Source organism: Gossypium hirsutum, chromosome A06, assembly GCF_007990345.1.
Source record: "Gossypium hirsutum isolate 1008001.06 chromosome A06, Gossypium_hirsutum_v2.1, whole genome shotgun sequence".
NCBI classification, from domain to species: domain Eukaryota; kingdom Viridiplantae; phylum Streptophyta; class Magnoliopsida; order Malvales; family Malvaceae; genus Gossypium; species Gossypium hirsutum.
In genome coordinates, this window is record NC_053429.1 from 15,913,963 (window position 1) to 15,986,051 (window position 72,089).

The 72,089-nt window shown below is 33.1% G+C and overlaps 2 protein-coding genes across 10 annotated transcripts; one reads left to right on the forward strand and one right to left on the reverse strand.

Annotated features, from left to right (window-relative positions):
* Positions 1-24,449: 24,449 nt before the first annotated feature.
* On the forward strand, positions 24,450-30,212 carry LOC107962745 (casein kinase 1-like protein 3). Of its 6 annotated transcripts, none has more exons than XR_001701749.2 (15): positions 24,454-24,858; positions 24,955-24,995; positions 25,143-25,212; positions 25,314-25,462; positions 25,549-25,715; positions 25,849-25,910; positions 25,994-26,057; positions 26,138-26,222; positions 26,319-26,445; positions 26,783-26,865; positions 26,991-27,048; positions 28,054-28,181; positions 28,379-28,563; positions 29,298-29,783; positions 29,861-30,212. XR_001701749.2 is itself a non-coding variant. In XM_016899237.2 (14 exons), exons 1-13 carry the CDS (start codon positions 24,783-24,785, stop codon positions 28,553-28,555), a joined length of 1,287 nt encoding a protein of 428 aa, XP_016754726.2. In that variant the 5' UTR covers positions 24,450-24,782; the 3' UTR covers positions 28,556-28,563; positions 29,298-30,212. The 6 variants fall into 6 exon arrangements, 2 of the variants coding, with proteins under 2 accessions (XP_016754726.2, XP_016754727.2); XR_001701748.2 differs by having other exon boundaries at positions 29,865-30,212; XR_005928458.1 differs by having other exon boundaries at positions 28,108-28,181.
* Positions 30,213-30,659: 447 nt separating this feature from the next.
* Positions 30,660-33,852, reverse strand: LOC107962746 (probable lactoylglutathione lyase, chloroplastic). 4 transcript variants are annotated; one of them, XR_001701752.2, is made up of 10 exons: positions 33,502-33,847; positions 32,923-33,127; positions 32,659-32,783; positions 32,426-32,490; positions 32,082-32,294; positions 31,894-31,941; positions 31,634-31,741; positions 31,320-31,460; positions 30,850-31,042; positions 30,660-30,698 (listed from the first exon to the last, which is right to left on the reverse strand). XR_001701752.2 is itself a non-coding variant. In XM_016899240.2 (9 exons), exons 1-9 carry the CDS (start codon positions 33,647-33,649, stop codon positions 31,001-31,003), a joined length of 1,095 nt encoding a protein of 364 aa, XP_016754729.1. In that variant the 5' UTR covers positions 33,650-33,852; the 3' UTR covers positions 30,660-31,000. The 4 variants fall into 4 exon arrangements, 2 of the variants coding, with proteins under 2 accessions (XP_016754729.1, XP_016754730.1); XR_001701750.2 differs by having other exon boundaries at positions 30,660-30,772; XM_016899240.2 differs by having other exon boundaries at positions 30,660-31,042; positions 33,502-33,852.
* Between the last annotated feature and the right edge of the window lie 38,237 nt (positions 33,853-72,089).

The window sequence follows — 72,089 nt, forward strand, 5'->3', positions numbered from 1 at the left end:
CCTTTATTTGTTAACTCTTGTAATTGAGCCTTCAACTCTTTTAACTCTGTTGGAGCCATTCTATAAGGAGCAATCAAGATAGGTGTCGTACCAAGGACCAACTCGATGCTAAACTTGATTTCTCAGGTTGGGGGTAATTCCGAAAACATATCTATAAACTCACAAACCACCAGTACTAATTCAATCTTCGACTCAGATACTTGAGTATTCAACACAAAAGCGAGATAAGCCTCATGTCCCTTCCTCAAATATTTCTCAATAGTTAAAGACGATACCATTATAGACAAGTTATCTGATTCATCTGATCCAATCCGAATAACATTCTCGTCTTCACATTTCAACTCAATAACCTTTCTCCCACAGTCCACTACAACACTATGAGAAGTTAACCAATCCATCCCAAGGATTACATCAAATTTATTGAACTGAAATAACATCAAGTTAGCCGAAAAACAATGACCTCTAATTGTCAAATGACCATTTCTACACACTTGGTCAACTAGCATATGTTTACCTAAACGGTTGGACACTTTTACCACAAATTCAGTGGGCTCTACTAGCATGTTCATACGGGATATCAATTTCATACAAATATAAGAGTGGGTAGACCCCAGGTTAATTAAAGCAATGATAGATATATCATGGATAGAAAAGGTACCCATAATCACATCGGGAGACTCTACCTCTTCCTAAGCACGTATATCATAAGTCCTTGCGAAGTTCTACCCTCGGACCTCACTGTAGTATCTCTTGGAGCACGTCTACTGCTAGCCCCACTTCCAGGGTTTCTTCGTGGTTTACCCCTCAAAGGAGCACTACTTGCCTTCACATCTTGGTTTTTCTCTTTACCGTCTAATTCGGGACAGTCTCGGATGAAGTGGTCTAGTGATCAACATTTGAAGCAGCCCCTCTCATTCACTCGGCACTCGCCAAAATGATGTCTACCACACTGTGAACATTCTGGCCTATTTGGCCGAGCACTACCAATGCTAGTGATAGAAGTGGTCTGAGCTCTAGAGTCGTGTTCTACTGATTCTTGTTTCTATTCGAGAACCCCACCGAAGCATTCAATCGGGTAGAAAACTCTCTCGATCTCTTAGATTAGGTCTGTTGTAATTTCCCTATTTATCTTTTCCTTGAGTCTCGGGACTCGATGTCAGCTTTTCTTTTCTATTTGGCCAATTCCTCGGCCTTACATGCTCTCTCCACAGGCAACACAAATTTTCTTATCTCCAAAATGCCAAAAAATAAACGAATGTCTTCGTTCAAACCATCTTCAAACCTCTTACACATAATGGCTTCTGTAGATATGCATTCTCACGTATACTTGCTAAGTCTCATAAACTCACGCTCGTATTCAGTCATCGTCCTACAGTCTTGCTTCAACTCTAAAAACTCTTTCCTCTTTTGGTCTATAAACTTCTAGCTAATATACTTCTTTCAAAACTCTTCCTGAAAGAATTCCCACGTTATCCGCTCTCTCGGTACAACTGACATTAGAGTATTCCACCATTGGTAAGCTGAATCTCATAAGAGTGACACTACGCACTTCATACACTCCTCCGGCGTGCACAATAATTCATCAAATACTCTGATGGTATTTTCCAACCAAAACTTGACCCTCTCTAGGTCATCGTTGATATTTGCCCAAAATTCTTCGGCCCCATGTTTACGAATTATGTCTACTGAAAGTTTCTCTCTCCTAGTCATCTCTGCTCATTGAAGAGCTATATAAACGGGTTGAGGAATTGGGAGAGGTGGGAGAGGTGGAGTATTCGGGTTCACCCAAATAAACTTCGAGTACCACGCATCCATCATATGGAGATAAACTTTTCTAACCCCTCTGCCCTGACTCATTGTCATGGGCCCACTATCTACTGGCACAGTTCCTTCAGCGAGAGCTGGCGCATTACTTTCCACATCATCCGCCGTAGCTACGTCTGGATCTATTTACTATATGAAAACATGATTTATAATCGTTAGGAGTCATCACACTATCAATATACAGTTATGCCATGTATAGCTAGACTCGTACCACGCTGGGTTAGTCCTAAAACTGACTAAACCATGCTCTGATACCACTAAATATAACAACACATACTCGTATCCTATGCCGAGACGGAGTAGCGTTACCTAACTTTAACTCGTGCTTACGACCAATTCTGAACTTCCAAGACTTGGACAAATTTAAAACTTTCTCAAGCTTATCAACACGTCCTTAATATGGGCCTACAAGGCCCAAAACACACAACGAAAATCATTCGAAACCAACTTGAGTTTTTTAGTCAACTTTAGAAAAATGACACTTAACACAGGGGCACACGTCGAGTGGAAGGGGCAACATGCCCGAGTGACCAATTTAACATGGTCATGCTATTGGCCCGTGTGGCTCACAAGGTCTAGGCAATACATAAACATGATCGTGTCCAACGCCCGTGTGGAATTAATTCTAAATTCATACCTATAGGGCTTTTTACACGGCCTGGCACACATCCGTGTCCCTGACCCGTGTCCTTTACACGGCCATGACACGCTTGTGTCCTAGCCTGTGTGCAAAAACCTGAACATTCTGTTTCTAACGTCAGCATTTTACAAGGGTCACAAGGCCAAGACACACGCCCGTGTGTTAGGCTGTGCCCTTTACACAGCTGAGACACACGGCCGTGTCTCTACCCGTGTGTTTACTACTATGCATACTGACTTGCAAATTTTAAGTGCAGGGGACACACGGCCAGACAACACACCCATGGGGCTGGCCGTGTGTCACACACGGCCAAGACACACTCCTGTGTATCTACCCGTGTGGATAATATAGGGCTATGTACCAAGCCCTTTGCCACCTTGAAACACAATATAACAATATCCATTCAAAAATACAAGGTAAAATCAGCCACACCAGGCATTATCTTATTCATAAAAATATCATCATTTGCATATATCAATCATGAACCCTAGCCATTATTCTAACGCTTAATACAAAATGAAGGGACTCGTCCTAAGCCAATACATTTGGCCCTATTAACAAGACACAAACATCAAAGTCTATGTCCTATACATGCCATATTTCAAATAATAAAATCAACTATACCAAGTGATTCAGTTGATAGTGTGATTGATGCCTCTGACGTCCGACGATCCTCGAGCTATTTAGGTGGAACTATAAGAAAATGGAAAGGAGAGGGAGTAAGCATTAATCTTAGTAAGTTGCATGCAATTAAATATAACAACAAATCTACCATTCATCGACATGCTCATAATACAAAAGAAAGCATAAACTCAACTTACTCATCACTATCCAATACAATTCACATAATATCCATTGAGCTCATATCTCAAACATTCCAAATAGGTACCTGTACCACTTATAACATGGTTATACCTTTCTCGTTTAACTTAAATTATAACTCTATCCGTTGAATCATTTGAAATTCCATCGGGTATTCACTAAGCCTCAAACACAGGGTGTAATGCTAATGCCATGTCCCAGACATGGTATTACATTGACTCATTCATCAAGTCGATGCCATGTCCCAGACATGGTCTTACGCTAACTATCGAAATCGAGGCCAACACCATGTCCCAGACATGGTCTTACATTAGCTCTCACATATCCGTGTCAATGCCATGTCCTAGACAGGGTCTTACACTGACACATCTCGTAGCCGATGCATGTCCCAGACATGTCTTACACTAGCTTACATCACGAGGCCGATGCATGTCCTAGACATGTCTTACACTAGCTCTCATTTCAATGCCGATGCCATGTCCCAAACATGGTCTTACACTGGCTCCCATAATGTGGCTGATGCATGTCTCAAACATGTCTTACACTAGCTCACAATAGACCATATGTCATGGCATGAATATCCGATTTATTTCCAATGGTTCAAACGAGAATTCTACCATCTCATTTATCATCATGCATTCTCATTTCCACCATCAAACATTTCATGCTTTATCAATTCAACACATATAATAACAACGTAGTTGTATTATTTACACACAACTTACCTTGGATTACAAAATGTAGTCGACTAGCTCGGCTTAATCCATTTGCTTCATTTTTCCCCGATCTAGGCCTAGATTTTGTAAATCTTGATTTGTGAAGGTAAAGAGTGGCTGCAAAATCCTATTTTTGCTGGTAAATTTCGATGGTGAAGAAGATGAGAAAAAGATGACACCCCTTTTTTTCTTTATTTTATTTTATTTTGGTCAAATAAGCTACCAAATTTCTACCTAATTTTGACTTTCTCCATATTTTGTCTCCTATGGCCGTCCATCACCTATCCGAGGGTCTATTTTCCCTTTAAAGACCCCCAATTTAAGTTTCATGGCAATTTAACACCCTTAGCTATCAATTCAAGACTTTTGAACTTTACGCGATTTAGTCTTTTTTCGCAATTAAGCTCACAAACGCTAAAATTACTTCACCAAATTTTTCATGCACTGAAAAAACATTCTATAACTCTAAAATAATAATAAAATACTTTCTTCGACCTTGGATTAGTGGTCTTAAAACTACTACTCTGACAAAGCCCAAAATCGATCTGTTACAAGTAGAAATGGGTTTCCGGCGTCTGCTCTTGGAAGGGGATTCCCTATCGGTTATCAAAAAGCTCAAGACAAAAGGGGAAGACAAATAGATTCTTAGATCGAGTATACATCATATTCGTATATTGAAATTTTTTTTCGAAGATGTATCTTACCTTTTTGTTCCCCAACTGGTCAATGGAGCGACTCATACTTTGGCTTTTGAAGGAAGAAGAAAACAAATCTCTAGTATCTGGGTTGATGAGGTTCCGGAATCACTAAGGACGATGGCGGAAAAGGATCGGATGGCTTGAAATCGGAGTCACCATGCTTCTTTCTAGATTTGCTTTGAAGATGGAGTAGGCTCTTTGAATCTCCATAGTTGGACTCAAAGCTTTTGGCTTTTCTTCATTTGTGCTCATCTTAGAAACGTTTTGCTACACAAGGTGAAGAAAGATATTCGGTTGGTATTTTGATTGTGAATCATTTTTTGGTATTGTCTTATGGTGGTTTTCTCCTTTGTATTTTTGGTTTTGTTTTTTTCCTATGTGTGGTTTCATTGTTTGGTCGTTTGTCTGCTGTTGTTTTTGCCTTTTCAATTTACTTTTGTTGTGACTTTTGTTTTTCTCCACCTTGAGCCGTGTGCTTCAATAAATATCAGTCTTTTATACTTAAAAAAAAGCAATGGAGAAATACTCATAAGGTGAGAGTTCATTTTACTAATTAAATATTTTAGGTAATTAGTATTTTATATTAATAATTTTTTTTTATTTTTTATAAAAAGAAAAAATATTTTATTTATATAATTTGTTTTAAATTATTATTGATTTTAAGTAATTTTCATCCATTTATAAGAAAATAAACATATTTTAAACATAATTTATAAATTAAATTAAAATTATTTTAACTCATGCATTTCAAGCCCTAGCCTAATTTTCTTGATATTATTTTTTTATTGTCTCCGTTTCTTTTTCTTAAGCCTATTATTTTATATTATCAACCTCAACAAGTCAAATCACTATCCAATTTTTATTAATGACTTTTTCTAATTTTTATTGATGTTATAAAAATTAGATCAGTGCTCTCGATGATCAAATAAATTAAATCAAATAATTTTGATGGATGATTAAATTAATTAAATCATTAATTTTTATTCAATCAATTCAATTGGTAAAATATTTTTTTGGTGAAATAAAGAACCTTAGAAAATTACTAAAATAACAGTTAAGTGAACGTAGCACACATATGCTTATCCTTATCAATAAGACTACAAGTCCTCTTCGGAAGAACATCAAACTCTTACATGTTAGCTTTTTCAATCAAAGCTTACTTAGCTAGATAATTCGCAACTTGGTTTTGTTCCATCGGAATATATCATAGAGTCCACTAATTTTTCTGAGATAAAATATTATGAATGCACCTAATTAGAGAAGAATTAGAATTTGTAGAAGAACTTCTAATAATGGCTTTAACTACTTCCAAGCAATCAGTATAGATAATAACTTGGTCATATCCTCTTCGTTGAACAAGTTTGAGCCCATCAATAATGCTCCAAAGTTCCGCATCAAAAACTGAACATTTACCGAGAAATCTAGGAAAACCACCAATCCAGTTTCCTGCTTTATCACGAACAATGCCCCAAGCTGCAGCAAGTCTAGAATCCAAATGTACTGCTCCATTAGTGTTGAGATAAACTCGTTCCTTAATGATGTGTGCTTCAGAAAAGTGATCGATACAGGCGGAAGGAACTACTTGATATGAGGAGAAAAGTTGAATCGCCCAACTAAGAGATCCTTGGACGATTTCTTTTGAGCTCCAAGGTTTGCCTTGAAAAATGTATAAGTTCCAGATATGCCAACTAAGTAGACCGAAAAGACAGGCCCAACTAGATCCCCCCTCGTGAATCAACCTATTAACCTGTAAATTTAGAAAGATCTAATCCTAAGAAGGAATAGAGAAAAAATTAGAGAGGTACTTACTTGGATTAACTTGGGCCTAAAAATCCTTAGCAGTAGGGCAATCACGAAGAATGTGTAAAACATCCTCCGAATAATGCCCACAAATAAGACAAGAGGAATCATCCGAAATTCCCCTCCAAACTCTTTCAACATTACTTAGTAATCTTCCTTGTAAGACCGTCCAAAGAAAGACACGGACCCGTTGAGGGATAGGACACTTCCAAACAATCTTCCATTTCTTGTTTATTGGATTCCAAACTCCCTCTTTAAGAACCTTATAAACAGATTTAACAGTAAAGGCTCTAGATGAAGTGTGACTCCAGGAAATTCTATCGGGGCCTTCAGAATGGTAGGAAGGATGGATACCCTTAATAGCCTAAATCACATCTTCCGGTAACCAAACCCAAAAAGATCAAGGTTCCATGAACCATCCTCTACAATCATCTCGTGCAAAAGACAATCAGGACTCAGGTTGATATTAGGTGAAATGTATCGAGAAAGGGGTCCGATATAGGGAGTCCAATTATCCTTCCAGCATCGAATTTTGTGGCTGTCTCCAATGGACCAATGTACATTCTCTCAAAATAAAGTCCAAATTTTTGAAAGATATTTCCAAAGAAAAGAACATCTATTCCTGTCAATACAATTTGGTATCTTGTCCTTCATTTGGTATTTCAACCTAATCACACGAACCCAAAAAGCTTCCTTGTCTGACACCAATTTGAATCCCAGCTTCACTAAAAAGGAAATATTATGGTCACGAAGTTTCCTCAGCCCTAAGCCTCCACACGTTTTTGGTTGACAAATGGAATCTCAAACAACCAAAGACATCTTTTTTCTTGTAACATCCCGATTTTGGGCTTAGTCGAAACAGTGGTTTTGGGACCACAAATCCGATGAGAAAATTTTCATTTTTATTATATTTTTATGGTCTACGATTCCACGAAATGATTTTTTGAAAATTTCGTTCGAAAATTTTGACTTTTGGGCACTCAATTTAGTAAAAAGGACTAAATTATAAAAAGTGCAAAAGTTAAGTTATATATGTTAGAGGTGTCTAATTGTCACGAAATTTTAAATCGTAGGTCGTTAAATGATAATTAAACCATAACTTGTTGGACAAAAAAGGCCTTGGTTGGGTAAAATTTGAAAGAATAGTAAAAAGGGCATTTTGGTCATTTTAGGGTAAAATGAATTAAAAGACAAATTTTAAACCCCAAATGTGTCCCTTTCTTCTTGCTACAGCAGAATGTACCAAGAGCTGCCATGGTTAGGGTTTGGCCAAGCTTCCAAGCTTAATAGTAAGTGATTCCGAGCTCCCTTTTTAATGTTCTATGTATTTTTGAAATCCCGGTAACAAGATCTGCTCATTTCTACCATTATTTTGAGCTAGGATTTATGTTTAAAAATTTACCCATGAATGATATGCATGTATTTTGATATTTAATGGTAGAATATGAAGCTTGAAATTGTGTTAAACAACTTTTGCTAAGCGATTTTACGTGAAAACGAATAAAACGACATAATCAGTAAAAATACCTAATGTTCATAAGTACATGTTAGAGCGAGAATTTGATGTTTCCATAGAAGGGAAAAATGATCAACATGTCATAAACATAAGAAAATAGGAAGAAGTTTAATTTCTGAACCTTGGGGAAAAAGTGCAAATATGCAAAAGTTTAGGGGTCAAAATGAAAATTTGTAAAAAATGATTTTTAAACCCATATGAATATTCTGACTAATTATTAGGCTAAATGTGATATTATAGATTAAGAAAATCGAGATTTGGGCTTAAATCGGGAAATACAATGTTATGGACTAGAATGGTAAATTGTCATTTCTAGATCCGAGGTAAGTTCGCGTGATTTAATAAGCCTATTATTCATGTTATTATTGATATACATGAAATATAATTTTTTATAATTGTATTGAATTTGATGTTAATAGAAATTGATGGAATATGTAATTTAAAAGAAATTGGTGATTACCGAGAATATGAGATCCTGCATATGTTGCAATAAAGGTTGTCCCTAAAGGATAATCTTTTGATCTCATTATGAAAAGGAAATGTATCCCAAAAGGGTAATAATTGAAAAGGGTACACCTTGTGTGTACCATGTGAAAAAGGATAGCTTCGGCTATCGAATGTGAAAAGGGATAGCTTCGGCTATCGAATGTGAAAAGGGATAGCTTCGGCTATTGAATGTAAAAAGGGGATAGCTTCGGCTATCGAATGTGAAAAGGGATAGCTTTGGCTATCGAATGTGAAAAGGTTAGGTATACTTTGTGTATACCACATGAAAAGGGTTTGTACACTTTGTGTGTACACTTGAAAAGGTTATGTACACTTTGTGTGTACATTTGAAAAGGTTATGTACACTTTGTGTGTACACTTGAAAAGGAAAGGTATACTTTGTGTGTACACTTGAAAAGGAAATGTATACTTTGTGTATACCATATGAAAAGGAAAGGTATACTTTGTGTGTACCACTCAGAAAGAAACGTACACCTCGAGTGTACAATTTGAAAAGAAAAGGTCCATCAGAAATTCAATAATTCAGTGATAATGACATACATAGTGATATAAAGAAAAATGGTATGATAAACTCATCTATACTTAGTTGATACTAATATGATGCATATGATTGTCCTGTTTGCTTGAGTGGTTGTGCTAAAAGATAGCACAGGTACATACTCGAAACTCATTAGTACATGTTTGACATGTGAAATGAAATGGACTTGTGAAGACAGTGTAAATGAATGAGTGATATTTATGAGAATAATTTCTATGACAAGCTTGTGATAATGATCATTATATTGTACCTAAATAGATTTGGTCAGCAGCATTGGTCTGACTTTGAAAGTCTACAAAAAATAGTGGAAATTGAGTTAGAAGCTTAATAAATTATGAAATTAAAGCTTAATGAGCCAAGTTTCACATAAAGGAAATGCTGAAAGCAAAAGAATTCTGTATCATGAGATATTTGAATTCTTGTGAGACAGAGTCGGAGTGATTCCAGACTCCCCTGTCTCAACTTTGGAAAATCACTAGAAATTGTAAAAAAATAATTATGAGTTAAAATTCATATGAATGAAACCCTTAATGACTCTACTTTTAGGAAAAAGAGACAAGAACATTATCCGAGTCTTGTACTATGAGATAATTTTTAGTGAAGAAAGGTCAAAGCTGTCAAACAGCAAAATAGGGGATACTTTAAATAATAAACTGTACTTATTGGCTGAACCAAAAATTCTGATAATTTTATGGTGGAAATATATATGAGTCCAGTTTCTGGAAAAATTTATGGATCTTAATTTTAAGTTCTGTAGCTCCAGATATAAATGATTTAGTGACTGTGACTCAAGAAAACAGTTTAACTAGAACATGTGTAAATGTACAATTGGGATAGTTTTACTATGGAAAGCATGTTAGTAAATTGCTTATTATTTTCATGCGAGCTTACTAAGTGTAAAACTTACCCCTCCTTTCTATTTCTTTTAGTGTTGTCAGGTTAGCTCGGGGTTGGAGATCGTCGGAGGCAGCATCATACTATCAAGCCAACACCTTGAGAATATAAACAAATATGCTAGAATTATCAGGTGAGTGGCATGTATAGGGATCTAGTTTTATAACATGTTTTATTATAATTTGGCCAAATATATTGGTCTTTAGTGAGCTAATGATTCTGACTTATAAATCTATCTATTCATGTTATGTCTGATATTGGTGATGTGCATATGCTTGTTTGCTATGCATGGTTGTAATATGTTATGTGTTGTTATGAGAATGCCATGCTTGTGTCTTAATTACTCAAATATGTCATGTCAATTTCTATGAAATGTATTAGTGTATGTAGGTAATTAAGAGTGACAACTGGTTTGGAAAATAGCCTTGAAATTGTCCACACGGATAAATACACGAGCGTGTGTCTAGGCCGTGTGTGACACACAGCTTAAGCACACGGGCGTGTGCCTTAGCCATGTGACCCTAACTTGTTATGACCAAATGGATAGAGAGCTCCATGGGCACAGGACACGGGCGTGTCCCAAGCCACACGGACGTGTGTGACTACACGGCCCAATCCACACGGGCGTGTGACTCTTCGAAGCAAGAAAATTTAGTTAAGTTGCCCAAAAATTTTCAAAGTTCTTGGTTTAGTCCCGAACCACCTCAATATATGTTATAGGTTTCGAAGACCTATATAAGGGACGATATGCATGTGTTAGAGATGTTTTAATTTTTGGTGATAATTTTGTTGCCCGGTTTTCATGTTGTGAATGTTTAAGTCCGGTAACGCCTCGAACCCTATCCCGGCGTTGGATACGGGTGAGGGGTGTTACATTTCTCCTTTCAGAAGACCCCCAAATAAACTATTTAACCAAACTTTCAATTTCATCCTAAATTTTCCTAGGTATCATCATGGATTGCATGAAGTAACTACGTAGAGATAAGAGGACTGATTGCGCCAAAGTGACATGCCCAGCTAACGAGAGCTTTTTGGCTTCCCAGCTATGGAGCTTACCACGCACTTTCTCCACAACGAACAGAAGAGTATTACTAGTACCAAGATAATGGTCAAGATTGTGAACACGCTGAAATCCAAACATAGTACCAATAGTACTCACCATGATTTCATCCACTCCTCTAGAAAATAAAATGTTAGTCTTCCTCGCATTAATGGTTTTTAAAACTCCACTATGCCTTAAATCAACTTTACTGAAGATAATTAAATCATCTGCAAAAAAGAAATGCGAGATAATAGGCCCATTCCTAGAAAGTCGAATAGGGCTCCATTTACCTTCTGAAATAGCAGACTGAATTAAATGCCCAAGCCACTCCATACAAAGCACAAAGAGGTATGGGAAAAGAGGACACCCTTGCCGGATTCTTCTAACAGGTTTGAATTTAGATAGCAGAACTCTATTCCACATAACCTGCAAAGTAGAATTAGAGATAGATGATATAATAACATTATTAAGATAATCAGGGATACCTGCCACTCAAAGAGAAGCTTCAATGAACTCCCAACTAACTCTGTCATAGGCCTTCTCCAAGTCAATTTTAATTGCCATCCATTTCCATTTCTTCTAACTCCGCATGGTATGAATCACTTTATAAGCTAAGATAATATTTTCATTAATGTTCCTTCCTGCAATAAAACCAGCTTGCTCCTGCGCAATAATTTTAGGGAAGATATATTTAAACCGATTCACAATAACCTTCATCGTCAACTTGTAAAGGACTGAACATAGGCTAATAGGCCAGAATTGACCAAAAGTATTCGAATTCTGAACCTTCGGAATAAGAACGGTCAAATTATTATTCAAATCAGGATCAATAGAATTTCCATCAAAGACCTTCCGAACCCAGTCACAAACAGCTCCCCCTATAGTGTCCCATTGCTTCTGGAAGAAAAGGGCATGAAAACCATCACTTCTTGGGGCTTTCAGAGGTGCCATATCAAACATAGCCTCCTTAATCTCCTCATTCGACATCGGCTTTTCCAAAAAGTTAATATCAGCTGGATCAAGCTGGGGAAAACCGCTATGAGGCAAACCTCCCAAAGGTGCAGGAATTTCTCTATATAGTCTTTGAAAAAAATCATTTGCCTCATCTTCGATATCCTTAGGATCGTAAATCCAATTACCATTAGATTTGCGAATAGCAGTAATACAATTATTTTTCCTACTTAGTAGAGTACAGGTATGAAAAAATTTTGTATTCTGGTGTCTCAATTTCAACCAATCACATCTCACTTTTTGCTTCCAAAGAAGTTCTTCATGGTGAAGAACACTCTCGAGTTCTTGACAAAGAGACAAATCTACTTGATCTAAAGTTAGAATAATCCATTGTCTTCTGGATGTTGGCAATTCTTTTGAAAAGATCTATTTTACGAGTGGTAATATTGCCATAAACGTGTTTATTCCAATCTTTAAGGTCAAGAGTGAGCTTTCCAAGGGTATCAGAGATGCTCTGTCCAACCAGCCAAAAATCTAAAATGTAACACCCCTTACCCGTACCCGAGGTCGAGATAAGGTACGAGGCGTTACCGGACAAACATACAAACATTAAACTAAAATACGGGCCATAAAATTTCATTCATATTTCAAAACGTTCATTCACTTACACATAGTCCCTTATTTGAGTCTATGAAGCCCAAAACATACTTTAGAAAGGGTTCAGGACTAAACCGAGAACTTACAAAAATCTTGGAAATTTCATGCTTTAAGGCTCCACACGTACGTGTCCCAAAGTCGTGTTCCATACACGGCTGAACACATGGTCGTGTCTCTGCCTGTGTGGAATATACCTAGGCTATTTTCCAAGCTTTGGTCAACCTTAATCTCTTACACACTTATACAAATCAAAAGCATATAACATGGTATTCATTTAATGATTAAATATTCTCAATTAAACCACAAACATAGCATTTGTATATCAGCATACATGTGTCTCTCATACTCATTTTACCTTGTTTATTATAGTACCACTTATACATTTATACCAAGATTATCATCTTACCAAATATCTTCAGCTTAATCATCAAGCATTCGTATTTAAAACTAGATCATATCTTTATAAAATACCACAATTAAGATGCGCAAAATAACATGTTTGCCTGAAACATTTCAATTCAACTCCATTCCTAACAAGCATTACATTGAGACTAGTCATATATATATATACATGTCATGATACATATCATTCTTTTTCTGTTTTCTTATAAACACATATCATTTATTTCATTATATCAATATTTTATATACCATAGTTTCCATGTATTCCACATATATTTATTTTCCTCCTCCTCCTCTCCATTCCACATCCTTCATGTATATAGCATTCTTGTAAGTACGATTTCACAATTTACTAATAAATGCTCACATCAAACTGTCCACATAAGTCATAGTCATTTACTTATTTATAATTAGAGCTAAAGAGCTCCAAATTAAGATCCGTAAATTTCCCCTGAAACTAGATTCACATATCTTTTCACCATAAAATTTTCATAATTTTTGGTTTAGCCAATTAGTACATTTTATTCATTAAAATTTCCCCTGTTTCACATTCTGACAGTTCTAACCTCTCTTCACTAAAAATTAATTATCTCATAGTACAGAACTCGGATAATGTTCTTGTTGATTTATCTTGAAACTATACTCATTATGGATTTTAAAAATATAAGTTTAAGCCTCTAATTATTTTTATCCAATTTTTTGTGATTTTCCAAAGTCAGAACAGGGGATCACATAATCATTCTGAACGATTCTCACAAAAACATAAATATCTCAAAATATAGAACTCCTTTTCTTGCTCTGTTTCTTTTATATGAAAATAGACTCATTAAGATTTAATTTTATATCTCATTTAGTTTCTGATTCAATTTATACTATTTTTGGTGATTTTTCAAAATCATGTCACTGCTACTGTCCAAAACAGTTTTATTGCTAATTCATTCTTTCACACTTTCTTTGTATTAACCTCATTTTAACATACATATCACAAATCATTTTCACCACATTTCATACATCACAAGTATAGGCCCATGATCACAAGGTCACCATAAAATCATCCTCATGTATAACTTACTTGTTTATAACCTTACCACATCCTGGTCACTTAATGAACATATCATTCACATAACCAAGTTCCTGCACGTATTCATCACAAAACTCACAAAGCAATACATAGAGAGTCTCCCGTTGAACACTTCGGATCAATCCTCGATACTTGGTGGTTTCAGCACATTGCTCTACCCATCATATAGTTTGGCTCTCTTGTACACATGGTGAACACTCAGTACCACCCATGTGACCTAGCCAATTTATCTCGTAGCTCTCTTGTCTACATGGTGTCCTTCACCTGGAACCACGAATGCGACCTAGCTACATATATCCCGTAGCTCTCTTGTCTACATGGTGTACACATAGTATCACCCATGTGACCTAGCTACATCATAATGTCTTGTAGCTCTCTTGTACACATGATGTGCACTCAACCCCATACATGTGACCTAGCTACATACTATCTGTATCATCCAATCTTTCCGAAGGTTCAACCGGGATTTCTCTCTCTTTTCCAACAATTTCACCAATCAAGTAATTATCCACAAACATATTTCCAATATTATTATAAAATATCATAATACAAGTAATATTGATGTATTACTTACATATAAACTTACATCTCATTTAATATCGAGCCAATAACATTAAATTACACATTGCCTTATTAAAAATCATATGAACTTACAATTCCCATAATATCCATAATCATGGAAATCACATTTATGTATGATAATTAAATGCACTTCATGTACCATAGACATATTTTTAAATCAACTCATGAACTTGGCACCATAATCATTTAATTTAACATAATTCAATTAATTCACTAAATTTAACTTTCAATATAAATTACAACATTATTGTTGTATTATTATCATACCAACTTACATACTTTCAACATCTTGGAAATCATAATAAATATATCAATTTTACATTGAAACATGCATAAATTTATGCTTATTATACATATGAACTTACCTCAATACTAAAACGGCCATTTTACCAACTTTCCCAATTTTCGATTTTTCTCTCATTCTAGGTTCAAATCTCGTTTTTCAGGATTTAAAACATCATATTTTACTTATTTAATTAATGTACTATTCAAAACAGTCCTTAACTCAAACTTTGGAAAAATTACAATTTTGCCCCTAAACTTTTACATATTTACACTTTTGCCCCTAGGCTCGAGAATTAAACTTCATCCCTTATTCTTATGTTTAATGACATGATGATCACTTTTCCCTTCTATGGCAACATCAAATTCTCACTCTAACATATACTTATGACTATTAGGTATTTTTACCGATTAAGCCCTTTTACTCATTTTCACTCAAAACCGAGTAGCACAAGTTGTCTAACATAATTTAAAACCTCATATTCTATCATAAAACATGAAAATAAACACATTTCACCTATGGGTATTTTTCCAAATATGAACCCTAGCTTAAATTATTGCTAGAATAAGCTTAATCAAATTACCGAGATTCCAAAAACTAAAAAAACTTGAAAAACGGGTTAGAACGGACTTACTATTGAGCTAGGAAAGCTTGAAAACCCTATCCATGGCTTCCCCCATGCTAATTTCAGCCTCCATGAAAAAGATGAGTCAATTTTGGCTTTATTTTCCCTTTTTATTTCTTTTAATTACCAAATGACTAAAATGCCCTTCCTTACTAAACTTTCAAAAATTCCATCCATGTCCAATTTTTGTCCATCACTTAGAAATTGGTCAAATTGCTATTTAAGACCTCCTAACTAATATTTCAAAGCAATTTCATACTAGAAACTTCTAGAATGCAAGTTTTGCAACTTATTCAATTTAGTCCCTAACTTTAAATTGAGCAATTTATGCATAGAATTTCTTCACGAAATTTTCACACAATCATGCAATCATATCATAGACCTCAAAATAATCATAAAATAATTATTTCTATCTCGGATTTTATGGTCCCGAAACCTCTGTTCCAACTAGACCCAATTTTGGCCTATTACATAAAAGGCATTCCCCTCGGGAGTAAAATACTCGGATTTAGGGATACGAGGAGGGGGTGATGATCTAACTTAATCTTTGGAAGGTATGTAACCATGCAATTACGAAAATTACGAAGCCAGGCTTCATTACCCAGGCACGGTCTAGCCTCATAAACAAAGATCCCCTATACCAAGTGAAAAGAGGCCCCCTAAAACCTAAGTCATGAAGTTTAGCAGAAGCAACAAAGTAACCAAAATGTGGACACCTCTTACCCCTAGAAAGTCCCCCGGATTTTTTAGAAGAGGAGAGAATTACATTGAAGTCCCTAATGGCAATCCAAGGGCTCTGACCAAGAGGAATAGATTTCCTCAACTCACTCCAAAGAAATTGACGCTTTTGTCTGTTTGGGCTTCCATAGACATAAGCGATGAAAATAGGATGCAACAAGGATAAATACCAAACCCGAGACAAAATGAATTGCGGATGGCTATGGACCACTTCGAGACGAACAACATCCTTCCATCCAAGCCAAATACCCCTTGAAAATCCAATTGCTTTTACGCGATGTGAATACTGGAAAACCAACTTAGTAATAATGTTGTCAGCCTTGGTTCCACTGACTCTCGGTTCAAGCAAACTAATAATATCTACTTTATACTCCATATTGTATTCTCGGAAAATTCTAAAGAATTTAACATTTATACAGCCCTGACAATTCCACGAAAAGATAATGATATTCATTAAAAAAATTCAAAAAGTTAAGATAACATACCTAGCTTTCAAGACTGATATTGCCACCTGTCTTAGATCCTGTACCATCAACCTTAGCATTCGAGTTCTCGCAATAATTTTGGGAGACAAAAGTTCTGCCATTGCCACCATAAACTCAACTAAAGGAACACGTGTGTTTCTAGAAGATTTAAAACGATTCCCTCGACCTAGTAGGGCGATAAAGGTTCTCCTCGTTCTTCGACTACCCCTGTCTTTACCCTCACTTCTTCGATCTTTGGAACCATTTAATTTTGAACCCGAGTCTGAATCCAGGAATTCCACAGATTTCAGAACCGAATTATCCTGTTAAGTTGAATAAATATTTTTGTTAAAACTAACAGTAGAGTGCTTACTTGGATCAAGGGTATTATCTGAAATGGAAACAATAAAACCCTCGAATTCATCAAAAACAGGATGAGCTTTTATTTTTTCCAAACTTTAGCTTCATTATTTTCCTAAAATTTAGAATTCAAATTGCCTTGACTAGATGCGTAATCCAAAGGATTATTAATTTTTAAAGTAGTCGCCTTTTTCGTACCTTTATTTTCCACTACTCCACTCAGCCCCATAGGCCTTTTCCCTTAGCTCTTATCTAAAGAAACTTCGAATTTTTGGCCCAATTTCTCCTTTCCATTTTTGCCCGAATTTTCCTTCAAAACAGGCCCCTTAAAAAAGTCCAAATCCTTCAAATTTCCTTGATCTGGCTCAACAGACGAATTTTCAACATTAATAAAATCCCTAAAAATCTTACTCCTTGACTTGTCTGCCTCTTTAACACCAAAATTAGTCCCTAAAAATCCTTTAGCCGACTGTCCCGATTCCACACCCATATCCTTCTCCTCTAAAAGTGCAGAAAATCTGGAACCAGGATAGAGTTTATTATGTTTCACCCAAATCTCCGTCATGGATTCACGCTTCCCTCGTTTTGAAGACTTCCTTTCCACCAACATCCACGGCCCAAAATCTGACCCCTTTCCTCTGCTACCTAAAGTAGAGTTTTCCCTGTCCAAGTTCCTCGCCAGAAGAGATCTCATCACTATCGTTAGTTCATTACTGGATTTATTTGTCGTGTTAGCCAAACCTATAGTATTTTGGTTCGACACCACCAAGGTACACATCTCTTTTACATGGCCGTACTTTCCACATACAAAACACACGGTTGGAAGGGCCTCATATTCAACTCGTTGAGTAACTTCATCAACAAAATCTTGCGAAATCAATGGCCTATCCAGATTAATATAGACGGTTAATCCAGCAAATCTACCCCTAATTTGATTATCGGTCTGAACGTCCAATTTGACCACCTTTCCAATGAGACCCCTTATGGCTTCAATGATCTTCCGTTTATAGAGATATCCCGAGAGATTCGACAAACGAATCCATGCCAGCGCCACACTCAGGTAAGGTTGCAAGGGATTGAAATGTTTAGTCCACGGTTGTACGGTTAGATGCTAGCCATAGACTATCCACGGTCCCTATGACAGTACCCTGTTATAATCATCTAGATCCTAAAATTTCAACAAAAAATAGCCATTAGCAATATCCGTTAACTGAATAGAATTTACAGGTTTCCAAAGGAAATGTAATAGCCCGATTTTGGGCCTAGTCGGAACAGTGGTTTCAGAACCACTATTCTGAGGTCGGAGAAAATTATTTTGATGTTATTTTATGTGTTATAATATAATTTTATAAGTGCATGTAAATTTTGGTAAGTTAATTTTAACTATTTCTTGTCCAATTTTGAAAAAGGACTAAATCGCGTAAAAGGTAAAAGTTGTGTTTTGATGCCTAAAGGTGTTAAATTGTTTTGTATCTTAAATTTGGGGCCTTTAAAATGAAATTAGACCCATTTTAAGTGTGTGGCCGGTCATGGGACAAGAAATTTCAAATGGTCAATGTATTTAGTAAGGTGATGTCATATTAGGTGATAAAATGGTACCTTAAGGAACTTTTTCATTTTCTTCCTTCTTCTTTGACAGAAAATGGCAGAAAAGAAAGGGTTTAGAAGCTAGAAACTTTCAGCAAAGAAACTCCCTTTGTATTAAGTGATTTTAATACTTTTTCTTGAAGATTTTTACATTTTTGTAACCCCTAAAGCATGAGCTTTCATAAGAGGGGACTATTTTGCAAAATGATTAAGAGTCTAGGGTTTTTCCATGAAATCATATGTGTTGCTGAGTTTTTTTGGAAGAAAATGAGTCTTGATAGTGTTATAAACACTTTTTGTGAAGGAAGATTGCATGAAAGCTCCTAAAAAGGGGATATTTTGCAAAATAGTATAATAAGTGTAAGTGTATGAAATAGTTGATATTGTGAGTTGTTATAGTTATGAAAATGGTTCATCTAGTCTTAAAGAGTAAATAAATTGAATAAAAATCATTTTTCGAGCCTAGGGGTAATTTGGTAATTTTGGTAAAATATAGGGGCAAAATTGTAAAAATTGCCCAAGCGTGTCAATGGACTAATTTGATTAGCACATTGTTTTAATAAGTTGAATGTGATGTTATAGATGATGAAAATTGAGATTTGGACTTAGAACAGAAAGAAATCGATTAAGGGATGATTACGTCTTTTTCACCTTTGATGTATCGAGGTAAGTTCGTATGTAAACAATACCATGCTATACATGTATTTAAATTTTATCATGACATGAATTGTACAAATATTAATGTGTATGTGATTAATATAAATATGATGAGACGAAGCATTAATAGGCAAAGAAAAATCTCGTTTGAACCTTAGGAATAGAATAGGATACGAGTGACATGTCACTAGGAATTATAAGTCTAGATAACTAGCTCGAGAGTGAGCATTTAAATTTCATGAGATATGAGGTAGCTTTAGCTACAATTGAGGCACTTATGTGCAAAGGTTTTTTTTTCCGAGTATCCAATTAGTATTCCGAGTGTTCAACGGGTAATCCGAGGAAAAAGTTGATAATGGTCCCAATGAGGTAAGTCATTGGTGAGTATGCACTTGAGTTATGTTACGAGTTGTGCAGGTATGTACACTAAGCCTATGAGAATGATGATCTATGATGCATAAATATGTGTTCTTACCATGATGGATGAAATGATGTTGTATTAATTTTGTGAACAATGATCATGAATGAGTAACTTAGCCTTGACAGATTTGAGTTACTGTAGTAGTGTAAATTTGAAAATACACTAAAAATAGTGGAAAATGAGTTAGAAGCTTAATAAAATATGGTAATAAAGCTTATTGAGTCTAGTTTCTTATAAAAGAAACCGTGTAAGAAAAATAATTTCCTATAATGAGATATTTGAAGTTACGTGGGACAGAGTCAGAATGACTTCGAGATCCTTTGTTCTGATTTAAGAAAATCATTATAAATTGTACAAAAATGTTTATGAGTTATGATTTATATTCTTAGAATCCTTAATGAGTCTAGTTTCAAGAAAAATAGAATAGAACATTATTCGAGTCCTGTGCTATTAGATAATTGAACTTTAGTGCAAAAGGGTCGGATCTGTTAGACAGTGAATTAGGGGTAACTTTTAGGAATAAACTATACTAATTGGCTAAACCAAAAATTATTTAAACTTTATTTTAGAAATTTAAATGAGTCTAGTTTCAAGTAAAATTAACGGAACTTAATTTGGAGCTTCGTAGCTCCAGATATAAATAATTTAGTGACTGTTACTCAGGAAGACAGCTTGTTGTGAACTTAAGAATATGTTGTAAACATTGATAAAACATGTTAATGAGTTGCTTGTTATTTTCATATGAACTTACTAAGCGTAAAGCTTACCCCCCTTTCTTTCCCATGTTCCCTAGGGTTGCCAGGTTAGCTCGGGTTGGAGACTGTCAGAGATTTATCACACTGTCGAGTTAACACTATCGGCGTAAGTAAATACTAGTGTTTCGAGTCTATGGCATGTATAGGGTTTTAATGTTGAGTATGTGATATTATGATTCAACCAAAGGCATTGCCTTGTTATTAAGGTAGTATGTAGTCATGTAAATTGGCCTATGTCGGCTAATGACGTTATGGGCCTATATGATTATTCTTATGCATGTATGTTATTATCTCTTGTGATGTGGCTTACAACATGTATGCCTATAGATTGAATTGAGATTCATTGATGAGTTAGTAACTAATGCAAGATTAAGTGATGGGTAAATAGTTAATAATGTCTCATGAATGGTTTGTGGATATGATTATGCATGCCTAGTGATAGACATGAGGTTTGTGACGTAATGATAGTTATGACAAGTATGTGGTAATGATGTGAGTAAATTCTACGATATTTATTGCAAAAGAAATTAACATGAGCATAACATGTATGTATATGTTTAAGAACTCATTATGCCATGTTGTATGTTATTGAATAAGTATGTGTGTATATGTTGAGAGGGTGACAAATGGCTTGGAAAATAGCCTTGTAATTGTTCACACGGGTAGACACACGGACGTGTGTCTAGACCTGTGTGTGACACATGGTCTGTCCCCATGGGCATGTGTCATGGCCGTGTTTTAAAGTCAGTGTTGCACACGAGCTAAGGGCACGGGCGTGTCCCAAGCCACAGGGCGTGTGTGACTACACGATCTATACCCACACGGGCGTGTGGAGTTTTAAAGCATAAAATTTTTCAAGTTTTTCTTAAGTTCTTAGTTTAGTCCCGAACCGCCTCTAATGCATGTTTTGGGCCTCGTGAGCCTGTTTAAGGGACAAAATGTATGTGATATGAAAAGTTTTAAATTGATCAAAATTTTACATCCCGGTTTTATATAGTTGGTTAAGTTTAAGTCCGGTAACACCTCAAACCCTGTCCCGGCGTTGGATATGGGTGAAGGGTGTTACAGGAAAAGAATGCGATTATGTAGGGCATTGTAGTCAATGTTACGCCCTAGAAGTTTGACGATGACCGTCAATTCCATTTCTTTAAAAAAGAATCCTTGAGACGATCCGAAAATTCAATAGCAGGAATCCCATCAATGATAGACGTATTAACGTCTCCTTCAAGTAACTCGAAATCGTTATCATTCCCTATAGAAGGCACAACACTAACTGAATTAGAGACTACATCGTGTCCCCCTAGTAATTTATCTTTCCACGACATAGTCAGTTGTTGTTCGAGATCCACAGCCATAAAAGAATCTTCATCAACAACAGTCTCTTTAAACCTTACTTTTTTAGTGTTACGATCACCGTCGGGGTGAGAGTCACCCTCCCCATTGTTGCTGAAAATTTGTGAATTTAGCATATTTTATTTCTTCAATTGGTAAAATATTAATTTCAAAATCATGAGACAATATTTTGTGCATTTATTATTATATCATTTTAGCCTTTTTATATTAATGATTCAAAATTGTTTGAGGTCAGTTTTTTCGAAAAATGGTTCTAGATTATAAAATTGATGCTTCAAGTTATCTATGATACAGAAAACAGGTTAGAGAGTATCGGAATTGGTTTTTCGAAGTACTCTCTGATGCTTAGTCGGTAAAATTTAAAGAAAAAAAAATTAAAATCAGTGTAAAATTTGAGAGTCATCATAATTGGTGAATGTTGCAGTGTTAGATATTTATTAGTTTTGTAACGTCTGCCCGGAGCTGCCCAAGCTTATACTTAGATCTAATTGCTCTTCTCAATTGGTGAGTTTACTTTTCCTTGTATTTCCAGGGTCGTTAGATTTTTGCTCAACGGCTTGAGTTGACAGAAGCTGAAGAAAGTTCGTTGTATTTGGCAAAAATTAGTGCATTTGGGCTACAAATAAACATAAATTGGGCCAAACAAATAAAAAATAATATAGTAACCCAAAACATTATATAAAACCCTTTTAGGGGGGGGGGGGTTAATTGATTTAACTACTTATTTCCGGTTTTTTTAATGCTTACGAGCTATTCAATGAAAATCTAATTTAATGGTAGTTGTTGTCGTGTTGGACAAACCGATTTCAATTGGTATGTAGTGTTTTATAATTGGTACAAATAATTTCTATATTTTATAATATATATTTAAAATTTTATCTATATATTTTAATATGATTCGTACTAAATCAAAGAATACATGTAGTAAATTTCACTTGGAAAAAAAATCAGAAAAATGAATATTTGAAAAGGATAGAAATTTAAAATAAATAAAAGATATAAATTTTTATTTCTATCTTTTTTTGATAAAGTTGAAAAAATAAAAAAACATAATATTTAAAAAATGTTTACAACTTTTTTACTTTTTTTTCTTTCACTTTTCTACCCAAACAAATACAGTTCAAGAGGTAAATGGGCTTATATCTAAAAAATATATTAGAAAAGGCCCAATCATCACCCAAAACACAAAACACCATAAACCCTAACAACCCTAGTAAAGGCTCCGACGTTTGCTTCCAATGCAATACATTTAATCTTTTTTTTTATCTCTAGCGTGTCTATTCTCAGTCTCAACCTTTTTTTTTTAATGCTATCAGTAGATAAACGCCTTGTGTATCCAAATGGGCCCTACGTCACGGCTATCGTCGAAAGTAGAGAGGGAGCAAAATTCAGGTGATTATTTCTGCATCTGACATGATTGAAAGTCAAGCCTCTCAAAGAGGTCATCTAAAACGTGAAACTCAGAAAGAGACATCGGATTCGTCATGGCATTGAGAGAGCATCAACGAAGCAAGGGTCAAGGTCAGAACATCACCCTCTAGACATCGACCATGACAGCCACCCGGGCAGAGCCTGATGCAATGGCACTAATGACAATCAAAGCTTGGGACTAGTGGAAGGCTGGAGAAATGCCGACTTCTAACCATGAACGAGCGGGGCTTCACTATGCAAGAGGGATACATAAAAAGAAACGAAAAGAAAGGCAAAAAAATGGAGTCATCCAAGACAGAGCTTCATTGGCCGTCAAAGATGATGAATAGGAGAGCCAAGACAACCCCTGGAGAAATAGGACATTACCTTCCGCCGGCGACCAAAGGCAAGTCATGAGACAAAAAGCCGAAACCAACGGTTCAAGTAAGAGCCATGGCTCGCAGCAAAAGGACTGAAATGTCATTGGCCCGGAAGCCTGACGGCCCATTCCTTGTCAACAAAACAAAAGCAAAGGAAAAAAAACATGGAAAAAAGAAGCGGGAAGAAGGGAGAGAGAAGGTGAAAGTTAGGCAAAAGAGGTCGACGGTTGACCCTAAGACTGCCGCTTGGCACCGGCGACATAAGGCCTCCTTTAGGAATGTAAAACGAGAGAGAAAAGTGTAAGGACCTGAAGAGAGAAAAAAGAGAATCCTTAAAGCTCAAGATGATTTTAGAATCATAGAAAGACTAGAATAATACTATATTAATAGTTTAAGAAGTTATTTAGAATATTTAAAATTTAATAGAAAATAGAACAAGTCCATCATACCTTAAACTCTGTTTTCCTTTAAACAACCATATTTTTTTCATAAAAATTGAAACTGTGAAAATTCAAAGGATACTTAAGAGGAAAGCTGGTGGTGTACGGTACCGGCTGTGTCGTTACTCGTTTGTATTGATGTTGATGGACTCCAAGATTTAGCCGTCAACATTATTTTTATTCCCTAACTAGGCCCAAAATAATTGGTAGCAGACCCATTAATTTACCGTAATACCCTTACAAGGCCGACCAAATCCCAATCATATCCGCCTATAATCACAAAACCCTAAATTACCTACCTACCCCCTTATTTATTTGTTGGTTTGTTTTAAAATCCCATCACTCTATTCAACAGGTCAACGTGCTTCCTTCCCACCTATCCTAAATCCCCAAATTACCCTTTTAAAATATTTGTAAAATTTCTGTTTATCCGTTCTTCATCGTTCTCAAAATCCACGCAGTTCCTTTCTGTTGTTTGTTGTGAGGTTGCTCCTGTTTGTGGTTTCGGTTTTTCACAAGAGAAACATAAAAGAAAAAAGAAACCATAAAAAAGTTTTTCTCAAAATCCTTCTAAGCTCTTGTTCTGGCTTTAATGATCTGAATCTCGTTGATCGGACTCGTCGTCGATCTAATTGAAGCATGGAACGAATAATCGGTGGCAAATTCAAGCTCGGCCGTAAGATCGGCAGTGGATCCTTCGGTGAAATTTATCTCGGTTCGTCTTATCCTCTATTTTTACTCCTTTTTTTCATAATTTTTTATGTATACGTTAAAAAGTGATTTTTTTATGATTTTGATTTCGTTTCGGCAGCTACGCATATCGATACTTTTGAGATCGTGGCTGTTAAGATCGTAAGTGTCTTTTTATTTGTTTTAGGTTCATGGATATTGATCTGGTTGACGTTTATGCTTCTTAGTGTAGATATGTGAGATAGAATTGAAAATCGCCTGTTTTAAATTTTTAAAATTATATTATTAATTTCAATTTGGCTCTTACAGGAGAACAGTAGAACAAAGCATCCGCAGCTGCTGTACGAAGCCAAATTGTACAATATTCTTCAAGGAGGAAGTAAATGCCTTACTACAACTTCAATGAATTCATTTATTTAATTTATGAAATTTTAAACAACTGTGAAATACTGAGTCGCTTTGTTTCTAATTTACGTATAGGTGGAATTCCAAGCATAAAATGGTCAGGTGTTGATGGGGAAGAAAATGTACTTGTTCTCGATTTGCTTGGACCGAGTCTAGAAGATCTTTTTGTGTACTGTGGCAGGAAGTTTTCGCTGAAAACTGTCTTAATGTTGGCTGATCAAATGGTGAACTAAAATCCGTGACATTTTGTTTTTTATTTTATCTTTTTGGATTGATTATATAAATTGTTACTTTCGTTGAATGTTTTTAGATTACAAGAATTGAGTATGTTCACTCAAAGGGATTTCTCCATAGAGATATAAAGCCTGATAACTTCCTCATGGGACTTGGTCGCAAAGCAAATCAAGTTTATATAATTGATTTTGGGCTTGCTAAAAGATACCGAGACTCCATAACTAATCGCCACATTCCTTATAGGTAGTTTTCTTGTTTAGTTTGTTATTTCTTACCTTTTTGATTCTTTGGATTGCTAGATGCATTCTGTGCCAGTTATGTAATATGTCAATAATGAATTGCTGTTACTGACATAAAAGAATTTTTCTTCCCACAGAGAAAACAAGAATTTAACGGGAACTGCACGTTATGCAAGTTGCAACACACATCTTGGAATAGGTAATTTTTTTCGGTCAGTTATAAGATGAACAAAGCATTTTTTTCATTTACTTAGATATTAACTTGTAATATTTCTGTTGTAGAGCAAAGCCGGCGGGATGATTTGGAGTCACTTGGATACGTACTTTTATATTTTCTTAGAGGAAGGTAGGTGACCTATTTTCAGTGATTTTATGAATTGGTTTATTTTCTGTATATTAAACCTACCAAAATGTTTCATGATATAGCCTTCCATGGCAAGGTTTGAAAGCTGCAACAAAGAAGCAGAAATATGATAAAATATGTGAGAAGAAGGTGTCCACTCCTATTGAGGTGTGTTTGCATTTATATATCTTTTAGTTCTATATTGTGGTTCAAGTATTATTTGATTAACATGGCTTCTCTTTCCTCTGACTCCTGTTGATCAAGGTTCTATGTAAGTCTCATCCCGTGGAGTTTGCATCATACTTCCATTATTGTCATTCCTTGTCATTTGATCAACGACCTGATTATGGATTCTTGAAGCGTCTGTTCCGTGATTTATTTGCTCGTGAAGGTATTGTTGTATGCATTCCACCATTTATTTCTGTAAAAGCAGTCTGATTTTCTTAGCATATACGTTGACATTTCCTTGCTTGAAATTTTCAAATGCTTCTGTTGCTTGTTGGTCATTACTTTTCTGCAGTTGACATGTGCTATACTCTTATGTCTTCTATGTTCAGCAAGGGCTCATTGTTTCAAAGCATAAGGCTTAACCAATGAAAAGGCCTATGACAATTGGCTTGTTGGACAAGTATCAGGATGTTGACCTTGTAATGATGACGACATGACATAGATGAAAAATTTTGTACATAATTTGCTGCAAAGTAATTTTCAGTTCTTTTTTGTGGTAGGTTATGAGTTTGACTACATATTTGACTGGACGATCATCAAGTACCAGCAGGCCCAGAAAAGTAGATCTCAGCATCAGTTGTCTGTTAGTATCTTGCTCCTTTTCCTTAAAACTTGTAACAAAAATTATTTTTCTTTGCATTTAGAATGTACTTGCATCATTCATAAGAAATACTGGTTCTTTCTGATAAGATTATATTTCCCCTACAGCCAATTCCTGGAGGTAGCAGCAGTCGCCCATTACCAGTTGATGTAGATAATCATCAAGGTTAGCTCCTGCTGATGTGCTTTGTGCTCAAATGACTGAAAGGTGTTTTGAGGAGTTTATCTGTTGGACAAAAGAATCCTAGAAGACCTGTAATAAGTTAAGCAGGACATCCTAAGTCCTAATTTGAGGAGTATGGTGTCTTTAGTAACTAAATTCATACACCATGGTCGGAAGAACTTTAATCTTGGGGTCACTTTCTTTTTTCTCGTCTGTTTGGTCTGTGAACAGTATGCATTTGTTTTCTTTCCTGAAAAGAAAAATTTTAAATGATATGGTCTATTTTCCTTTCTGAAAATTATATTGAAAAACTAGTTTTTTCTTTACATATTTTACATCTTGAACATTACAATTTAACGGTAAAATTTACCAATTTTTATTCTTTCTTCTTGAACTGTGGTTACTACAGAAATTTTGTTATAAAAATCCATATAATCCTTTCTCAGAATGCTTGCCCTTTAAACATGTACTTTATCATTAAAGGGAAAGCCGCTAGTCAATGTCTCTAGTCTAATGCCTAATGTACCATTTTGATTGTTTTGCTTTCTGGGACTGAGACTAAATTTATATATCCATAAGATTACTTTGGTTAAAAGGAGGATTTAAAGAACAAAATGGCAGTGACTGAGACTGCATTTCCTTGTCTGATACAGGTTTCTAGATTTTTAATATCCCATCTATGTTGGTTTTACCTTTATTTTGCTGTGTGTGGGGCAGAGGCTTAAGGTAGAGAAAAGATGCCTAGTTGCCTTTAATATTGGGAGACTAGGATGTTTACTTGTATGCTGTTGATGCACATATCTGTAAATATGTGAAATTTATAGATAATATGAATAATTTATATAGAAATCTTTATGGTAGCCATTTGGTTGTATCATACAGAAAAGGTGATAGGGCTGAGATGCAAAACCATCATGATCACTATCTTTAGCAAGATCTCTAATTCTGCTATTCATAATTTTTGTTTTGTTTGGAAATAACATTAAGCTGTTATTGTTTAAATGCCAGGAGGCTTCAGTGCTACTTATTCTACTGACATCATTAGATCAAACAATGCTCCAGGTCAAGGTGTTCGCATGCAATTTAAACCAGCGACAGGAAAGAACTTGATTTCTGATACTACTATTGATAAAAATGTAAGTGTAGCCTTTCAAAATAAGAAGGAAAATTTATGTTAGCTACTCTTCTTCATCAAACTCTTACTTGTGTAGATATTTATGGATACAATTCTCTATCCTTGATTTGTGTTAATTAGGAAATATTTTCCTTGCTTTTAATTTTGGATTGCATTGTAGCATTTATGCATTATTTAATTTTTTATGTTTATTGGCAGATTTTTGACCCTCACACACCCTCATCTTCATTTGCACCTGCTGGCACCTCAAAAAGAAATGGTCAGAAATCAACAGCGCCCCCTGACGCTGCTAATTCTGGCCATGGACAGGGAGACAAAATCAGATCTTCTAGTAGTTTGTTTTCATCATTGCATCGCATTTCTTCTGCCAAATGATGAAAATGGTAATTTATCAGCTCATAGATCAGTTTCTATTAAGTTGGACCTCTATCCAAATGCTATTAATGGTGGCATCCTGGTATCATGACTAAATATGCAAAAATATGTTTTAGCTATCTAATGTGCATTTCTGGAGGCCTGCAAAATTTGCTTCCAAATAAAGATTTATATTTTGCTCGCTCAGAATGTTGGTTCCCTGTAGTATAAACATCGGTTATTATGAAATACCAATACTTGAAGCTTGTTTGATTCCCGTGCTGTACATAGAAGTCATCAATGACCTCAGCAGCCTTTGTATCTATGGTGGGGAAGGACCAATGATGAAAAGGAAAATAGAGAAAATTTATAAGATTTGATCTATTTGTATCTAAAGTATCTACTCCAAATATTGAAAATTAAAAGCGAAAGTCTTTATTTTGTATCTAAAGGACTGACTCCTTCTAAGGACTCATTGAGGCAATGGAATTTATGGCCTCTTTTTTTCCTCTAAAGCCTTTGCTATTTCCACTTCGTTTATGTGCATAACTTCAACCTCGTGTTTAACTTGATAAGAGCAGAATGCTCTCTAGGCCATTGTGTAAGAATGATGATAAATTAGCTGTTCTGTGCCGTCAAATGTACAGTATGAAAGTTTTGCTAGCATATTGTTGATTTTGTTTGAATTTTAAGACTGATTTTAAATAATCCTCAACTGTCAGTTTCATATGTTCTAATTGGCTGTATGCATTTCCGCCTACAGTGCTGTGGTGAGGGAAGCTTAGGGAAATGACAATTCAGGGTGCATTTGAAGACCATACAACGTATATTTATCTACATGTTAACTAAAGCCAGATCTAGTAAAGGCTGCTTAATGCTGAAGGCTGAACACTGAACACACTAGTTGTGGTAATATCTTGCCCTAGTCCTTGATCCTGCAACTATCTACTGTGTATGTGATGTAAAGTTGAGTTGTACGTTGGCTTTCAACTTGATTTTGTGAATTGGTTAAGTATGCCTCGGATAGGCTGTGGAATCTTGACAGGCAGTATGCCAACAATATATAACTACCAAGCTTGTCATGTTATGTAAATCCTCATAGATGCTGTTCAGGATAGTCAGAGAAGGTAGAAAGTAGACTACAATTTACTTTTTCTGTGGCCATTCGGAGTTCGGTGTTCTGAAGATATATGCAGCTAAATTGGACCTTGTGAGCAGTTTTCTATGTGGTGTTTGAAGTTTGAACCAGGTCGGGGATAAAATATTTCCATTTCGCCAATTGTTGAATTTAAGAATTCTTTTTTGGTTTATTGACACAAATAATAGTCAGGTGTTGAGAATTTGTGCATCCGAACCTGGATGACTGTAGCATTGCTTCAAGCTCCTTCAGGTATGTACAGCTACTGAACCAAACCACTTTGTGATAAACATGCTATATCTCAGAAACTGGTGCGATTCATGCCTGTAGTGGAGTTCAGGAAATCTAAAGTTGGATGATCACAAACATTTTGTTTGTTTCCATGATTTAGTAGGTCTTAAAATGTTGGGAAATTAGGCACTGCAGGCTGAACTTTGTAATAATATAAAAAAAGAAAGAAATGTTCAAGTATTGTGTGTAAATAGTATTGATAGGGCCTTTTAAGTTATGATACCCATTTATGAAAGTTTTTTATTGTAATTTATTCCCCCTTTTTAAGGTTTTTTTTTTTAAATTATGTAGCTATATAATATTATATGAGTTGTTCTGAAATCAGGTTATGATAATCGGATCAAAACACCTGGTTCCAATAATAAACCGGGTTTAATTTTACGATAAGGCTTAAAAGAAAGTCAATGTAATTGATTAGTATTTTATATTATAAATGTATTTAATGTCAATAATGTACATATATAAAATATTTTTCACAAAATCAATAGATATTCGTATGTGCTAGTATCTATAGAAATGCGATATATGTTGACTTTTAAGATACTTTCTGATTACCTTGATTTCGTAGAATGGCCTCAACCTGTGTCAAAAAAAGCATTCGGTTATCGAACGCAAAGGAAAAGCTTCTGCTGCCTTTGTTTAAAACACATTGCAACGTAAAGAAGAAATATCGACATGCAATACAAAATGCAAGTCTTTGACATCTTAGTTTTCGGCAATGCTTTTTTTGTGGGACTGAAAAAACAAAAGAGAAATCAACCTTAAACACATAAGATAAGCAGGTATGTTTGCTGTGCCATTCTTCTCTCCTACATAGATAGTGAATTTGATTGAAACAAAAAAAAAAGAAGAAAAAAAGGAAAATATAATTAAAATTGTAACTGACATCTCGATGTTTCTTCACTTCCACGAAGCTATGCAATTGTCACTGTAGAAGACTCATTACAAAACGGGATTGGCGGAGTTCTTCCACAAATCCTTGCAGATCGGATTTGGATTTCCGTGTCAAAAGGTTCATATCAGAATGTCTCTAAACCTCACTCCAATTCCTTGAGGAAATCAATATTATCAACAAAAACCTTCAAAATTTAACAGCAAAATAAGTTGACTATTTAAAAAAAAAGGGTACAAACAAAACAAGTCGATTCATAACCCTAAGAAGAAACAACTTAAGAAGAAAAGAGTTGATACGGCTAGGTGTTGGAGCAATGCAAAATGAATATGCAAACATTCTTGACATATTTTCTTTCATTAGACATTGGTGATGCTGTTGAATAATAAACAATTCAAGGGAAAAATTTTCAGCTCTCAAACAACAAGCATCAATGCATAAATTAAAAGATTCAAAATGCATACCGTCTTCCAACCATCAGGATCTAAGCATGCTGTGATCTTGGTGTTAATTCCAGGTAATGGTCCAGGTTCACGCATGATTTTTCCACCAAAAAGTTTAATTCCCTCTGCAGTTTTGTAAACATCATCTGTGCCAATTGCAATCTGTAGAGACGCGAATAATATGTCACTAACTTGTGCCGTATGTAGGAAATAAAGACTTGAAAAAAAAATAAAAAGTAAAATCATAGGACATGCTGCATGCAGTTACATTTTGCAAGCAAATAGAAAAAAACTTTTCAACATTTTAAGTGAAAAGAAAATAGAAATATTTCTACCTGAGCATAGCCATTTCCTTTATCATATTCTGTGACCCCATAGTTGTATGTCAACTCAAGCACAGCATTTTTATCTTCAGGCCCGTAACCCATCATGGCTATTGTATACTAAATGGAAAATTCATAAACATATGTCAGTGTTATATCTGACATACAAATTACTAAAAGGTTTACATGAATAAGTTTATCCTCGCAGCCCTTTACCCCACCCCCACCCCCAAGTCCTGCATTTTTTTTTCTTTTAGAGGATAGTTATTTACCTTGTACTCTGGATTATCTCGTGTGCGAAGTAGCTCCATGCCGAAGGCCTGCAACAAAAGGATATAGAGACTAAGACCAACACCAAAACCTACAAACATAGTAACCCCCAAAGAAAATGGCATTTTCAGGTAAAAGACGGTAAATAGCGTCATATGCCATTCCCAATGTTCTGTACAGCAACTTTCACCTTCTCATAAAAAGTTATGGAGTGATCAAGATCACCGACACAGAGCATTACTTGGCACAAAGGTTCAGGAGTAGGCCCCCTTTCAATCAGTTCAAACTTGTAACCATTAGGTTCCTCAATAAATGCAATTACAGTGGAACCACCTTTCACTGGACCAGGTTCTCTGGTTACTTTTCCACCCTTAGCCTTTATAAGCTCCACAGCCTTGGCAACCTAATAAATGGAGAATATAAACATTCAGCTTTGAAAACAGAACTCAGCAGTTCCAAGATACAACACAGTCTATCATCTTATAAAAAATGGAAAGAGTAATACAATTTTGGGAAGCCAAATTTCGAACTTACGTCCTCAACAGCAATACCAAAATGACCAAATGCGGTTCCAATCTCATACTTGTCAACTCCATAATCTGGTAACACCAGTCGAGGAAAATGAATATCCAAACCTGAGCTAATATGTACTGTCTACTCTAATACTCATGTATGGGGAAGCAATTTTTTCATAAATAGTAAATCGGTTAGAAAATTGCAGACACATCAAAATTTAGAAGAAGCAAAAGGGTAGTATGATAGGTTACTGTAAGTTAGTTCAATAACAAAGTGAGAATCTTCTGGCCCGTATCCAAGAAAAGCATTCGTGTATCTCTCCTCTGGTATGTCTCGTTTCCTCAACAGTTTCATTCCCAAGCACTCGGTGTAGAATCTGAAACCATGATACACTCGAGTTTGGTTCAAAGATTCCAATCACAAGATCGTATACAAGGAAAAAAAAATCTAGTGAGCAATCTGCTAACGAGACTAATGAAGGATATATAACAACAATATATTTTGAGAAGAAATACTTGATGGTCCTGTCTAAATCCCCGACTCGATAAACGACATGGAGCATTCTTCTTTTGTCCTTTTTAACCCACTCTAGAGCAGTTTCCTGGGCAGTAGCCATGCTTGCGTGTACCACATTTCCGACCGGAGGCATCCCTACCCTGGTTCCCGCAGTTTTCAAAAGCTTTGAAGCTTTCAAACCAAAGAAATGTGTCTGAGGAACAGCTGCATAAAATTTCGACATATATTTATGTCTAATCCATCCATCCGAAGTCATTTCTCTCATTCTATAAAATTCAACATAATCTCCACATAATGGTACTTTTTGTTTTACAAATTAATGATCTTTTTCTACCCAAATAGGTACTATAATTGCATTGTAAGCAGATGCCACCAAAATCCTTAAAAAATCTAATATTTAAATCTTAAAATAATCTAAAATGAACTCCAGAAGAAATTCAACTAGAAATCCCAATTCGATCTAATTCTTCAATCGGTAATTAAATTCCCAATTAGTGTAAATATGTAAATTCTAAGACATACAATACGAGGAGATGAATTTGATTTAAAAAAAAAGGGGGTGGGGAAGAGAGGCTTACTGCTGGTAAGATGAGAGAAATGGAGGTGAGAAGGAAGGCGAAGGGGTGAAAGGGAAAGGCCAAAGCGGGAAGTGGAAACACCACCGGAGAACCTAAACGACGAGAGGGAAGGTCGTATTGAGGACGCCATGGGAATTATCCTCACCATCCTCGTGAATTGCTTTCTCTCCCTCTCTCTCTCTATATATGTGTACGTAAGAAGGAAGCAGCAGCGTGTATGGTGTGTGATGTTGCCAGCAGCCGTCTGTGACGGTAACCGTAGTCCGTCTTTCTGGGTGTTTTTTTTCCAGGTCAGTGCAGTGAAAGAAAGAAAGAGAGTGAGGTGAGTCCGTGAATTTGCGATCCTATAACAGTTTTTTTTTTCTTATCTCCGTTAAAATTAAATAAAACAAAACACTAAATTAAATTAGGGTAAACTGCACCAATTGTCCCTAATTTTTTATTAAAATTACATTTCGATCATCCAACTTTCAAAAATTACATAATTGTCATTAAAATTATCGAAATATTACATTACACTCATTTATTAACTTAACATGTTAATTTGAAGGGTTAATAACAAATTTAGCCCCTTAAATATAATTAAAATATCAATTTGATACTTTAAAAAATTTTCTTAATAATAATTCCAAAAAATCTTTAAAAAATTTAAATATATATTAATTCCTTAAAATACAAACAACCAGGCATATTTATAACGAGTTAAACAAGATTAATTAAATTCTTTAGAAAATGAAGAACACTGTTCATAAAAAATTGGATATAAAATTCTTCTGCAAACAATATATAGGAAAAAAAAATGAAGTCGGAAGTTATAATCCCATTGCCTGGGCTTTCATCAAATCAAAGAAGCTTTGCAAATTTTGGAATGAGAAGAGTTAATGGTTTAATTTTTTTAGACATTTCATGGAGAGGATATAATCCGCTTTGGTTCAACCAGATTTGATTTTAAGCTTCGATTTGTTGTGGTTATATTGGAGGTAAGGCGCCAATTTCACTGTAAATTTTCTCCTTTTTGAGGTCTCCAGCTCGGGCTTTCTGATAGAAATCAAAATTGTGCAGAGCTCTTGGGATTACTGAGTTAATTAGATCAGATGTTTTTGATTTTTTTTTTCATGGGTTTCTCTGCCTAGAAGGATGAGATTAATTTGGGTACCTTTTAGTTTTATTTATTTATTTATTTATTTATTGTACTTCCAATTTTTAAAAAACTTTTTTGCGATCAAATTAATATATTTTTTCAAAAAACATCTATTTTTATTTTTATTTTTTGAATTACTATTAAGGTTAATTTTAAAAGAATATTTTAGTTATAGTTCAAAGGTCTTCAAATTACCATGCTATATCATCATTTTAACGGAAGTTAACAAATGAGTGACCAAAATGTAATAGTTCGATAACTTTAGTGACAATGAATTTTTAAACTCCAAAAGTAATGTTTAGATGTTGACAAGTATCCTATAGAATATAGTAAAATATTAAAAGAATAAATATTAAAAAAAATACTTGACAACTTTTTAAAATTATTTGTGGAATAAAAAAAATCCATTACCACATTACCAAATCAAATTGAATAAGGTTGAAAAATGCTTAAATCAATTTCTAAAAATAAAATCTTAAATCAAAATAAACTTAAATTAAAAATTTATACAAGATATATTTAAAATAAAACTCCAACATAAAATTCAAATTTTGAAATAAAATGAAATTTAGGGCAACTTAGGTGTGTCATCACCCAATTTTTGGAGAGGTTCTATTTTGGTCACTAAATTTTAAAAAATTTTAATTTCATCACTAATATTTTTATAATTTAAATTGTAGTCATTCACCGTTAAATACTTGACGGAAAGTTGAAGTGGGCCATTTCTATTGGTCTAATAATAAATTTAGAAATCTAATGTTTACATATTTTATCAATTTAATTCTAAATTTAAAAGTTTAATAAATTTAGCCTTTAATATTTATGAAATTTGTCATTTAATTCTACTTCTAAAAAATTTAATAAATTTAGCCTTATATATTTACAAAAAAAAATTCATACTTTAAACTTTTAGAATTAAATTAAATTGAAAAATTTTGCTTGGTTTTAGAATCTAGAAAAAATAGAAGTTAAAGATGATGAAATTCTTCTTTATTCAGAGTTAGAGAACATAAGGAGGTAAAAAAATAGAGAAAATATTAAAACTACAACAAGAAAATTGTGGGTTGATTAGATCAAGATCAGAGCATGTCGTTTTGCCTAGCATATATCCCCAGAATACAGTCGCATCATCTGAGCATGCATTGGCCAAGGAAACAATTCGGCAATCACAAAATGGTGCAGCAACAACAAATTCTAGTAATTTGTTGACTAGGATTGCGCTAGTAAGCATTGGAACTCAGGCACGAGTAGGCAAAGATCCCAAATTCCTTAAAAACATGTAAGGCAATATGTTAGAAAAGACAATGGTGATGCTATAGATTAAAGTCGATTTTTGTCCAAGACTTTAGTGCTATAGATTAAACCCGGTTTTTGTCCAAGACTTTATAAAAGACTTGCATTTCTTAATGTTTGTGTGAAGTAACAATTTCAACATGAGAAGAAGACAGAAAGTTAAAAAATTAGACAATGCAAACAAGAGTTATTAAGTCCAAGGTTGTACTTTTTAGAAATTAGACATCATATTTTCTTAAAACTTTTAGAATCAAAAATAAATTTACAAATTTTATAAATGTTCAGGGTTAAATTTATTGAATCTTTTAAAGTTAGAATTAAATGACAAATTTTGTAAACGCTGAAGGTTAACTTTGCTGAATTGTAGATTTAAAATCAAATTGATAAAATATGTAACTATTAGAGAATTAAAATCATTATTAAGTCAATAGAAAAAGGCCCACGCAAGCTTTCCATTAAGTATTTAACAATGGGTGACTAGAATTTTAAATTTTGAAAATGTTGGTGATAAAATTGAAAGTTTTTGAAGTTTGGTGATGAAAATGGAAGGTACCCAAAAATAGGGTGACCATCTAGCTATTATACCCTAAAATTGATTAAAATGAAGAAAAGAAAGAGAAATTGGTTCCAAAATGCCATGTGGAGGGGTTTATTAGTCTCTTCCAATCAAACATGGTGTTGCAAGAAAAAAAGGAATCAAACAAAAGAAAGGAGCATCACAACCCTTTTTACCCTCCCCCATCTCTTATTCTTCTCTATCTCATCATTATATCCCACTTCTAAATAAAACTCTCCTAATATTATTTCATTCATTACTTTACTTAGAAAATAAAGAATTTTTTTCTTTTCGGTTTCTAACGCAAAGAATGTTTAGCATCCTTCTTTATGTAACAAAACATGTAATCAACAAGTTTAGTACTTGTTACTAACCTTGGATGCCAAGCTTACTTTCCTACTTTAATATATATAGTATGAGTTTCTATTTTAAAGCAAGAAACAATGTGTAATTAAAGAAATTTATCTATTTTTATATTCTAGTTTTGTAGTATTTGAAGTTGTTTTTTTGTAAATATGATAATATTGTAATTTAATGGATCCATCTTTCAGGGCTTTTTTGAATTGCTAATTGGACCAAGAAAAATGGCCAGGGAAAGGAAGTGCAGGGAAATAGAGGGAAATCATGAAGAGTGCTCAGCCCATAATTTCATATGGCTAGCCCTTTCTCAAGCTTGGACCTGACGGATGGATAAAATAAGCTCTCCCCTAACATGACTACATACATTTCTTAGTGGACCAGACAAACAAAAGCTTGGAATGAATTCTATTATTACGATCCAAAACTCCAATCAAAATCCATAATTTTTTCTTTCAATTAGGGGTGTTCAGATTTCGTTAAAATCAAATTAGCTGACTAAATCGATCTAATTCGGTTAATCGGTTAGTGGCTGAACTTAGTTCGGTTAGAGGTCGGTTAATGGTTTTTTAGAATTTTGATTATCAGTTAATTCGATTCGAAATCAAGTAATTAACCGAATTAACCAAACTTAATAATTAATATTATGTGTTAATTTCAAGACTTATGTAGTGTTTTTAATTATGTAGTGTTTCAAGACATAAATTTTTTATTAATTCGGTTAACTTTCAAGACAAAAACATATATTTCGGTTAATTTCAATGTATTTTTTTTATATGTTTTATGCTTGTTTTAAACAAAAAACAAAAACATATAAATTTCGGTTACTGATTGAATTAACCAAAATATTTCGGTTCAGTTAATTTTTTTAAAAAAATTAGTTCGGTTAACGCTTAAATGATTATAAGTTCAGTTAATACTAGTTCGATTCGGTTATTAACTGAACTGACCATTTGAACACCCCTACTTCCAATTTGTAAATTAAAACATGACAAAAAGTTAAAATATTATATAATGTTTAATTCAAATATGCAATGTTAGCTTAAATATAATTGAAGAGAGGTTTGGAAAAAAAAATCAATCCAGTGTTTTGTAACAAAGCTTAGATTAACTATTTTCAAACTCTTATCATTTTAACCTCTCCATTGTACAATTTAATCATAGTTCTCTTATTTTCGACTCTAATTGGGAGGCCTTTGTTGGTGTTTGACCATATTGTTTTGAAGCAATATGACTTTATCATCTTGAACGTAAACCTTTACTTCAAAAAGTTTGGGAGACTGATTGTTTAAGTACATTAGCCTTTGTTGTCTATTCAAAGATTAAGCACTGTAAGCGGGCTTTACTATAATGGAACTAGCATCCTTTTGGAAACCTAGAAACGAGCTTCAAATATTCGTAGGATGATTTTGAAGGAAAAAGAATTGAGACTAGCTTGATCTAATAGAGCAAGAACACACTTACTAGACAAAAGGTTTACATCCATTGGCATGTTCAAGGAGAAAGAATCTATCCATCAGAAGTTGATGATTCTATTATCAAGGGCAATCTATCCATCAGAAAAGCATTTGTTGATCCTTTTGTCTCTGTTTATCCAACCTCTTTCAAGCCTTCAGCAATATTGTAATACTCCACATTTGACCCGATCACCAAATCCAAATGCGAGATGGCACATCCGTTGCCATATCAACTCAAACTATTATCAACCATTTCATTCAGTAAAAAATTGGATGTAACATTAAAACATTTTTATAAAATCTTAGAAAATAGATAAATTTAATTTTAGGTCTTTAAAATCATGTTAAAATCACTTGAAAATTGGTTTCTTAGTGTTAGGAGGTGTCCAAGGCCGAATACAACCCTTAGGAAGTCAAAAGGGTTCAAAATAGCATAATGACCTTTTTTAAAAATTGTAGTATTGGTACAAGTCCCCAGTTGTACCAATACAAGTCCCATGTACTATAGCATTTTTGTAACACCCCATACCAGATCCGATCGTTAGGTCCAAGCTATAGGATGTCACATATTTTGCCAGAGCAACTACGATTTCATTTGCAATTCAACGATTAATACATGCTATTAAGCTCATTTTATATTTACAACATGTTATATAATTGAATCTGGGCTTTAAATGAGCTTACGAAAGCTTTTTCGGTAACATGAGACCTGTTAACGACCAAAATGTAAAACTTTCAAACTTATCGGATTGGTGTAGTGACCATGAAAAGATCATGTCACGACTTTCAGGGAAGTAGATTGGCATCACGACTTCAATAGTACAATGTCATGACTTCGAAAACAGAAGGTTGATGCCGCGACTTCAATAGAGGATGTTGTGATGTTGGGGGCTAATGTTGCGACATTGAAGACAATTCCCTACAAAAACTTACATCATTTGTTTCACCCCACCAATTTATTAACACATTTGGTTTTTAAACCTGAAATTGCAATTCTACTCAACATATATGCATTTACATAACTTAAACATATCAACCATTGTGCTATTTACATATATATATATCATATACAACTCATGTACCATAAATCAGACTAACCATTATATCTAAAATACCAAATCGACAAATTTCTACTTAAAAATGACTCAATCCTAGATACATGCCACATATTGAAACAATAAAGAATTGTACGAACATTATTGAGTCGAGAGTTGTAGTTTGGATGCTAGATCAATCCTCGAGTCTTCAAGATCAACTACTACCTGTACACAGAATAAACAAATCGTATGTTGAGTGATAAAGCTCAATGGTACTTTCGTCATTCAAGTCAATAACATTAACATTAATGTGAACTAATACAATTCAAGACACGATTTAGTCACAACTATTTCAATTTATATGTTCATGATTCATATGCCAATTTCATATACTATCTTAATTGGTAAATCGACAAACATTTCATGCCATACTTTCTAACAACAAAATATAATCATTTTTATTACAATTCATGCCAATTCAATTCATCATTCATGTATATAAGTAGATGCCAACTTGATACTGAATCTCATTTTACTATCTCATTCTCTCTTGAGTCTATTGACTCATACATATTCAAATCGGCCCCTAGGGCTCGTTTTTAATCGGTTCATATGATCTTTCACATGCTATCACATATCACATTTCATAAGTATACATAATGTACCATTTTTATCATCATTTTATAGCACACATCATTTAGCAAATTCAAGTTTTGTAACCTCTATTGACCAGACACTGACTCAAGATGGATACATGAATCTATTTTACCCTGTCACCCCGGGTTGCCTAGAAATGATGACTATTAGAACTAGTACAATCTACCATCCCGGATTGCCCATCAATGATGGCTTTCATAATATGTTTGCTTTATCATCCCGGGCTGTCCAACAATAATAACTACTTGAATATGTACATTCTACCACCCCGGGTTGCCTGACAACAATGACTTTTAATCATTATACCTAACCCTATGGTATGCCAACTCCATCCATCTCTACCCAAACAATTAATAGGGTAACCAATGTCCAAATGCATATCATTACATATTTAATCACCCTTTAAATGTTTAAACCATAAGAAATCAAAATGTTTACCTTTAATTCAAAAATCTCCGCAAAATGGGAGAAATTTGAGCAAAATCAAGCTAAATGTTAATAGGAAATTTAAGGAGAAAGAATGAATTTCTTTTGAAATTAAGGAGGAAAAAGATGTTTGGATGCTAAGAAAATTAAAAGGATGAAAGGAATTTTGAGAGAAAACTCTTGATTTCAAACTCTTGATTTCAAATCTAATAAATTTTTGAAATGGTTGAAAGTGTAGAGGGAAGTGGGTGGTCTTATATAGCCAACCAAATTTTAAAATTTGGGCTATTTAGCGCCAAACCCCTTCTTATTTCCTTCCTTGTTTTAAAAGCTCCTGTTTCACTTAAATCTTCTTAATTTACACATTAGACCTCTAACTTAAAAACTGTTCCAATTTAATCCCCACTAATATATTTTTATTAACCTAATTATTATTATAATTAATTAATTAATTAATTTTATTAATTTCTAATTTCTATGACACTAAACCCAATCTCTCACTCGAGCCCACAATTAAATTACTCAATTTTACTAACTCGATTTATTGGTGTGATAGGGAGACACACCGAGGTTATGCACATATTGTAGGAACTCAGGGTATACGAAGCCAACATGTCCACACAACCCGAGAGCATCAAGGACAAGAGTTAATTAAAACACTAATTCATGCAGTGAAAACATTAATTTATTTATTTATTCTTTATTTTTTCTTCTATAAAGTGTAAGTTAATATTAATTCTTGAAGTAAGATATATTACAATACGCAAGCCAAAGTTTTAATCTTTTTCTGAACCTTTTGAGCAATTCTTTACTTTGTCAAAATATTGTACTTAACAAATGGATGGAGAAAAACATAAATGAAAAAGTAACAAAAATAATTGTAAATTTTAAACTCACAATATGATATGGTACAAAGCAAACCAATTTAATAGATTTGTTTCGTATATTGTAAATAAGTGTACATTGAGATGTAAAACAAATTATACAATTTGGAAAAATTACAAATAATCTAATCATCGACGTTCGAAATGTGTCTATAATATTGGAAAAGTTTGGAATACTAAGAAAAACGCGTCCTACAGGGCACATTTTCACTGATGTGATGAAAACGTGCCTTATAGGACACATTTTTATTCTCTCTCCAAAAAACGCGTCTTATAGGGCGTGTTTTCACTGATGTCATAGTGAAAATGCGCCTTGTAGGACGTGTTTTCCTTTCTCTCTCTAAAAACAATGTAAATTGATAAATTTTAAAAATTTCAGCCTACTTCCTCAAATGTTTTTTTCCAACATATATGTAAAAATTAACCCATAGTTTCATAGATATATTATATATTATTAATTACGGTTAATATGTTAATTACCTAGTTTTGAACCAAGTTAATTAGCAATCGAAATTTAAAAAATTAATTAACCTCTGGTCGTATTAAATTTAATAACTGATCGATTAATCGAATTAATTCAGTACGATCGATTAATTCGATTTTAATGGAAGTTTGCACATCCTACTAGCAGTAAAACCCCTGGCACTATTGCATATAATAAGTTTTTACAAAGCTACTATAAAATTGAACGTTGATAATGACAATATAGAATGATCGCAAAGCAATAAGAAAGAAAAATAAAACACACAGATTTTACGTGAAAACCCTTTCGGGGAAAAACCATGACAGAGGAAAAGAAAATCCACTAATGTTGAAATTCAAATGATACAAGAGTATTTTCGACTACATATAATTAAATGTTGAAAACCTTATTCTAATCAACGTCAAATGGAATAAGAGTAATTCTATATGGATTCTACTTGTGCAGCATAGTCTATATTGCGGGGCATCCAGCCCTGCACCTCCGTTTGCAACCACAGTCCAGTTTTATGCTTAATGGGTTCGACCCTTGATCCTTTGCCCCCACAAATCCTCTTATTTTGCCACTATATTTTATTTCTTTAACAGGAATTTGGGTTACACAACTCTAATAGCCACTTTATAACTTTATCTTAGAAAGGACAATTATTATATCGACTTGTAAAATATGCCACATCTGTAACACCCCTATCCCGTCTCCATTACCAGATTAGGGTTGTCAAGTATTACCAAGCAAAATAGAATATTTCACAACATTTCAAAACAGTTATTCAATTAATTTTTTAAAAATACAATAAATAACTCAGCTTATGGTACAAATACTCTTATCGGCCTTAAATCGAGCTTACAACGCCCTAAAAAAACTTGGAAACAATCTGAGATCAAAATGAAACAAATCAGAAAAATTTAGAGAAACTTGCAAATTTTAAAAATAGAGGTCACACGCCCGTGTGACAAAGTCCATACCGTGTGAACATTCAAAGTCAAAGCACACACCCATGTCCCAGCCCGTGTGAGTATTCGAAATAAGGCTACATGACCGTGTCGCAGGCTGTGTGCCAGACCGTGTGTATATTCAAAGTTGGGTCAGACGGTGTCACAGGCCGTGTGCTAGACCATGTAACAATCTATTTTGGCTTACACGGTCATGTCGCAAGCCATGTACTAGGCCATGTGGATACTTACCTATAATCAATAATTACACACGGCCATGCGTAGTGACCGTGTGTGGCACATGGCCGTGTGTACCCTTTTTGACCCCTAAATCAAACAATGTCATGCATTATTCCTTGCACAACAAGACATGCCATATCTAGATCAATTCTTAGGTTCAAAAACACATTTAAATCATCAAATACATGCTAAAATTTCATTCATTTCACTCCTAACCAATATGCCATTCAAATGCACCATAATTAAAGATCATTCAATCACTAATTTAGCTAAGTAAGCAGATGACATTAAACATCTATTCATGCTCAACCATCAACCAAAATAACCAAAGTACAAACATATTCAAAACTTACCATTTTAAAGTATTACCACTTAGCTCTTGACCATTAAGAATCAATCCAACCAAAAACACTTTAAACACATATTCAAAATCAAACATTTCACTAAGAACACCATTATAGTATAACATTTACATATTTGAAGTTGGGTCATATGATAGTGTTGCAGGCTATGTGCTAAACCGTGTAACAATCTATTTTGGCTCACACGGTCGTGTTGCAGGCCATGTGCTAGGCTGTATGGGTACTGCACCTGTAATCAATAATTACACACGGCCATGCGTAGTGACAAGTTTGTGGCACATAGCCTTGTGTACCCTGTTTGACCCCTAAATCAAGTAATGTCATGCATTATTCCTTGTACAATAAGACATACCATATCTAGATCAATTCCTAGGTTCAAAAACACATTTAAATCATCAAATACATGCTAAAATTTCATTCATTTCATGCTTAACGAATATGCCATTCAAATGCATTAGAATTAAAGATCATCCAATTACTAATCTAACCAAGGAAGCACATGACATTAAACATCTATTCATGCTCAACCATCAACCAAATTAACCAAAGTACAAACATATTCAAAACTCACCATTTCAAAGTATTACTACTTAGCTCTTGACCATTAAGAATCAATTCAACCAAAAACACTTTAAACACATATTCAAAACCAAACATTTCACTAGGAACACCATTATAGTATAAAATTTACATATTCAAAGTTAGGTCACACGACAATGTCGTAGGCTATGTGCTAAACCGTGTAACAATCTGTTTTGGCTTACATAGTCGCAAGCCATGTGTTAGGCTGTGTGGATACTGCACCTATAATAAATAATTACAAACGGCCGTGCGTGGTGACCGTGTGTGGCACATGGCCGTGTGTACCTTTTTTGACCCCTAAATTAAGCAATGCCATGCATTATTCCTTGTACAACAAGACATGCCATATCTAGATCAATTCCTAGGTTCAAAAACACATTTAAATCATCAAATACATGCTAAAATTTCATTCATTTCACGCCTAACTAATATGTCATTCAAATGCACCAGAATTAAAGATCATTCAATTACTAATTTAGCTAAGTAAGCATATGACATTAAACATCTATTCATGCTCAACCATCAACCAAATTAACCAAAGTACCATATTCAAAACTTACCATTTCAAAGTATTACAGCTTAGCTCTTAACCATTAAGAATCAATCCAACCAAAAACACTTTAAACATATATTCAAAACTAGACATTTCACTAGGAACACCATTATAGTATAACATTTACATATTCGAAGCCGGGTCATACGACAGTGTCGCAGGCCGTGTGCTAGACCGTGTAACAATCTGTTTTGGCTCACACGGTCATGTCACAGGCTATGTGTTAGGCCGTGTGGATACTGCACCAATTTAATACATTTTATCAATATTCCATTCAATATTAACACAATAGGCCGTGTAGCTATTTCTTCTTTCTTGATCTATATTAACACAATTTAATACATTTTATCAATATTCCATTCAAATACAATTCATACACAACATTTTGACACATTTACATTTTTCCCCATAACTTTTCAAAATTCCACTTTTGTCCCTAAGCTCGTAAAAATAAAATTCTCTAAATTCTTAAGTTTCAAACTTCACTAAATCATATTTCATGCTCATAACGGGCCTCAATTTCACAAAATCACAACTTTATGCACACTTTACCATCTTTCACAATTTAGCCCTTTTTCAACATTTTTCATTAAAATTCATCTAGTAAAACTTGTAATTAACACTTCAAACATTCATTATCTAACATCACTAATCAATTTACAATTATATCATGAATGGGTCAATTTTTAAACTTTAATTTCATTTAAATTAAATGGTAGAAACATGAAATTCAAGCTTCAATAAGCATAAAAATACGAAAATAATTAAAAACGGGACAAGAAATCACTTACAATTGAGCTTAGGAAAATCAAAACCCTTAACTATGGTAACCTGAAACTTTCGGCAGCAAGCTTCTGATTTTTTGAAGAAGATGGACACTTATTTTCTCTTTATTTTGTCTTTTACCCAATTTGGACAAAAATGCCCTTGACCCATTACTTAGATATTTTCTAGAAATACCCTTTTGTGTCCATAACACTAATTTATGGTCTAATTGCCACATAAACACTTCCAATTTCATGCAATAATTCAATTAAGTCATTTAATCACTAATTAGACACACTTTGCATTTTTCTCAATTTAGTCCTAAAAATTGAGTATGAGATGTCATCCAATTTAACTTACCGATTCGGAGCATAAAAATTTGCTTTTAAAATTAAATTCACTGTTCATAACAACACTGTCCACCTGCGCAACTGGCACTAATTTAATTATAACTTGAGTTACGAAACTCAAAATTTAAATCCGTAAATTTTCCGTGAAACTAGACTCATATTCCTTCTTACCATAAAATTTTCAGAATTTTTTACTTAGCACATTAGTACAGTTTATTCATTAAAGTATCCCCTGTTTCACAGCTCGACAGATCTGACCTCTTGGCGCTAAAAATCAAATATCTAATTGTACAGAATTCATATAAGGTTACCATTAATTTATTTTGAAAATAGACTCACTAAGGAATCTAAACATATAAATTATGACCTATAATTATTTCTGTCCAATTTATAATGATTTTCTAAAGTTAGAATAGGGGACTTCAAAAACCATTCTGACCCTGTCTCACTAAAATTTAAATATCTCAAAATATAAAATTCCTTTGCCTACACCGTTTCTTTCATGTAAAAATAGACTTGATAAGCTTTAATTCTATATATCATTCACCCTCTAATTCCATTTCTACTATTTATGGTGATTTTTCACATTCACGTCACTGCTGCTGTCAAAGAAACTGCTTCTTTGAATTAGTTACCATTTAAACATAATTTAATACATTTTATCAATATTCCATTCAAATACAATTCATACACAACATTTTGACACATTTACATTTTTCCCCATAACTTTTCAAAAATTCCACTTTTGTCCCTAAGCTCGTAAAAATAAAATTCTCTAAATTCTTAAATTTCAAACTTCACTAAATCATATTTCATGCTCATAACGGGCCTCAATTTCACAAAATCACAACTTTATGCACACTTTACCATCTTTCAGAATTTAGCCATTTTTCAACATTTTTCATTGAAATTCATCTAGTAAAACTTGTAATTAACACTTCAAACATTCATTATCTAACATCACTAATCAATTTACAATTATATCATGAATGGGTCAATTTTTAAACTTTAATTTCATTTAAATTAAATGGTAGAAACATGAAATTCAAGCTTCAATAAGCATAAAAATACGAAAATAATTAAAAACGGGGCAAGAAATCACTTACAATTGAGCTTAGGAAAATCAAAACCCTTAACTATGGTAACCTGAAACTTTCGGCAGCAAGCTTCTGATTTTTTGAAGAAGATGGACACTTATTTCTCTTTATTTTGTCTTTTACCCAATTTGGACAAAAATGCCCTTGACCCATTACTTAGATATTTTTCTAGAAATACCCTTTTGTGTCCATAACACTAATTTATGGTCTAATTGCCACATAAACACTTCCAATTTCATGCAATAATTCAATTAAGTCATTTAATCACTAATTAGACACACTTTGCATTTTTCTCAATTTAGTCCTAAAAATTCAATTAAGCACTAAAGCATTAAAATTTCCTATCCATATTTTCACACAATATTTCAATCAATCAGTAACTAATAAAAATTATAAAATTAAACTACTTCACTTCGGATTTGTGGTTACGAAACCACTATTCCGATTAGGCCCTATTTCGGGCTATCACAATTCTCCCCCCTTAGGGATTTTCGTCCCGGAAAATCTTACCAGTGAATAAGTTGGGATACTGTTTCCTCATAGCCTCCTCGGTTTCCCATGTTGCCTCTTCCACCCCATGTCGTTGCCATAACACTTTCACTAAAGCAATTTCTTTGTTTCTCAACTGTTTCACTTCTCGTGCCAAGATTCGAATCGGTTCTTCTTCGTATGTCATATCCGATCGAATTTCCACTTCAGTCGGTGAAATCACATGTGATGGGTCCGATCGATATCGCCTCAACATAGAAACATGAAACACATTATGAATTCTTTCCAATTCCGGTGGTAAAGACAATCGATAAGCCACTGGACCAATTCTTTCTATCACTTCATACGGACCAATAAATCTTGGACTTAATTTGCCTTTACGGCCAAATCTCAAAATTTTCTTCCATGGAGACACTTTCAAAAATACTTTATCTCCCACTTGAAACTCAATCTCTTTTCTTTTCAAGTCCGCATACGACTTCTGTCGATCCGATGCAGCTTTCAAACAATCACGGATTATCTTCACTTTTTCTTCGGTTTCTTTTACCAAATCGACTCCATGTAACTGATTTTCATTAAGTTCAGTCCAATATAATGGAGTCCTACACTTTCGTCCATACAACGCTTCATAAGGTGCCATTTTTATGCTTGACTGATAACTATTATTATAAGCAAATTCCACCAAAGGTAAATATCTTTCCCAATTACCTTCAAATTCCAATACACAACATCTCAACATGTCTTCGAGTATTTGAATTACTCTTTCAGACTGTCCATCGGTTTGGGGATGGAATGCTGTACTAAAATTCAATTTAGTACCCAATGCCTCTTGTAATTTCTTCCAAAACCTTGAAGTAAATCGTGGATCTCTATCAGATATAATAGACATAGGTACACCATGTAATCAGACTATCTCAGCAATATACAATTCAGCTAACTTGTCAAGTGAAAAACTCATTCGCACAGGAATGAAATGAGCCGACTTAGTCAATCGATCAACTATAACCCAAATTGAGTCTTTCTTTTTCGGTGACAATGGCAATCCAGAAACAATATCCATAGTAATTCTATCCCATTTCCACTCGGGCACCATAATAGGTTGAAGTAATCCTGAAGGTACTTGGTGTTCAGCTTTTACTTGTTGGCACACTAAACACTTTGTCACATACTCGGAGATATCCCATTTCATACCCGACCACCAATAAAATTTCTTCAAATCATTGTACATTTTTACACTACCGGGGTGAACTGCCAAATGACTATCATGTGCTTCTTGCAAAATTTTCTGAATTAAATCAACATTTTTCGGAACACATATTCTATCACGAAACATTAAACATCCATCTGAATCAATCTGAAAATCAGAATTATTGTCCATTGCACACTGAGTCTTTCTTCTTTGCAATTCATTATCCACTTTCTGAGCCTCACAAATTTCTTGAAGAAACAATGGTCTAGCTTTTAACTCTGCAAACAATGATCCATCTTCAGTCAATGTTAATCTCGTATTCAAAGCTCTCAAAGCAAAGAGAGACTTTCTGCTCAAAGCATCAGCAACTATATTAGCTTTTCCCGGATGATAATCTATCACAAGTTCATAATCTTTCAACAATTCCAACCATCTTCTTTGCCGCAAATTCAGATCTTTTTGTGTCATAACATATTTCAAACTTTTATGATCTGTAAAAACACGACATTTCTCACCATATAAATAATGACGCCAAATCTTCAAAGCAAAGACAATAGCAGCCAACTCTAAATCATGGGTAGGATAATTTCGTTCATGCGGTTTCAATTCTCGAGAAGCATACGCTATCACCTTTCCTTCTTGCATCAATACACATCCAAGCCCATTTAGTGACGCGTCACTATAAACAACAAATTCCTTTCCTGACTCAGGTTGCACTAACACTGGTGCCTCAGTTAAACACTTCTTTAATTTCTCAAAACTTTGTTGACACTCCTCGGTCCATTCGAACTTAACATCTTTTTGCAACAATTTTGTCATCGGTGAAGCTATCATCGAAAAACCTTCTACAAATCGACGATAATATCCGGCTAAGCCCAGAAAACTCCTAACTTCAGATACATTTCTTGGAGGCTTCCACTCAACTATTGCCGATATCTTATTCGGATCCACTCGAATGCCATCTCCCGAGACAATATGCCCCAAAAATCCAACTTCACTAAGCCAAAATTCACTTTTGCTAAATTTAGCAAACAATTTCTTTTCTCGCAGCGTTTGTAGCACAATTCTTAAATGTTCAGCATGCTCGGCTTCACTTCGGGAATAAATAAGAATATCATCTATAAACACCACAACAAATTTATCCAAATAGGGCCGAAAAATTCGATTCATCAAATCCATAAAAATAGCTGGAGCATTAGTCAGACCAAAAGGCATTACAAGAAATTCATAGTGGCCATATCGGGTTCTGAAAGCAGTCTTTGGCACATCTGACTCTTTAACCCTCAATTGATAATATCCGGATCTCAAATCAATTTTGGAAAACACTGTGGAATCCTTTAACTGATCAAACAAGTCATCTATTCGGGGTAATGGATGCTTATTCTTCACTGTCACTTTGTTAAGTTGACGATAATCAATACACAATCTCAATGTCCCATCCTTTTTCTTCACAAATAGCACGGGAGCACCCCACGGAGAGTAACTTGGTCTAACAAATCCTTTATCTGTCAGCTCTTGTAATTGCACTTTTAATTCTTTTAATTCAGTTGGTGCCATTCTGTAGGGAGCAATCGATATTGGAGCAGTACCTGGCATTACTTCAATACCAAACTCTACTTCTCTAATCGGAGGCAAACCTGGCAACTCTTCTGGGAACACATCTACATATTCACATACCACTGGCACTGATTCGATCTTTATTTCAGACACTTTTGTGTTCAACACATAAGCAAGATATGCTTCACAACCATTTTTCAAACATTTCTGAGCAGACATGGCAGAAATCACAATTGGCATCACATTTGACTTATCTGTTTCAACCCGAAGAACTGTACCACTACCACACTTCAACTCAAGAATTTTCTGACTGCAATCTATCTTGGCCTTATGTAATGTCAACCAATCCATTCCCAAAATAACATCAAATTCATCAAATGGCAACAACATTAAGTTGGCAGGGAAACACTGACCTTGTATAATCAAAGGACAATTTTTGCATATTTTATCAACTATCACATGCTTGCCTAAAGGATTCGACACTTTAACCACATACTCAGTCAATTCAACACACAAATTCTTATCAGACACTAAATTCATGCATACATACGAGTGAGTAGAACCAGGATCAATCAATGCAAGAACATTAGTGTCGTAAAGAGAAAATATACCAGTGATCACATCAGGAGAAGATGCTTCCTCTCTAGCTCGGATGGCATAAGCTCTTGCTGGAGCTCCCACTTCAGATCTTACAGTCGTGTCTTTTGTTACGCCTCTACCACTAGTTCCAATCCCCACATTTCTCTGTGGTCTTCCTCTAGTAGTCACACTGCTCGATCTCACATTCTGAAACTTTTCTATCTCTTCTCTTTCCGGACAATCTTTCACAAAATGATCTTGAGATCCACATTTAAAACAAGCTCGGCTAATTAAATAACATTCCCCCAAATGTCGTTTTCCACAATGTTGACATTCCGGTCTAGTAGGTTTAACACTATCTGTACTTGCCATAGAAGTTGCCTGAGCTTTAGAACCTGAATATTGTCTTCCTCAATCTCTTTGAAAATTCACACTAGAAACATTCGATCGAGTATTCATTTCTTTAAACTTCTTCGATTGGGATTGAAATGGCTTGCCCATTGATCTTTTTCTTTCATCTCTTGCTTCACTTTCCACCTTTCTTTTCTCTTTGCTCAATTCTTCAGCCTTGATAGCTCTTTCAACTAGTACCACTAACTCTTTAATTTCAAGAATTCCCACTAGCAATCGGATATCCTCGTTTAATCCATCTTCAAACCTTTTACACAATGTAGCTTCATTAGATACACACTCTTGGGCATACTTGCTTAATTTGACAAATTCTCGCTCATATTCAGCTACCGTCATGCGCCCTTGTTTCAATTCAAGAAACTCTTTTCTCTTTTGATCAATGAAACGCTGACTCACATACTTCTTCCAGAATTCTTCTTGAAAGAAGTCCCATGTAACTTTCTCTTTAGGCACCACTGACACTAAAGTTTTCCACCAATTATAAGCCGAATCCCTCAGCAATGAGATAGCACATTTGAGACTTTCTTCTGGAGTACAAGATAATTCATCCAACACTCTGATAGTATTATCAAGCCAGAACTCTGCTCTTTCAGGATCATCATTTACATTAGCTCGGAACTCTTCGGCTCCATACTTTCGAATTTTGTCCATTGGAGGCTTTGACAATTTTAACACTTCAGTTTGTTGAGGAGCTATGGGAACAGCTTGAGGAATAGGAGGGGGCGGAGGAGGTTGAGCATTAGGATTAGTTCTAACAAACTCAGTGTACCAATTGTTCATCATTTGGAGAAAAGCTTCTCGAGCCTCATCTCCTTGACCCTGAGTCTCGAATCGACTTTCAACAGGCACATTACTTTGAGCATCATCAGCTGTATCTCGGTTAGAATCCATTACTATAAAAAAACATTTTAAGATGTCAGGAGTCGTCACACTATCATTATTTAATTATGGCATGTATAGATAGTCTATTACACTCGCTACGTTAGTCCGAGAATCGACTAAACCGTAGCTCTGATACCACTAAATGTAACACCCCTTACCCAAGACCGTCTCCGGAATCGAGTACGAGATGTCATCCAATTTAACTTACCGATTCGGAGCATAAAAATTTGCTTTTAAAATTAAATTCACTGTTCATAACAACACTATCCACCTGCGCAACTGTCACTAATTTAATTATAACTTGAGTTACGAAACTCAAAATTTAAATCCGCAAATTTTCCGTGAAACTAGACTCATATTCCTTCTTACCATAAAATTTTAAGAATTTTTGACTTAGCACATTAGTACAGTTTATTCATTAAAGTATCCCCTATTTCACAGCTCGACAGATCTGACCTCTCGGCGCTAAAAATAAAATATCTAATTGTACAGAATTCATATAAGGTTAACATTAATTTATTTTGAAAATAGACTCACTAAGGAATCTAAACATATAAATTATGACCTATAATTATTTCTGTACAATTTATAATGATTTTCTAAAGTTAGAACAGGGGACTTCAAAAACCATTCTGACCCTGTCTCACTAAAATTTAAATATCTCAAAATATAAAATTCCTTTGCCTACACCGTTTCTTTCATGTAAAAATAGACTTGATAAGCTTTAATTCTATATATCATTCACCCTCTAATTCCATTTCTACTATTTATGGTGATTTTTCACGTTCACGTCACTGCTGCTGTCAAAGAAACTGCTTCTTTGAATTAGTTACCATTTAAACATAATTTAATACATTTTATCAATATTCCATTCAAATACAATTCATACACAACATTTTGACACATTTACATTTTCCCCATAACTTTTCAAAAATTCCACTTTTGTCCCTAAGCTCGTAAAAATAAAATTCTCTAAATTCTTAAATTTCAAACTTCACTAAATCATATTTCATGCTCATAACGGGCCTCAATTTCACAAAATCACAACTTTATGCACACTTTACCATCTTTCACAATTTAGCCCTTTTTCAACATTTTTCATTGAAATTCATCTAGTAAAACTTGTAATTAACACTTCAAACATTCATTATCTAACATCACTAATCAATTTACAATTATATCATGAATGGGTCAATTTTTAAACTTTAATTTCATTTAAATTAAATGGTAGAAACATGAAATTCAAGCTTCAATAAGCATAAAAATACGAAAATAATTAAAAACGGGACAAGAAATCACTTACAATTGAGCTTAGGAAAATCAAAACCCTTAACTATGGTAACCTGAAACTTTCGGCAGCAAGCTTCTGATTTTTTTGAAGAAGATGGACACTTATTTTCTCTTTATTTTGTCTTTTACCCAATTTGGACAAAAATGCCCTTGACCCATTACTTAGATATTTTTCTAGAAATACCCTTTTGTGTCCATAACACTAATTTATGGTCTAATTGCCACATAAACACTTCCAATTTCATGCAATAATTCAATTAAGTCATTTAATCACTAATTAGACACACTTTGCATTTTTCTCAATTTAGTCCTAAAAATTCAATTAAGCACTAAAGCATTAAAATTTCCTATCCATATTTTCACACAATATTTCAATCAATCAGTAACTAATAAAAATTTATAAAATTAAACTATTTCACTTCGGATTTGTGGTTACGAAACCACTATTCCGATTAGGCCCTATTTCGGGCTATCACACAACCAAAATTTAAAATTTGGGCTATTTAGCGCCAAGCCCCTTCTTATTTCCTTCCTTGTTCTAAAAGCTCCTGTTTCACTTAAATCTTCTTAATTTACACATTAGACCTCTAACTTAAAAACTGTTCCAATTTAATCCCCACTAATATATTTTTATTAACCTAATTATTATTATAATTAATTAATTAATTAATTTTATTAATTTCTAATTTCTATGACACTAAACACAATCTCTCACTCGAGCCCACAATTAAATTACTCAATTTTACTAACTCGATTTTCGGGTGTGATAGGGAGACACACCGAGGTTATGCACATATTGTAGGAACTCAGGGTATACGAAGCCAACATGTCCACACAACCCGAGAGCATCAAGGACAAGAGTTAATTAAAACACTAATTCATGCAGTGAAAACATTAATTTATTTATTTATTCTTTATTTTTTTCTTCTATAAAGTGTAAGTTAATATTAATTCTTGAAGTAAGATATATTACAATACGCAAGCCAAAGTTTTAATCTTTTTCTGAACCTTTTGAGCAATTCTTTACTTTGTCAAAATATTGTACTTAACAAATGGATGGAGAAAAACATAAATGAAAAAGTAACAAAAATAATTGTAAATTTTAAACTCACAATATGATATGGTACAAAGCAAACCAATTTAATAGATTTGTTTCGTATATTGTAAATAAGTGTACATTGAGATGTAAAACAAATTATACAATTTGGAAAAATTACAAATAATCTAATCATCGACGTTCAAAATGTGTTTATAATATTGGAAAAGTTTGGAATACTAAGAAAAACGCGTCCTACAGGGCACATTTTCACTGATGTGATGAAAACGTGCCTTATAGGACACATTTTTATTCTCTCTCCAAAAAACGCGTCTTATAGGGCGTGTTTTCACTGATGTCATAGTGAAAATGCGCCTTGTAGGACGTGTTTTCCTTTCTCTCTCTAAAAACAATGTAAATTGATAAATTTTAAAAATTTCAGCCTACTTCCTCAAATGTTTTTTTCCAACATATATGTAAAAATTAACCCATAGTTTCATAGATATATTATATATTATTAATTACGGTTAATATGTTAATTACCTAGTTTTGAACCAAGTTAATTAGCAATCGAAATTAAAAAAAAAATTAATTAACCTCTGGTCGTATTAAATTTAATAACTGATCGATTAATCGAATTAATTCAGTACGATCGATTAATTCGATTTTAATGGAAGTTTGCACATCCTACTAGCAGTAAAACCCCTGGCACTATTGCATATAATAAGTTTTTACAAAGCTACTATAAAACTGAACGTTGATAATGACAATATAGAATGATCGCAAAGCAATAAGAAAGAAAAATAAAACACACAGATTTTACGTGAAAACCCTTTCGGGGAAAAACCATGACAGAGGAAAAGAAAATCCACTAATGTTGAAATTCAAATGATACAAGAGTATTTTCGATTACATATAATTAAATGTTGAAAAACCTTATTCTAATCAACGTCAAATGGAATAAGAGTAATTCTATATGGATTCTACTTGTGCAGCATAGTCTATATTGCGGGGCATCCAGCCCTGCACCTCCGTTTGCAACCACAGTCCAGTTTTATGCTTAATGGGTTCGACCCTTGATCCTTTGCCCCCACAAATCCTCTTATTTTGCCACTATATTTTATTTCTTTAACAGGAATATGGGTTACACAACTCTAATAGCCACTTTATAACTTTATCTTAGAAAGGACAATTATTATATCGACTTGTAAAATATGCCACATCTGTAACACCCCTATCCCGTCTCCATTACCAGATTAGGGTTGTCAAGTATTACCAAGCAAAATAGAATATTTCACAACATTTCAAAACAGTTATTCAATTAATTTTTTAAAAATATAATAAATAACTCAGCTTATGGTACAAATACTCTTATCAGCCTTAAATCGAGCTTACAAAGCCCTAAAAAAAACTTGGAAATAATCTGAGATCAAAATGAAACAAATCAGAAAAATTTAGACAAACTTGCAAAATTTAAAAATAGAGGTCACACGGCCGTGTGACAAAGTCCATACCGTGTGAACATTCAAAGTCAAAGCACACACCCATGTCCCAGCCCGTGTGAGTATTCGAAATAAGGCTACATGACCGTGTCGCAGGCTGTGTGCCAGACCGTGTGTATATTCAAAGTTGGGTCAGACGATAGTGTCACAGGCCGTGTGCTAGACCATGTAACAATCTATTTTGGCTTACACGGTCATGTCGCAAGCCATGTACTAGGCCATGTGGATACTTACCTATAATCAATAATTACACACGGCCATGCGTAGTGACCGTGTGTGGCACATGGTCATGTGTACCCTTTTTAACCCCTAAATCAAACAATGTCATGCATTATTCCTTGCACAACAAGACATGCCATATCTAGATCAATTCTTAGGTTCAAAAACACATTTAAATAATCAAATACATGCTAAAATTTCATTCATTTCACTCCTAACCAATATGCCATTCAAATGCACCATAATTAAAGATCATTCAATCACTAATTTAGCTAAGTAAGCAGATGACATTAAACATCTATTCATGCTCAACCATCAACCAAAATAACCAAAGTACAAACATATTCAAAACTTACCATTTTAAAGTATTACCACTTAGCTCTTGACCATTAAGAATCAATCCAACCAAAAACACTTTAAACACATATTCAAAATCAAACATTTCACTAAGAACACCATTATAGTATAACATTTACATATTTGAAGTTGGGTCATATGATAGTGTTGCAGGCTATGTGCTAAACCGTGTAACAATCTATTTTGGCTCACACGGTCGTGTTGCAGGCCATGTGTTAGGCTGTGTGGATACTGCACCTATAATAAATAATTACAAACGACCGTGCGTGGTGACCTTGTGTGGCACATGGCCGTGTGTACCTTTTTTGACCCTTAAATTAAGCAATGCCATGCATTATTCCTTGTACAATAAGACATACCATATCTAGATCAATTCCTAGGTTCAAAAACACATTTAAATCATCAAATGCATGCTAAAATTTCATTCATTTCATGCTTAACGAATATGCCATTCAAATGCATTAGAATTAAAGATCATCCAATTACTAATCTAACCAAGGAAGCACATGACATTAAACATCTATTCATGCTCAACCATCAACCAAATTAACCAAAGTACAAACATATTCAAAACTCACCATTTCAAAGTATTACTACTTAGCTCTTGACCATTAAGAATCAATTCAACCAAAAACACTTTAAACACATATTCAAAACCAAACATTTCACTAGGAACACCATTATAGTATAAAATTTACATATTCAAAGTTAGGTCACACGACAATGTCGTAGGCTATGTGCTAAACCGTGTAACAATCTGTTTTGGCTTACATAGTCGCAAGCCATGTGTTAGGCTGTGTGGATACTGCACCTATAATAAATAATTACAAACGGCCGTGCGTGGTGACCTTGTGTGGCACATGGCCGTGTGTACCTTTTTTGACCCTTAAATTAAGCAATGCCATGCATTATTCCTTGTACAACAAGACATGCCATATCTAGATCAATTCCTAGGTTCAAAAACACATTTAAATCATCAAATACATGCTAAAATTTCATTCATTTCACGCCTAACTAATATGTCATTCAAATGCACCAGAATTAAAGATCATTCAATTACTAATTTAGCTAAGTAAGCATATGACATTAAACATCTATTCATGCTCAACCATCAACCAAATTAACCAAAGTACCATATTCAAAACTTACCATTTCAAAGTATTACAGCTTAGCTCTTAACCATTAAGAATCAGTCCAACCAAAAACACTTTAAACATATATTCAAAACTAGACATTTCACTAGGAACACCATTATAGTATAACATTTACATATTCGAAGCCGGGTCATACGACAGTGTCGCAGGCCGTGTGCTAGACCGTGTAACAATCTGTTTTGGCTCACACGGTCATGTCACAGGCTATGTGTTAGGCCGTGTGGATACTGCACCAATAATCAATAATTACACACGACCGTGCGTGGTGATCGTGTGTGGCACATGGTCGTGTGCACCGTTTTTGACCCCTAAATCAAGCAATGCCATGCATTATTCCTTGCACAACAAGACATGCCATATCTAGATCAGTTCCTATGTTCAAAAACACATTTAAATCATCAAATACATGCTAAAATTTCATTCATTTCACGCCTAACCAATATGCCATTCAAATGCACCACAATTAAAGATTATTCAATTGCTAATTTAGCTAAGTAAGCACATGACATTAAACATCTATTCACGCTCAACCATCAACCAAATTAACTAAAGTACAAACATATTCAAAACTTAACATTTGAAAGTATTACCATTTAGCTCTTGACCAGTAAGAATCAATCCAACCAAAAACACTTTAAACACGTATTCAAAACCAAACATTTCATTAGGAACACCATTATAGTATAACATTTACATATTTACAACAAAACACCTATATACATGCCAATTCCTAAAACGAAATACAAAACCTACCAAATTGGTTGGATAGTGTGAGCTCTCGGTCGATTTGTCTGGTCAATTCGTAACTTGACAACTACAAAGATCACATATGAAACAAGTAAGTTAAATAAGCTTAGTAAGCTCATAACATAAACATCAAAATTAACTTACCTTAATTCAAAGTAAACATTTAAAATGATAGTTTATATTTCCTGATCACTAAATACAAATTTATCAAACACATTATTAATTCTTCACATAACCAAATACATTAAATCAACCTCCACCTCAAAGGTTCCTCTCATACCAAAATTCACAATTAAACCATATAACAACTCACACATGTAACCAAAAGAATCATTGTAACATTTTCAATTACCATTACCATGAAAAATGCTATAAATATACACATATAAATATATTAATTCAATTGTCACATGGCCTGATGAACTAGTAACTTGACTTGGATACTTGGGTAACTACACCACACCAGAAGCATCATAGATGCGCAACAGAAGCATCGAAGTACAAAAAGAGGCACGAATGTGCAATCAGAGGCACTGAAGTTCAAACAGAGATATCAAAGTGTAATAGAAGCACCAAAGTGCAGATAAAGGCACTGAAGTGCAATCCCATACAAGCGCGCATACTAACCCTATTGGCATGCCAACTATATCTTAAGCGTTTACTACGTTCAAATGGGCATTATAATTAAATTTGTTACCTTTATACACCTTTACCATTCATGAGCACTTCATCATCTCCATATACATACTATAATTTCAATATGCTCATATCGAAGATGTGCAATCACAAAGATTATCACCAACCATTATTCAATTTCATATGAACTTGATTTCAATATCCAATATCATATAAGTAACTTATAAAACTTCACATACATTTATACAATTAATTAGAAATACTAATATAATCTCAAGAAATTTACATTTACAAACCAAAACACTATGAGCTTACCTAAGATTTACTTCCAGTTTATACACAGGGACTTCTCCGCAATTTTCCCCTTTCCTCGATTAATGTCTTTTTGGTTCGGATCTTGATCTATATAATAGTTAAATACAATCTATTAATTACACATACATTTCAAAATAATTCAATGCTATAACCCTAAACTTTTTATTAATTGCACATTTTCCCTAAACTTTTACATTTTACGCAATTTAATCCCTAAACTTAAATTTCCAACTTTAACAAAATTTGCCAAATACTCAAGCTAGCTGAATCTTTCCCCTACCATATTCAGCCCACATTCATTCTAAATTCACAAAAATCCTCTATCAATTCTAACATTTAATCAATTTAATCCTTTACTCAAAAACTAACAAAAAAACACTTTATAAAACACTCATAATCAAAAACTAATAGCTCAAATCTATTATTTAACATCATGAACATCAAGAACTCATCAATGGTAACATCTTAAATCTTTGATAGTTTTAAAAACGAAGCTATAAGTTAGCTGGATCTAGTTATAACGATCACAAAAATGTAAAAATTACTCACATGCATGCACCAAATACTCGGCCAAACCCTAAGCTTCATAACATGGTATTCTTCCTTTTCTAATTTTGACTAACCACTTGAGGAAGATGGTGATTCAAGTTGTTTTATTATTTTACTTTAATTTCATTTATTAAATTACGAAATTACCCACAACCATAATCTTACAATTTCATTTTAAAACGGTCCATTTACATATCTAATGGACTAATTACATCATAAGTCCTCTTTATTTTAATAATAAGCTATTAAATCAATTCAATTCAGTAATTACTAACTTTTATATCTTTCACAATTTAATCCTTTTATTCAATTAGCTAACTAAATATTAAAAATTTCTTTTCTAAAATTTAATATGACTCCAATGTAACTCCACAAATATTAATTAAATAATAAACATGACCTCACATATCAAAATTGTGGTCCCAAAACTATATTTTTCAATACTACCGAAAAACGGGATATTACAACATCCCAATAGAAGTAAGGCTATAACTCAAAAGAAGGCACAAGTCAGCAAGGTCCAAACCTCCTACATTGCCAGCTGAAAAGTAAGGAGCAAACCACCTGGCATAGCATGTAGCTTTTAGGGTCTTGTAATCTTACCCGAAAGAACCCTAATGCAGTCTAGTCGTACGACCAACAAAATAGCCATTGGACAAACCTGTCAAGCCAAGAAAAAGGAATAACCAATCACCATGTCATGGGCTACCCCTTAGAGAGCCCCAAATATATTGATAAATAGCTAGGTCTTGGCTCTCTCTCACCAACTGAACTCTCACATACTTTCTTTTCTGTTAGCTTAAGCTCTTGCTTCACCTACTGGGCAATCCCTTTCACTAACTTTTTTTTTTTTATATTGCATGAGGTCTCACCACGAAAAGCACTCTCTAGCTCCAGAAGACTTAACAGCCCTGTCCATCATTAAATAGAAATAAACAAATTTGATTTGATTCATTTTCTAATTTAAATTAATTTTATTAGAAAAAAACAAGCGCCGAGGGTTGTTGCTCCTAATATAGATAATGAATAGTTCAAGAAATAGAATGACAACTAAAGAACCTTTATATGAACGTCAACAATGCATAGTGTTTCGTGCCATCCGGAAACCTAATGTCCCAATGCAAGTCAACAATGTCCTCTATGTTTCTTAGCTCATTCAAAGTTAAATACTTTCCTAGCAAATATCCCATAAACTACTAAGCTAAAGCTAAAGCTAAAAGAATCCTTAAAAATAGTCCAAAGCCACAAAATTTTCGACTCTATTAGCCTATTTTGTTCACAACTTAACAGCTTAAAAGTTAATAAAAAGAGCCCCCAACTGACTACCCAAATTCGCCATCCTCAAATAATATATATTTAATATTTGAACTTTATATGTATTGCTTTAGGAAAAGGACCCTGAAATAATGTTAGTTAATGTCCCCACTGTGTAGAAGATGGACCATTTAAGTAATCAAATTCAAAGTTCAGAGGAGGTCCATTCCACGCTGGCGAGCAAGACTGGTGGGCATATGCGATGAAAAAAATGTATAAATAATAATAATAACAACAATAATAATATTGCAAAGATTTGGTGAAATGTTGTGGTTGTTTTTTGTTTTAAAAGTAAAAGCTGATGTGACATTGCCAAAACACACAGACAGGAAACTCAAAAAGTGGGTAGGTGGGACTGGGAGAAGCCATGAAAGCTAAACCCCCAATTATCATGTTTGTATGTATAATAATTCTCGGAATGTCGTAATTTGGCTATTTGGGTGACTGCGGGTTTCTTTGTTGTCAGGCTAAAAATTCTATATTTTTAATGATGCTATTTTCATATATCAACTTAACAAAAAAAAAATTAAAGAATTTATAAATACAATTACATGTATGATTATAGGTACAAATTATGAATTAAATTTAATACTATAATTTAAAATTATAATATACAAATGACAAAATTTAAATCTAAAATGATTCAAAAGAAATTTATATGGAACATTTACATAAGTCTAAATTTGATAATTTTTGTCTACACTGTTAATGTCTTAATGTTAATGTTTTATTGGTGAAATTAACAATTTTAAATAGTAAATAATAAGGAAAGTAATTTAAAATATTACAAAATTGCAGTTAAGTATTTATTGGCCTATTGATAAGTAGCTTGGTCTATATGAGAGGAGAGTTAAGAGTTGAATCTTTAATACATTTCTACTCCTATTTATAATTATTATAAATTTAATCTTTAATGGTGGTCACTTTTTTTTTTTATCTTTTTAACCTCTATTTTTAAGCAATTCAACAATTAATCTTGCAATTTTAGTTATATTAATCGAATTTGGATGAAAAAAAATTAAAAGTTGTCCATTGTTACATGACATTTAGTTAAAAAAAAAGTTAAATAATGTGGCAATTAAAAGACCATGTTATAAAAAAAAATTATTCTTCTTTTTTCTCCCTTCTTATTCTACTTGAAAACATCTTTTTTCTTTACTTGTTAATTTTCTTTTAGGTTTTTGAATATATAAAGTAAAATTTTACATTATAGGGGAACCAAAAACAAAAACTTAAAAATTTCCTTCGATCTCTATTTCATGCTCCTCTTCTTTAAAATAGCAGACAGGACGAATAGTTAACCTCACGCTCATTTTCACGCATGTCTATGTAACCCGCATTGTAGGTTAAAATTTTAAAGATATAACCTTTTTAATATAAAAATATATAACTTAAAAATTCAAAAGAAAAATATACTCATTAAAAAAAATTGAGGAGATATGTAAATAATATTTAAAACATATGATTGATTAAATTAAATTATGGATAATTACACTATCAGCTTATAATAATCAAGACCCTAAAAATTCAAATGAAAAATCTTTCATTGTAGAAATAATATAAATATGTATCATAATTAAGACTTTATTATATCTTTGGGATGTGAAAAATGGTCTTATAATCTGAAATTTAAAAAAAAGAAGTTATTGTATTATTTAAATAATATACTAATCACTATAATTTCTTGGGTTTAAATCAATTAACAAAGTTAATGTTAGCCAAAACCTTTGTTCCAAATACATATATGATGAAATTAAATTAAATAATTAAGTGGCTCTAGCTGTGTTGATAATTAAAAAAAGTAAAGCCAATCTAACTTATAACAAATAAAACTCTCAATTATCATCAAATAGTTCTCTAAGAGAAAAGGAATAGGAATGAAGCTAAAGAAAAACCGATTAATATGGTGTTTAAAATTTTATGTTAATATTTTATCAATATTAATTATATTTATTTTTAATTTTCATATTAGGTAATGAGTTATTGTTAATGGTTTAGTGATTTGGGTTGAGATAATATTGATTATTGTTGGATTTGTTGGGATTGGTCTGTTATTGTTTTGGTGTGGGTATTGCTACTATATTGTTTTTTACCCTTTCTTTGTTGTGGCCTATGGTTTTGATATTCTTTTTTAACAAATTGTCTTTCATTCAATAATTAATCGAGGGAAAAAAAAAGAAAATATACATGAAAAAGGTTTAAAAGGCTATTAAAAATGTTTTTAAATTTATTTATTTTTTCTAGAGATAAATTTCAAAATTTTACATCAACTTTGATTTAATGTGCAATTGTATACATCAACTTTAATTTGATTCAATTATGCACGTGAAAATTTAATTGCGGTTTAAATGTATACTTGAAACTTTAATTTTGATTTAATTATACATATTTAAAGAGATAAATACATCAATTTATTTTTATATTGGATAAATATGTATGCAATATATAAACATAAAATGATGTTATATGGATAATTGTGTTAATAACTTACAAGAATTGGATCAAATCAAAATTTAATGTATAGAATTGCACAAAATCAAAGTTCATGTATACAATTACGTATTAAATCATAGTTCATGTATAGTTTTGATATTTATCCTATTTTTTCTATCGGTTTCAAAGCATTTAGAAAATGTTACAAAAAATTTAAATATTTTACAAGTATTTGGTTCAATAAATAATAAATATGTTGTAGTAATGAACAAAATTACCAAAAAAAACAATGAATTAAAATTCAAATAGAAAGCGATTTAAATGTACTTAAGTAAATAATACAAGGGTATAATTTAAATAATTTTTTATAACTCTAACGTTTAAATAGATTAAAAATATTTTAAAATATAATTATAATAAAATTAAATGTAAAATAATAAAATATATATCTTGAAGTGGAATTTATCATTATTTATACATCTACTTAATATTTAATTAATATATTCATTACAAAATTATTTTAAAAAAATAAATCAAATCAAAATCAAAATAAGGGTGACTTTTTAAAAAAAAATTAAATTTTCAATTAAAAAAATGCTAAGTTTTAAACATAAATTTTTGTATAGAGTAAGTTATTATATTTTCATAGAAAAATATTATCTAATTATATAAAATTTGATAATTTAAAAGCTTAGAAATTTCTTAAAATGTCTTGAAAATATGCAAATTGAAGCTATAGTAACATAGACTTTTATTTTTTACATTTTTATCTAAAATAGTATAATATGATTGACAATAATATGTATACTATAAAATAATTTGTCTTCCAAAATAAAAAAAAAGATACTTAAAATATAATTCTCAACCAATTAATACATAAAATACAAAAACAATAAATATATAAAAAAAAACTGAACTTATTGGTTTTTATATTGAACTATTTAACGTCAAAATAAATAAAAATGAAGTTATTATAATTAGAGAAAATATAAATATATATTTCCTTAAAAAAATATAAATATACATTAAATAAATAATACTAATTGAAGAGCATACCTCTAAGACGATATATATCAATATTTTATATTTAAATCTAAAATAATAAAAATTTGAGTGCTACACTCTAGCTTGATAAAATCAGGTAAAAGTTTTTTAGACTTGGCACTTGTAGAATAATACAACCAAACATTAATGATTTGATATGTCGGGGGTTGGAAAAATTATCATGCTTGAAGTGTAATTCATATTATATTGGCATAGTTGGAATATTTAGAGATTGAATTGTAGAATAAGATTGAGGAAGAAACCTTTGCGCGGATATTTTTGTGGTGAAAATCTCATCAGAAAATTTGTCAAAATTTTAACCATTTTTTTTATAGGATAAATGTAATGAAAAAAATATTGGTTGTATAACTATTTTGTTGATAAAACATGAGTTTTGATATTTATGTAAAGACAAAGGTGAAAATGAAAGGAAAACAAATCATCAAAAGTGAAATCAAATTATCACTAAAAAAAAACTCAAAGAATAGTTACATGTATGTGTGTGCTTAGGTATATGTATATAATTCCTTGTTTGTAACTTTTATAAAATTAAAAGTTATAAAAATTATTTTCCAAAAAATAAAAATAAAAATTAAAATGTAACAACAATATTAATGCATATAGATAGTTTGTAACCTCTAAGAAATTTAAAATCATAAAATGAAAAACCTAATTAATTTTGAATCAAAATGTTGTTAAGTTTTTTCTTTCCCCTATACAAATTAATTAAAAAACAAATAAAATTATAATAAACATTAAAATTCATAAATAAACTTTTTTTTTGCTTGCATTATAGGACCGAGATGAGCTATACATGATTAATTAAAAAGAAAAAAATTAATTATATATTTATTTATAAAATTAAATAATAACTAAAAATTAATTAAAATTTATTAATTATTATGTGAAAGTTATAGGTTTAATGATTAGGGTTGGTACGATGATTATAGTTAATGCCTAAATCTTTAGTTGTCCATTTAATGAGAACACTAGTGAGCTTCTTGGTGTTCAACTTGATTTGTTTGTTAAGTGAAATATATTTAGAAATTATGCGTATCTTAAATTAATATCGTGTTGTAAGGTTTTAGCGTAAGTTCATTTTTTACAATTCTCAATCGGAATGGTAATCAGCTTAAAGTTAAACAGAGATTAGTTGAGCGTGAAATTAATCATATTTGATTGGATTAAAAGAGTGGATTTTAATAAAAGATAATAAGTGAACAAGGGAGAGGACTAAAAGGGAAATTGCACCAAAATATAAAAAGAGAAACGAAATGAAAAAATGCTCAAATGCTACTGACGCAGGAATGTGCTAATTGCCTTTTAAATTCAAGTGTGTTCTAATGCCATAATTACAATCCTTTATATACCTCTCAAAGAATCAATTTCACATGATTTACGCCTAGAGTTATACTTAACAACTAACCACTTAATAAGATTGTAACACCTCTTTAACTCCAAATTGTTGTCAGAATAGAGTTACAAGGCATTACTAGACATATCAAACAACTTACAATATAATTCACAAATAAAATAACATTCATAGTATAATTTAATAGTTAAGTCCCAATAATAGACGCTCGAAGCCAAAACGTAAATTAAAAGTGAAACGGAACTTGTTCGAATTCTCCGAAAAATTTTTCGTAAATTTTTTTTTATAAAAATTTCGATAGCATTTCTGCTTATTTTTACATAAAACCCCCTGTAAATTTCAAACCCAAAACAATCCAATATCAATACTCCAACCAATGATTCGGTATACCCAAATACATCCAATTTTTATCAAAATAATAATTTTATACCTTAGTTTAAACAATATAACATGTTAGTATATATGTATAATTAATAACTTTTATTTCATTTCAATTATTTAATACCAAATTTAACATTTCATAACTTTATATCATATTCATAATCCAAAACATTATAATCATTTATATACAACCAAAATCATTTAACTTAAATATATATACATAATTCATATTCAACTACCTAGTACATGCCACTTAACAAAAGGAAGAAATACATCACCAAAATTTTCTTGTTGGAGTCGGGTTTGTTTTGGATGCTGGACCGGATCCAAAACTCTAATGACCTGCGCACGGAAACAACCGTACGTTGAGTATTTCATACTCAGTGGTATTACTATAAATCAAAATTATTTAACATTAATTGTCGTAACCATTTTTTTGAAAAATCGGGAATCGACTTGGATTTTGAAAACAAGCAAAAAAAAGACGGGAGTCGCCACCAATCATTTTTGATGAGGTGTGATCAGATCACCTTAAATTAATCATTTTAATAAAAATTAAGATTTACTAAAACGATAATTTTTGGGTCTACAAAAATCAGAAAAATGGGTTCGGGAGTCGGTTACGCACGAGGAAGGATTAGCACCCTCGATACGTCCAAAATTGGTACCTAGTTGATTAATTAGTGTCTTAGTGTTGAAGATTAAAAACTTGAAAGACCTTTGAAATACGATCCCCTTTTTATATAAAAAAAGTTCAAGTGTTAAAGACCTTCTCGTCTCAAAATATGAAATGTTACATCCAGTGAGTTAGGACACAACATCTTGAATTTTCGAGAGCTAGCTTGCCTTTTATGTAAAATTTGCGTATTTTAATTTGTTAGAAGGGTATTCGATTATTTAGAGTAAACGAGAAAAATCGAAACCCAGTAAGTTAGGGTACGTTTTCCCGAATTCTCAAACACCGAATATTGCCTTTGTTTTAAAACAAATTCATATTTCGAGGTGACAAAATGTCATACCCGGTAAGTTAGGGCACAACACTTTGTACTTCCGAGAATAAGCATTTTTCAAGACTCGCATAGCGATTTAAAAAAGTATTCCGTTATTTAGGTTAAATGAGAAAAATCGAAGCCCAGTAAGTTAGGGCACGATTATCTCGAATTACCAAATACGAAATATTTAATTTTTTATGAAAGGATTATTTTTGTCGGATAAAGGATGATATAACGCAAATTTGTAAGAACGAAAAGGAGTAAATCATGATGTTAACAAGCATAATAATAAATGAGTAGTATAAATGACAGAAATGAAAGAAATAAACAAGCTATGTAACTTAAGAGGAAAATAATAGATAAAAATAATAAAAATGATAAGAATAAAAATACACAAGAATAATAAGAATAAGTAAAAAGGAAACTTAATAGTAAACCTATAAATAAATAAATAAAATATAAAATAGTAAAATAAAAATAATAAATATATTGACAAAAGATAAAAAAAATATAAGGATAATAAAAAAAAAATAGGCTAATAATGTAATAGTAATGATAATAATAATAGTTGTAAAAGTAGAAATAATGTAATAATAGTAATAAAAAGGAAAATATAATGATGATAATAATAATAAACAATAGTAGTAATAATAAAAGGTACAATAACAATATATACCTAAAATATATATATAATATAATGATAACGATATGAAATTTATGGGTTCAATGCTAAGATAATAGTAATGGTAAGAAAAAATGGTGGTAATAATAATAATAATAATAATAATAATAATAATAAAGATGCAAAATGATAATAAGTAAGATGCAAATGAAAATAATATATATAAAAAATAGCAATAGTAAAATAGTAATATTCATACGTAAATGTAAATATAAATATAATACATAAAATAAAGTAATAACATAAATTTAAATAAATAAATAAAATTAGATACAATGAATACATATTAAAATATAATAGCAATAATAGTAATGATGATATAAAAAAATATGAATAAATAAATAGAAAGAGAATATAATTTAAATGGTAATAAGAAGGAAAATAATAACAATAGTGCAATAATAATAAAGTAGTAAAAAACATAATAGTAAAAATATAATAAATAATAATGAAAGAAAATAATGAAATTAACTAATTTAATAATAAAGGTGTTAAATAACTAAGCTAGGGACTAAATTGAATTTAGAACAAGAATTCGGGGCCAATCCGGAAATAAATAAAGGAGGAAGGGACTGATTTGAAAGCACGAATAACACACGGGGTCCAAAAATGAAATAATCCCCGCCCCCCAAGCGATGTCGTCCTAATAGGGGCCAAATTGAAACTGGGATAAGTTTAAGGGTGAAATTAAAATTAAAAAAAAAACTTAATTGCGAAATCACAAAAAAGCGGAGGGGCCAATAGCGCAAATAACCCCTCCGCTTAAAAACACGCGGATCCTGTTGTTGGGGCGGGTCGGATCGGGTCGGCCTCCCCAAAACGACGTCATTTTGACGTTTGGGGAGGCCAATGAAAACGACGCCGTTTCCTTAGTGTTATAAAAGCAAAATTTTTTTATAAAAAATTCATTTTTCTTTGCCTCAGAAAAAAAAAGAGGGGAGGGATTCTCTATTCTCTCTGGCCAAAGCCAGAATCCGGCCAGGAAGGGTCGCCGGACCGTCGCAGGGTCACCGTTGACCGCCGTCGCCGGCTACCGCGTGCGGTGGCCGGAATTTCGAAAGGTATCTATTTTTTATTTATTTTTTTTTGTATTTTTTATGTCTTTAATATATGCATATATATGTGGGGACTAGATTCAAAAATAGAAAGAAAAGAAAAAGAAAAAAGAAACAAGAACACGAAAATAATAAAACTATCACCTTAGATTTCAAACTTTGCTCCTGTGTTTGAACTGTTTTTCTTTGCTTTTTGATATTGCTAGAGTTTTTAGCTTCTTTGCTTGTGTTTTAAAACCTAAGATTATTTTTTCATTACACCAAAAGCCGACCCCACAATGGTTTTTGGATTCAACCTTTTATAGGCATTTTTTCTACAACTTGCCCTATTTGACTAATCTGTCTCTTCTTCCTTTATTGCTGCAGGCAAACAGTGGTGGAGCAGAGGCCACTTGCAGGCGTCGGTGGTGGATGGGGTGGGGAGCATGTGCTGACGGCTAGGGTTTTAGGTTTTCATTTATTTTTCTTTAATGTATTGGGATAGGTTATTTGGGTTTTGGGTAGGTTTAAGTTGGTTTGGGTTGTGGCTTAGTGGGTTTAGGGGTTTTGGGCCCAAAATTGGGCTTGTACAGCTGCCCCTCTTTGCTTGTTGTCGTGTAACGAGAACAGAGCAAAGACTTAAGAAAGACCAATTTTGCCTGGTCTCATTGTGTCTGGACTTGTTTAGCGCTCCTTTTCTCGAGGTAGCTTTATTCCAATCTTGTTGCTTCGCTTCGCTTCACTGCTCTACTGCAACTTCAAGAAGGTAAGGTTTGTTTTGATCTGCTCCACTGCAACTCCATGGAGATAAGACACGTGACTTCAATCAATTCCACTGAAACTTCAAGGAGACCTGCTGTAGCTCCGCTTAATCTACTGAAACTTCAAGGAGATCTGCTGTGGCTTTTAGCTGCTCCAATGCCATTTCAGGGAGAAGATATTTGATTTTCAACCTGTTACCCTACTGCTTAGGGGGTTAAGGCTTGCCATCATTGATCTGTTTCCCTACTGCTTAGGGGTTTAGATCTATAAACTTAACCTGTTATCCTACTGCTTAGGGGTTTAAGGTTTGAAAATTTGGCTCGTTACCCTATTGCTTAGGGCAGTAATACCCATAAACTTCAGCTTGTTACCCTACTGCTTAGGGGGTTAAAGCTTGGTGGTTTGAATCTGCTTCACTGCATTCGAGGAGGCAAAATTCGATGTATTTGATCTGCTCCACTGCAACCCCATAGAGATAAGACACGTGACTTCAATCAATTCCACTGAAACTTCAAGGAGACCTGCTGTAGCTCCGCTTAATCTACCGAAACTTCAAGGAGATCTGCTGTGGCTTTTAGCTGCTCCAACGCCATTTCAGGGAGAAGACATTTGATTTTCAACCTGTTACCCTACTACTTAGGGGGTTAAGGCTTGTCATCATTGATCTGTTTCCCTACTGCTTAGGGGTTTAGATCTGTAAACTCAACCTGTTATCCTACTGCTTAGGGGTTTAAGGTTTGAAAATTTGGCTCGTTACCCTATTGCTTAGGGCAGTAATATCCATAAACTTCAGCTTGTTACCCTACTGCTTAGGGGGTTAAAGCTTGGTGGTTTGAATCTACTTCACTGCATTTGAGGAGGCAAAATTCGATGTATTTGATCTGCTCCACTGCAACCTCAGGGAGGCAAGATCTGTGATTTTCAGCCTATTACCCTACTGCTTAGGGGGTTAAGGCCCATCTTCTTTGATCTGTTTCCCCACTGCTTAGGGTGATAAGATCTGCAAATTCGGCTTGTTACCCTACTGCTTAGGGGGTTAAAGCCCTTTGAATTCAATCTGTTACCCCACTGCTTAGGGGTTTAAGGTCTGTGCATTTAGTCTGCTCCACTGCGACTTCAAGGAGATGAGACTTGTAACTTCAGTCTGTTCCACTGAGGCTTCAAGTAATTTAATTATTTATTTTACAATTGTACTAATATAATTTTTACACATGTATAAATTGTATTAATTGTACACCATATATTTGTCTTAATCTAATTAATTTATCAAATAAAAATCTTATAATTTAATAATTTAATTAATAATTAATAAATATCTTTTACTTATTATTTAAGAAAATATACATATATTTTACAATTATATAAATACAAGCATTACACATGTATTTTATCATATCCACACAATTGGCATAAATTTATTTCATAATATAATATCATTATAATTTAATTATCATAAATTAATATTATATAAATTATATTTATATATCATTAATTATATAATTTAAAACAAATAAAAGCTTAGATTTTATTCTCTTATGCCGCGTCAACTATAGCAAATTGGTTTAATTTCCATTTTATCCCTTTTTACTTTCTATTGTTCTATAATTCAACTTTTATTCTTAATTCAATTTAACCCTTTTTTCTATTTTCTCCAAATTAAACTAAATTCGCCTAATTAAAACGTAATTAGACACGCTACTAGACTTATAAATATTTCTAATAATTATTTATGAATCTAATTCACTAAGACGGAGGCCCGATAATTACTTTTTCGATGCCCGTGAATTTTGGGTCATTACAAAGATTGTTCTAAATATAGAAAAAGTATGATATTTTTATCAACTCAAAATAATTCTGCAATTTTCAATTTAGCCCCAAACTTACTTTTTGTTCCAATTTTGCTCGATTTTTGCTTGTATTTGAACTTTGATACTCCAATTGCGTTCCTAATAAAATTTAAGCAAGAAATCACAAATTTAGTATATTCTATTCAAAAATTGACTAAAATTAGGTACATTAAACATATAAAATTAACTTGCTATCACCTTGTGTTTCAATTTGATATTTGGTGGTATTTAAGGCTTCTTAAAGAACTTAAGATATGTCCCTATTAGTTGTTTTTTGTACCATTGTATATGGTTTTGAACCTTTAAGTTAATCAAGTATATATATACTTTGGTGATGTATTCCTAAGTCCATTTAAGCTAAATGATTTATGCTTAGCCTTACATATGTTTATACGTAGCTTAGATGCCCTTTTCCATGTTCTAAATTCCTTAATTATTATGTGATGTTATAGGTTTAATGAGTAGGATTGATATGATGATTATAGTTAATGGCCAAATCTTTAGTTGTCCATTTAATGAGAACACTAGTGAGTTTCTTGGTGCTGAACTTGATTTGTATGTTAGGTGAACTATATTTAGAAATTATGTATATCTTAAATTGAGACTTTGGTGGGATGTTTGAGCAAGTATTTTTTTTATCTTGTT

What these genes read in the sequence shown, in the direction of transcription:
- LOC107962745 (XM_016899237.2), top strand. Translation starts at nt 24,783, where the DNA reads ATGGAACGAATAATCGGTGGCAAATTCAAGCTCGGCCGTAAGATCGGC. An exon ending in CAACACACATCTTGGAATAG is followed by an intron (nt 25,911 to 25,993) that starts GTAATTTTTTTC and finishes TTTCTGTTGTAG; the next exon opens with AGCAAAGCCGGCGGGATGAT. An exon ending in TGATGTAGATAATCATCAAG is followed by an intron (nt 27,049 to 28,053) that starts GTTAGCTCCTGC and finishes TTTAAATGCCAG; the next exon opens with GAGGCTTCAGTGCTACTTAT.
- LOC107962746 (XM_016899240.2), bottom strand. Translation starts at nt 33,649, where the DNA reads ATGGTGAGGATAATTCCCATGGCGTCCTCAATACGACCTTCCCTCTCG. An exon ending in AAGGAAATGGCTATGCTCAG is followed by an intron (nt 31,461 to 31,633) that starts GTAGAAATATTT and finishes GCGTCTCTACAG; the next exon opens with ATTGCAATTGGCACAGATGA. An exon ending in ATCCTGATGGTTGGAAGACG is followed by an intron (nt 31,043 to 31,319) that starts GTATGCATTTTG and finishes TAAATTTTGAAG; the next exon opens with GTTTTTGTTGATAATATTGA.